This window comes from Gopherus evgoodei, chromosome 2 (assembly GCF_007399415.2).
Source record: "Gopherus evgoodei ecotype Sinaloan lineage chromosome 2, rGopEvg1_v1.p, whole genome shotgun sequence".
Classification (NCBI taxonomy): Eukaryota; Metazoa; Chordata; order Testudines; family Testudinidae; genus Gopherus; species Gopherus evgoodei.
This window is the reverse complement of record NC_044323.1, coordinates 241,174,286-241,246,374: the sequence shown is the minus strand read 5'-3', so window position 1 is coordinate 241,246,374 and position 72,089 is coordinate 241,174,286. Positions and strand designations below refer to the sequence as shown.

The window sequence follows — 72,089 nt, the reverse complement described above, 5'->3', positions numbered from 1 at the left end:
GGTATATATTTATATATACCCCAGAACTGGTTATATATGTGTGTGTATGTGTGTGTACACACACACATATACCTATTATATACCTAGAATGTAGACTATGTGTTAATGGCACCTGATAAATATTAGATGTGATGTGGAATCAGGGAAAGGAAAAGGAAAAAGAAAAACTTTTCCATTTTTTTTCTGGAAAATGATACATGTCATTACTACTATAAAGATTTCAATTTACCCTTTTCAATGATTTATAAACTGCCACTGTATGAACCTTTTTTTGTCCATATACAAACTATAGACACTATATACAAATGATAGACACTTTTATGACAGTCTCATGAAGTAAGTTATATTTTCCATTAGAACTCATGCCATTAAATTCTTATCCATTCTTGGTTCTTTTGTTGTTGTTTTTTTTGTCAGTATGAACTCTCTCTTTGCTTTGCCACTATTAATTAATATTTTCCTTAGTTTGTCCCTCATACACTTTTAAAGTAAATGCAGAGCTTGTGAATGTTGGCAGCTCCTGAGAACAAAGCACTTATCCACAAAACAGCTATAGTAAAAGTAGTGGCAGTGTGAAATTCTCATTAGTGTGGCCTGTTTTGAGAGGGACTATGCCTAAGGTCTGAGGGCATAGTTCAGTCTTCATTCAGTCCTTGTCCTCACTGAGAGGATGTCAGATCAATGCCAGTTTGAGATGGGTATATGATGGCTATTCACTAAGAACTGAACTGACAGCATTTCACATAAGAAAAAAAAAAGAAACAAAAAGACCTCTGACCACCACTAACCAGTTCTATATTTGAAATGGTGAATGATGACCTGGGGATGAAAGGCTCTATATGCTATTGCCAGTCACCCGAGTCACATAGCTAGAGTTTCTCACATTTGTGATATATCAATAAACATAGAGACAGTGACTGCATCAAAACTATCTTTCATATTTTCCCAATATTCTGTATTTCTAGCTGTCATTATGCATGGATACACCTTGTTATCAAAATATTCCATCTTGTAACCTACATCAATTAGAGCATCAAGACATAGCCTTACTATTTTACTTTATAGGCTGTATATTTAGTATTTGGTTTTCTTCCAATACATTTTAAGTTTGGATATGTATATACCTTGAACAAAACTGAGTATATATTAAGGAAACATCAAAGGGCTAAATTCTGAAGCAACAGGTAAGGAGTCATGGTGATAGTAGTGAAAATATTACCAGCATAGCAAGGCAGGATGGCTCAGAGTGGACAAATACAATGCATGGACGTTGTTAATGCTGTTTTTTGTCTGTTTGTTTATTCTGAGAAGAGAACAATTTATGCATGGATTCTTCTACAGTATAGTCACTGCAACTGATGGTAATGTGAGCTCCATTCTGACTTTGATCCAGCCCAATAAAGAAATCAATGGGATTATTCATGTTCTTAAATTTAAACATGTGCTTTAAGTGCTCTATCGGATCAGAGTCAGAGTGCTCAACACTTGGCAGGATATGAGACCCAAATGTGTTAGTCAGCATGAGAGTAGCTCCAACTTATACCCAATAGGCCTATTTCCTTTGGAATGTGTTGTTCACCCTACACATTACCTGGACATAACTCCTAATGCACTTCTGTGAACTATGCAGTGATCCATCCTTTACTGTACATGCAGGGATAAAAGGGCCCTTACCTCTTTCCTCCTCTCTTGCTTATGACATTGCAGAATTTAATATAACCCCACATGAGTTGTTATATCTTTCCATAGCAGTTTTTCTCCCCAAAATACTTCTCTCTCTCTCTCTCTCTCTCTCTCTCTCTCTCTCATGTAAATCAATATCTAATTTGTAAATGAGATGTATCTATGGGAAAGTTGCATAGTGGGTGCTGGGCTCCACAAACTGCTGAGTTCTTCAGCTAAGGAGAAAGTGAACCTATTTAGGTGATTGTGAGGGTGAATTAGCCACTCACTAGCAATAATAGAATGGCAGAGCAGACATTTCACTCCTACTATATATTCTCCTTCCTTACAGCCAGACTTCACTTAGTGCAATTGCCACATAGGACAGCAAGGGGACTCACTGAGCATTCTCATTTGAATCCCTGAACATCTTAAACTAAAGAATATTAAAGGAACTTGACATTCTATTTTAAAGGTCAACAAATAACTGTCAATGGGTTCTACCCATGCAGCAAACTATATTGGAGACAGGGCACAGCTTTGTCTCTTGCTCCTGTTGTAGTGTAACTCTATGTGCCATGAAATAATGGAGTTTAAAGTGGTGCATTGCTTTGTGTATACTGTGGATTAACCTGTAATACACATTGCACTAAAATAAACCTTTACACAACTTCAGACAAGAATGGTGATGGGTTGTAGTTATACTTGTTTGCCTTCTAAATGATACCATTACAACAGTGTTTCCATTCCATTTTACCTTGACATAATCCAATATTACCTTCATAAATTAAAAAAATAGGCCATGTGATAATAAAATTGCATGGTACTACTGGATTAAATCTCTACTTAATAATGTGATTTTATAGGGTCAGATGTTGATTTACATCAGCTGAGAATGTGACCCACAGACAATATTTTTGATCAATATTTTAGCAGATACATTTATAAATTCAATGAACCTACAAGAGATATAGGTTAATTAATTCATTTCTAGTTTTAAAACAAATAGTTCTCTAGAAAGACTGTGATAATTATCTGCTTGCAAAGATGAATTATACATATGGTAAAATCCCACTACCCCAGTCAAACCTGAGTCCACGGTCTTTGCACTAGGGAGGTGATGCAAGTCCTTGCAACACAAGGACCCATCTGGTAGCTGCTACCATGCTCCCAAACCTGCAGTAATCCCTGTAACCAGTGTTCAGCGGCAAGTATCAGCAATTACAGGTAAAGCTGTATAGTTGTATATCCACTGCCCTCCTCTCTTCCTTTACCCTGATGAACTTTCCAGCTATTGTAACCAATCTTGTCTTGCCCTAGCAGGCCCTAAGCTTCAGCCTGTGTGAGCAGTGGTGCAAGAATTGGTAGCTCATACTCAGGGGTCGCAAAATAAACAGACCCTTTTACTCTCAGTCTGGCAGAGATAAGGTAAGACATAGGTTAGAGAGAATACAGGGTAATTCCATTAAAGATGTTACACTAAACAACATTAAAAATAGCAAATGACATTTTTAGGACATAACAACAATAGTTATGAAAGCTGGAAACTTACCTATTTTAAAATATGAAAGTTGAGATTCTCACATAATCACATGACTCCAGAAAGTGGCGCTTTAAGAAAAACATCACAAGAGTCACAATAAAATCACAAGAGTTGGCATCAGGTCTGCAACAGTCCCTTGGGTGAAGCTTCGCTCCTTGGACTCCACAAACCTTGTTGAGCACCCACCTGGCCTCTGAACATTCCCCACATGGGCCTCCCATCCCAGGTCTGATGCGTTGGACGCCAGTTCCAGTGACGGGGCCATGCCCCTGAACAGGACCCCTTGGACCATGTTTCTCGGGGAGGACCACCACCGTAGGGAGGTGATCACTGGCTCAGGCACTGTGAGGACTTAGTCCATCCTCTCTCTGGCCTGGGAGAACTCTGAGGCCAACCAGAGCTAGATAGCTTTCATCCTGAGTCTGGTGTGATGCACTACATATGTGCACACCAAAATGTGACCCAAGAGCTGAAGCAACACTCTGGCTGTTGTCACCGGAAACCTTGTGACCATGTCAATGAACCCCTTCAGGGTCTCAAATCTGACCGGTAAGAGGGAGGCTCTGGCTGATGAGGTGTCCAGGACCATCCCGATAAACTCTATGCATTATACTGAGACTAATGTGGACTTCGTGTTGTTTACCAACAGGCCCAAAGTGGTGCATGTGGACAGAAGGAGCGCCACGTGATCCCACACCTGTGACCAGGAGCTGCTCTTGACCAACCAGTTGTTTGGATAGGGGAAGATCTGGACCCCCTGATGCCTGAGGTAGGCTGCCATCACCGACATACATTTCGTGAATACCCTGGGGGCAGTGGACAGGCCAAACGGGAGGACTGTAAATTGGTAGCGTTCCTGTCCCACCATGAAATGGAGAAAGCATCTGTGCCCCTTGAATATATGAAGGTGAAAGTACGTGTACTGCAGATCAAGGGTGTACCAGTCCCTGGGATTCAGGGAGGGGATGATGGAGGCCAGGGAGACTATGCAGAACTTGAGCTTCAACATGTACTCGTTCAGGCATCATAGGTCCAAGATGGACCTGAGCCCTCCATTGGCTTTCGGGATAAGGAAATAGCAGGAGTAGTACCCCTTGCCTTTGAACTCTCCGGTATGGCTTCCACTGCTCCTAGGCTCAGGAGCTGCCCCACCTCCTGCTCGAGCAGAGCCTCATGCAAGGAGTCCCCCAGGAGGGATGGGGGCAGGGGTGGTTGGGCAGGGAGGAAGTAAACTGGAGGGTGTAGCTCTGGGAGATGATGTTGAGGACCCATCAGTCTGAGGTCAGCCGCGACTACTCTGGAAGGAAGATTGGAGAAGGGAAGCTTTATTGAGGGTGGATCCCTGATGAGAACTGGCAGGATGCCCCCGGGCGTCCCATCAAAACTGCCTTTTCCCCACTTGCTGGCCCTTGGAGGACTCAGGCTAGGGGGCAGGCTGAGACTGCCTCTGTGGGCACCTGTTGTAGTCCCATGACTTCTTATAAGTGGTCACATATTTTGAATTGGTGGCCTGAGCAGGAGTCTGCTGTGGCTTGAACATAGACACCCAAAGTCTGGAGAGTCATGTGGGAGTCTTTCATGCCATGCAGCTTTGCATCCATTTGTTCTGCAAACAGAGCTTTGCTGTCAAATGGGAGGTCCTGCAGGGAGGTCTGCACCTCGCTGGACAGCCCAGAGAGCAGGAGCCATGGCGCCCTTCTCATGGACACTGCGGAGGCCATGGACCACACGGCCATGTCTGCTGTATCTGAAGCTGCCTGCAGGGTTGCCCTGGCAGCCTCTGTGCCCTCCTTCACCAGTGCTTTGAACTCCTTCCTGTCACACTCCTGAAGGGTTCTTAAACTTGGGCACGGAGTCTCACAGATTGAACTGATACCGGCCCAGGAGAGCCTGGTGGTTCACCACCAGTAACTGGAAGCTCGAGGACAAATACATTTTCTCCAAATGAGTCCAGCCTCCTTGAATCTTTATTTTTTGGGGTAGGGGCTGGTTGGCCCTGCCATTCCCTGTGGTTGACCAATTCGACCACCAGGGAGTTAGGAGCAGGGTGTGTGTATAAGTATTCATGCCTCTTGAGAGGTACAAAAATACTTCTGTTCTACTCTCCTAGAGATGGGGGCAAATGAGGCTGGGATTTTCCACAGAGCATTTGAAATTTTCGTCACCCCTTCATGGAGAGGCAAGGCCACCCTCCCGGTGCCGTGGAGGACAGTACATTCAACAGGGAGTCTGAGGGCTCCTCCATCCTCTCTGCTTGGAGGTGGAGGCTTGATGCCACCCTTGTAAAGAGTTCTTAGTGGGCCCTAAAGTCCTCCTGTGGGACAGAGGGAGGAGGGACCGTAATTGCCTCATCCTGGGAGGGTGAGCAGGCCAGTGTGGTACTTTGTGTGTCCACTGGCGCCAGAGTGTCCACCACCTGGTCGGTCTCTGGGCACGGTGCTGAGGATGTACATCCCACTGACTCCTTCCTTGGAGGTCTGGAGAAGGAGGCCAATGGTCCTTCTGAGGTTCCGGCCACTGAGTGAGCCTGGCACCAGCAGGGCCAGCTGTTCATCCAGGCTGGCCTGGCCCATCGATGATTGACTACAAAGGGAGGCTTGGCTGACATATAACGAGCGGCTGTTCCTGGACCAGGAGTGGTGGCACTGGGAGCGATGCCAACCATGGGACCTTGATCCTGACGTGGAGCACTGGTACCATCAGTAACAGCTGCTCTGTGGTCAGCTCCAGCAGGTAGACCTGCACTGGCGAGACGCTGGTGATTGATGCCCAAGGCTGCAGAGGCGGTCCATGGCAGGGTCCTGGAGTGGGAAAATGAATGGGAATGATGTCATAATTCGTGCCGTGACCAGCTGTGATAGCCACTCCAAGATGAGGACCTTTGGTGTCGTCTGCCTCAGTCCTGTTGGGGTTCGCTCCTCAAGGCTCAGCGGTGCAGAGTCTCAGTCAGACAGAATGCAATCAGATAGCCTGGTGGGCATCGAGGGTGATCCACGTGGACTTTGCCCTGGACAACGAATGGCATTGGGAAGATTTCCTCGACTGAGACTGGTATCAAGGCAGGGGTGACTGCAGAGATCCCACTGGTGGGTTGCCTCTGGAGTGCAGGGCCGACATCAGCAGTGCTCCTGGTACTGTCATGGACGTAATATCCTGGGGCGCCTGCAGGGCCTCTGGTGTGGAGGGCATCCAGGGAGGCCTGCTCCGAATGGGCCAGGCTACTTTGCTCAACTTGAGGCCTAGCGGCCGGTGGGGATCAAGGACTGCCCAACATGGGTCTAGCCTCTGTCCCGGGTTTACACTGGTGCCACGGCAAAGAAGGCCTTTTCCTAGCCTTCTTGGCAAGCCTCATGGACGGGGAGCAGTGCTGACTAGTCGATGGCGCCGAAGGGTCACTGCACACCGCCACTGCAGTGCCCGGTGCCAACTCGGAGTGGCACGCCGGAGCTGGGGTGAGCACCGACTCCATCAGAATAGCGCAGAGCCTAAAGTGCCTTTCTCTCTTGGTCTGAGGCTTAAAAGACTTGCAAATCTTGCAGCAATCACTGAGATGGGTTCCCCCAACAGCATAAACAGTCAACATGCAGATCACTCACTGGCATACATCACCTACAAGTGTCGCACGACTTAAAACCTGGGGCCCGGGCGCTCTAGCTAAACTAAAACTAACTAAACTACTAACCAACTACAGGTACCATACACTGAACGAACAAGCGGTTTCGGGGACAAGCTACAGCAAAGCTGGAGCAGAGCAGTTCCCAAGCACTTTCACTGGTGGCAAGAAGGAACTGAGGGTGGGGGAAGCGCACAGCACCCCTTATACTGTGCACCAATTCAGGGGTCGCTAGGGCGCTCCCCTATGGGTACTGCTAGGAGGCAGGGCCAGAGCTACCATTTAGGCAGCCTAGGCAATCGCCTAGGGCTCCAGAATAATTGGTGGGTGCCGTTCTGCCAGAGGGGGCGGCAAGCGGCTCCAGTGGAGCTGCTGCAGTAGTGCCTGCGGAGGGTCCGCTGGTCCCGCGGCTCCGGTGGAGCTGCCGCAGTCGTGCCTGCAGATGGTTGGCTGCTTGCGCGGCTCTGGTGGACCTCCCGCAGGCACCACTGCGGCAGCTCCACCGGAGCCGCAGGACCAGTGCGCGGGGCTGCGAAATTGCCGTCCGTCTAGGGCGCTCAAACCCCTAACGCCGGTCCTGCTAGGAGGAAAACTTCCGGCACTGGTGCACATGGCGAGCACACACACCTATTGTGGAATACACATGAGCAATCACCCGAAGAAGAAATGGAGTATCTGGCTCAATTTATTTAGTCATATCATGAAATTTAACCAAGATGCAAAAAAGGAGGTTTAACAGGGAACCCAGATTATGAAGTAGTTAAATTATAATTTTGCTACTGAGATAAAATATAGATCATTAATTTGCATATTGCAAGAGAAAAATCTGCTCGAAAGTACAGTATATAAATTAAGCATATAAGTATGGTTTATTTTATAGTACATTTGTCTGCATATTTTAGATTACTGTTCTTTATATTGCATTTCAGATCAAGACTAATTTCATTACAAAAATTTTAATAGGACAATGAAACATTCTATATGGCAATTCTTTATAGACTATTACTATTGCTATCCACTCCACTTTTTGGAAACCACAGCAATTTAGTCTCTAACCCTGGTAATCTTAAGTATATCTTAGAATAGATGAGGTTGGAAATATATTGAATAAACTCTGTTGGAAAAACTGCCATTGCCTCTTAATGCAAAATCTCTATGTTCAGATTATTTAAATTACAAAAAGGCAGGCATCAGAAAAATGGAATTCTTTGTTGGACAGTCATTTCCATGAAAATTCATTCAATTGTGAAAGGGGTCAACGAAATAGAAAGGAAGAAAAACTGCATGCTGTTAAAATATTAGCATAGGCTGCATCATTCTAGTCATGCAATAAGATGCATTGGCTAAATTAAAGAAATGCTTTGAAATGTTCTAAAAGCTGAAGGCTTTCTATATATTTAGAAAAATTTCTAGCTGGATTTCAGTTATAACCTTTTTCTTTTTAGTTATGTTATTCAAACAAGAAAAAAAAGTGGTCATTATAATGGAAGACAACAGTATTCTGCAACATTAAATAAAAAAATACTTAACTATTGCTAATATTGTTTTTTGGTTCGATAGGTCAGCATAATGGTGCCAGCCTTAGGGCTTGTCTTCGCTGCAAAGATAAATTGTGTTGCCCCTAAACTGAGTCCCATCCGCACACAAAAACTCTCAGCTGGAGCATGCTGCTGCTTTTAACTTGGGTTGGTTGTCCTGCCAGAGGTATAGGCTAAAGTTGGGGCAAACACAGCTCATTCGATGCTGACATGACCACTCTGCAGTGTGGACTGAGGCTAACTCCACTTGGGCGCCTCTAGTCCTCCAACATCTTTACACAATTGCCCGTGTGCCCAGAAAGGACAGTCAAGCGCTCCCGCCATCACTGGGAAAGAATTCAAAGAAAGGCTCAGCTTAATGCAGCACAAAGAAATATGAGATGTACTTCCCAAAAGTTACAATGCCACACAAGTGAATGGAGTGCCAGTGTGGACACAGCAGCTTGGGTGTGATTTTGCAGGGTGGCTCCTCTCACTTGAGCTAGGCTAACTCAAGAGGAGTAACTCAAGTGTACAAAACTCTACTTAACTCTGCAGTGAAGACATAACCTGAGAGAGAAAATTTCACCCACATGACCCTGCTTAAATGATGTAAGCCCAAAGGGATGTCAAAAATGAGGTGGTCTAGGCTTTCTTCTTTAACTGTCAGAACACAGCTGGAAACTGGCCCAAGCTTAAACCAGAAGAACCAGTACTGATAAAAGTGGACGAGGAAAAATATAGTAGAACACCAGTTGTTGTAAGTGGATGTAGTGCACCTCTACACGTAATTGTAGAATCATAGGCTGAAAGGGACCTCAGGAGGTCATTAAGTCCAGCCTCCTGCACTGAGGCAGCACCAAGAAAATCTAGACCATCCCTGACATGTGTTTGTTTAACCTGTTCTTAAAAACCTCCAAAGACAGGGATTCCACAACCTTCTTTGGAAGCCTATTCCAAAATTTTAGTATCACTATAGTTAGAAAGTATCAGAGGGGTAGCCGTGTTAGTCTGGATCTGTAAAAGCAGCAAAGAATCCTGTGGCACCTTATAGACTAACAGACGTTTTGGAGCATGAGCTTTTGTATATACACCATCATATGCCAGCAATGCCCCTCTGCTATGTACATCGGCCAAACTGGACAGTCGCTATGGAAAAGGATAAATGGACACAAATCAGATATTAGGAATGGCAATATACAAAAACCTGTAGGAGAGTATTTCAACCTCCCTGGCCACACTATAGCAGACCTTAAGGTGGCCATCCTCCAGCAGAAAAACTTCAGGACCAGACTTCAAAGAGAAACTGCTGAGCTTCAGTTCATCTGCAAATTTGACACCATCAGCTCAGGATTAAACAAAGACTGTGAATGGCTTGCCAATTACAAAACCAGTTTCTCCTCCCTTGGTTTTCACACCTCAACTGCTAGAACAGGGCCTCATCCTCCCTGATTGAACTAACCTCATTATCTCTAGCTTGCCTGCATATATATACCTGCCCCTGGGAATTTCCACTACATGCATCTGACGAAGTGGGTATTCACCCATGAAAGCTCATGCTCCAAAACGTCTGTTAGTCTATAAGGTGCCACAGGACTCTTTGCTGCTTTTATAGTTAGAAAGCTTTTCCTCATTTGCAGTAATTTGTGTTAGCTATTGAGCTCATTACTTCTTGTCCTACCTTCAGTGGATATGGAAAACAATGGACCACTACCCTCTTAATAACAGCTCATAACATATTTGAAGGCTGTTATCAGGTCCCCCCTCAGTCTTCTTTTCTGGAGACTAAATATGCCCAGGTTTTTTAACCTTTCCTCACAAGTCAGGTTTTCAAAACCTTTTATCATTTTTGTTCCTGTCCTTGGGACTATCTCCAATGTATACACATCTCTCCTAACTCTGGTGTCCAGAATTAGACACAGTACTCCAGCTGAGGCCTCACCAGTGCTGAGTGGAGCAGGACAATTACCTCCTGTGTCTTACATACAAAACTCTTGACAATACACCCCTGAATATTACCCTTTTTTTCACAACTGCATCATATAATTGACTCATATTCAATTTGTGATCCACCAAAAACCCCAAGTCCTTTTCAGCTGTATTACTACTTAACCAGTTATTGCCCATTTTGTAGTTGTGCATTTGATTTTTCCTTCGTAAGTGCTGTATTTTGCACTTGTCTTTATTGAATTTCATGATGTCTGGTAAACAAGAGAAGTGTGGGACTGGAAGTCAATGAACCAAGATTGTATGTTGAAAATTTGGCCTAATTCTTTGTCAAAATAAAGAGGATATGGGCTATTCCACCCATTGCTCCCTTTTGGGGTCCTCAAGAAGAACTCTAGAGCACAGGTTCTCAAACTGTGGTCTGCGAGCTCCATTCAGTTGGTCCGGGGATAGTTCCCTCTAAGGTGCATGCCTGGGCGGTTGCACATGAGAGAATGAAGGGTTACCCGCCTAATTAGTGGAGCTGGGCAGGGGGTAGGCGGGAGGGGCAGTAGGGTGAGAAGACAGGGGTGGGGGGATTTGGGATGGGCAGGGCTGCTGAAGCCAGAGAAAGAGGCGACTTTCCCCAGCTCCAGGGCTGTGACTATCAGGGAGAAACAACCTGCTTTCCCAGCCTCAGCTCTGTGGATGCTGTGGTGGGAGAGAGACCCTCCTCCTTCTCAGCCTCAGCTTGGGGCTGCTGCGGTGGGGGAGAGAGGGAGAGACCCCTCCTTCTTCCCAGCCCCAGCTCGGGGGCTGTCACATTAATCCATCGCATTAGAAAGATAAGACTATTGATATTAAAACATGAGTTGTGTGCTTTTATTTGTAGAACAAAAAACGTTTTATTATTATTACTTTTTTTTTAAATGTAGTACTTTTATCCAAAGCTCTTTACAATAGTTAGCTAATGGTACAGACAACATTTGGAAAGATTATTAAGTGGTCTGCTGAGACTCAGCAATTTTCAAGTGGTCTGCAAAAAAAAAAAAAAGTTTTGAGAATCATTGCTCTAGAGGGTGAAAATTATCAGACAGAGAGAAGCATAAAAGCAGGCTGACTGAAAGATGAAAGAAAGAGAAGAAGCAGGCTTCACCATCGTGGCTGCCATCCTCACCATCTTTTGGTAACCCAGGATCCAGCCTGACACCACTGTGCCTTCATAATCCTTATCCTGAGATATGTCTTGACCAAACTGGGTCAGAGAGAGGGACCCTGATGACACTGCCACCTCCATTGACTCCAGCTGAATCCTGAACACTCACCTGGGCTGTGAGACTTTGTCCATGGGTCCTTTTCCTTCTCTACCCTATTTCTTCTCTTTCCTATCCTCCTTTTTCCTTCTGTCTAATAAGAGTCTGGGTTAGCTTACCAAGACTGCATATTTTACAACTTTTCTTTGAGCCTGTGACCAGAAAGAGGCAGCAAAAAGCAATGCCCTGAACAGACCAATGTTTGCCAGGTCTTGGGGTGGCTGATGAGATCATGTGCTGTGCCTTGGATTTTCCAGCAGTGATGTTGCAAGTGAGAGTAAACGCCAGAGAGAAGCTGCATTTTCTATATTTGCTGTTCTTTTCTTTCTTTTTTTTTGTGTGTCTTTGTCTTGTTTCACTGTCTAGGATATGGGATCAGACTTTAACCAAGTGAAAACAACTGTTCCAGCCCATCTGTCAGGGTTCCCTCCCCACTCTGAACTTTGGGGTACAGATGTGGGGACCTGCATGAAAGACCCCCTACGCTTATTTCTACCAGCTTAGGTTAAAACTTCCCCAAGACACAAATCCTTTCCTTGTCCTTGGACGGTACTGCTGCCACCACCAAGTGATTTAGATAAAAAATTAGGAAAAAGAGCCACTTGGAGTGCCTATTTCCCCAAAATATTCCCCCAAATCCCATCACTCCTTTTCCTGGGGAGGCTTGAGAATAATATACCAACCAATTGGTTACAGTGTGAGCACAGACCAAACCTTTTGGTTTTTAGGACACTGAAAATCAATCAGGTTCTTAAAAGAAGAAATTTATTATAAAAAAATAGTAAAAGAATTTCCTCTGGAAAATCAGGATGGAAGGTAAATTTACAGGATGAAAAAAGATTTAAAACACAGAGGATTCCTCTCTAGGCTCAGCTTCAAAGTTACAAAAACAGGAATAAAACTCCCTCTTAGCATAGGAAAAATTCACAGGCTAAAACAAAAGATAATATAACACATATCCTTGCCCTTATTTACAATTTTTGTAATCTTAGATGCTCATTTCAGTTGTTCTCAGGAGATGTTCTTCCTGCTTGATTTCCCTCTCCATCCAGAGAGGGAACAAAACAAAGAGAGCACAAAGAAAACCTTCCTTCCCCCTCTCCCAGATTTGTAAGTATCTTCTTTCCCCTTTGGTTCTTCTGGTCAGGTGTCAACTAGGTTAATTGAACTGATTAACTCCTTCAGGGGCGGCTCTAGACATTTCGCCGCCCCAAGCACGGCAGCATGCCGCAAAGGGTGCTCTGCCGGTCGCTGGTTCCGGTGGACCTCCCGCAGGTGTGCCGCTGAAGGCTGCCTGCCTGCCTGCTGCCCTCCCAGCGACCAGCAGAGCGCCCCCTGTTGGGAGGGTGGCAGGCAGGCTGCCTTGGCGTGCTGGGGCCTGGAGCTGCCTCTGAACCCCTTACAGGTATGGCAATTCAGTACAGCTGCCCTATGTATACTTATGACACCATCTCAACTCACTTCTTTTGTTTCCCCCAAAAGACAGTTATTACGATCTAAGAGACTGTCAGACCAGGCAGTTTCTTTCCAGAAACTCTCTCCAGCTAAAGAGAAAAGGAACAAGAGATGAAAATGAAAGCCTATTTAACACTTTATATTTCAAATGTTTTTACTGTCTTTTCTTATTTTTCTGTATCTTTAATAAAAGGTTAAAAACAATGTTCATGGTGTGTTTGCCATGGTATTAACAGGCTGAGGTCACTGAATACCAAACCCTGAAGATCGTTTAAACTTATGTAGGAAAGTTTCAGGGTCATGGTAACACATCTGAGTCTTTTGGTCCATTTATTCGTTTGAATTAATACAACAGAACTGTACAAGAGCCTGACTGAAAGGCCATTAAAGTCAACGGGATGCTTTTTATTGATGTAATCCAGGCCTGTGTGGGCTGGCACTCTGTCCCCCTCTAGTGATGGTTATATGGCTAGTGATTGATGAGCCTGCCACCGCTTTGGCTAAGAGATTTGTGTCTTTTAGTTCATGCAGTAGTGGCTCATGCATTAAGCTCTAGTGGTCTCAGGTTTGATCCTGGCTGCCGGAATCTGTCAGCATTACAAGTGGGGGTTCATCTGGGATATCAGCTGTGAAGTCTCTAAATCTTGGGATGTGCTTCCTCAGCTAGAGGAAGTATGTAACCCATGCCTGCTTGGTATGGCACTCTGTTCCCAAATGGTGGCTACACCACTTAGAGATAAGTCTGCTACAGCCTTGGCTAAGAGAGAAGTGTGTCTTTTTGCTCATGCAGTAGCAGCTCATGCATTAAGCTCCAGAGATCCTAGGTTTGATCTCAGCTGTTGACGGCCGGGGTCTGCTGGCATTACATTAACTTCAGTGGAGTTTGGATCAGACCCTATAGCAGTGTTTCCAGCTATATACAAGGGGAGAAAAGTTCTCTTGTCCAAAAGTACTCCCCCTTTTCATCCAATTCTGCATTGCAAGTAAAGGGCACAGAGATTCCTAAACTGGAATAATCAGTTGCAGACACATGTTGCTCAAAAGGCCTAAAAATCTTCAACATCAGTCAACACCCACCCACCCACACAACCTATAAAGAGACATACAGTTGAATATTTGGTCCAACACAGAACAGATGCTGATAACATGATAAAATACATTGCAAGGAATCTTAAGGGAAAAAAAAGAAAGAAAAAATCTACCTCTAAACATTCAAGTATTACCAAGTTTCTACTAAATTCAACTGTTTAAATAATTTGAAATCTACAGATTACAAAGACCATGATTCAGGAAACTACCCCTATCCAAAAGAACAGTAGTTACTTACATGCTTAATATTAAACACAGACTTAAAGTTATGCATGGGTTTAAGTGCTTTCCTCAATAGGGATTGAGCTAAGCATGTGCTTGAATGATTTACTGGGTCAGGATCAGGAACTGAAAAGTATTGCTATATAGTACTAAAGCAATGCTACAGCAGTGGCAAGTAATGTGTTGCTATCATACATTTCCCATGTGACTTTAATATCGTGAAGATGCAGATTTGTAACTTTTTTGTACTTATTTATATGACAAACAATATAAAATGACATCAGTGTTTTCATGCAATTACGTAAATTGTCAAAAAGTTACCACAGGGCAGGTTTGACATACATATAGTTTATATATCTGTTTATTGAGCACTGATAATTATGATGATTGATGGTTATTTCCAGCAACCATTTTTATCCTGAATGCTCAATGTACAAACAAGACATCACAGTTCAGACGTATAGGAGATTTCATTTTAATATAATTTAAGGTTTAACAAAGCTAATCATTTTTGATTTTTGCATAATTAAGTTTACAAAAATAATGTTACATTTATAAAATAAATCAGCATATCCCAATAAATTACAGTAGTGTTTTCCTTATTTGAAAAAAAAATGCAATGTAATGTATAAAATAGATAACATCCTTTAGTAAGATAAAATACTACAGTATATGTTTTTAGCCAGTACATTCTGGCAGTCTGTGAAAACATTCTATTGTACATTCTCTGATTCTTACAGTGTATTTTAGTCAGATACAATGAGCTGTGCTCTGCGTCAGTTATAGAGGCATTCACAAAGCGAACTTGGGAAAATTACAGAATGAACCCAAACAGCGTGAGACCTTAATCATGAAATATTTGGCACATTCAGGTCAGTAGGCCCAAACCTGTTCCCACTGACCTCAATGGAACTTTGCCATGGACTTCAGTGGGAGTAGGAATAGGTACGGTCACTTAAATGGGAGTTGCATTTGCTCAGCACATATCAGCACCTAAAAGCTACATTATAGTTTCAAAAAAGGACTCAGTTCCATACAGAGGTGCCGACTTTGTGATTTCCCCAGGAGTGCTGGTCCCCCACTCCACCCCAGGTATGGCCCCCACTCTACCCCTTCCCTCAAGCCCCTCCTACTCCACCTCCACCTACCCCCACTCCTTCTCCTCCTGCATGCCACTGAACAGTTGATTACTGGCAGGTGGAAGGCACTGGGGGGAGAAGGGGAGAAGCTGATCCTCGGGCTCCTCCGGTGAGCAGGAGGCACTGACAGAAGGGGGAGGAGCTGATCTGTGGGGCTGTTGGTAGGTGCTGAGCACCTACTATTTTTTTTCCTCTGGGTGCTCCAGCCCTGGAGCACCCCCAGGGTCGGCGTCTATGGTCCCATTTGCGTACAAGGGACACAACCCTGCTTCCACTGAAATTAATTGCAAACCTCCCCTAGGCATCAAAGAGAGTACAATCAAGACCATCAAAAAGTGAATCATACATATCATAAAGGAGATGAGAAAGGAGACGTTATTGCTCCACAGAGCAATGCAATATATGCTTATTCATAAAAAATACGAAATAACCAATAAAGAAAACACTTTTTAAAAAGCAAAAGATGAACATTAAGAGCTATTGTATGCAGATTTAACTACAAATACAACTATTGCAGAATACCCTAAAGGAACACACATACTGCTTGGTGTTATGTGAATTCTCAATAAAGCATTCTGAGTTTACAAGTCAGCACTCCAACTTTTTCTAATTTACATGGTTTTGTGGCTTTATGTTTGCAAAAAAGAATGAAAAGTTCTTATAGCTGAGTGTATACCACTTTAAGAGTCAGGGAGCTAGCTGCTCCATGATGACTGTATGAACTTATGATGTTATAATAAACCAAGGTATTTGGGCCAGGTCACATCTCTTTGCTGAATCTCTGACTCCAATGTGTTATTTCATTAAAATAACCCAACAGACCACATTATTTGGCACTTTTTAACAGCTTTTGGGGAGAAAGTCTCCATTAAAGGAAACATCATTTCTCTTACGAACAACGAGACTGTGCGAAGTAGCAATTTTCTTGTGATGTCAATAATTCATGAATGAAAGCGTAGCATGAAAACCTCTCTCTGAGTCAGTAAATAGATCATCATAACAAATTCCAGCTGTGAGCAAACACAGTGTGTGTGCATGATCAAAGTCATTCCCTATACCCATGTTTCGTTTTTAGCACACAGCTGCACGTTGTGGGTTCTCTCATTTTACCACATTCACATAAACTGATAGGTAAACATGACAGTTATCATTCAACACATTTAACTCTTGTGGTATAGTCATACTTCAAGATCCTGGTATCCGCACATCAGGATTTATTTTAATGAAACAGACCCTCCTATCCATTATGTATTTTCACTGTAAATGTAATACGTCTGTTTTATTTAACAACCTGCTCTTTTATTATTTATGAACTCTTGGCTTGTGTTAATCCATGTCTTAAGTTCTACCATTCATAGCTAAATAAGCACAATTAGTTCCAAGTGACATTTCAATGAAGAAATTACTTACAGATCTAAAATAAACAATATTAAGATGACAACTACAAATGGGAAATAAAAATGAACCCGTTCAATTCAATGATCCAAAGGCATTACGAAAATATACACATGCTGTAAGACTACCAGTATCCCCAAGTGAACAACAAATTCATCATTCATAATAGTGTACCTTGCTTTCTGCGTTTTGAAACAGAAGAATTATAAGAATAGCCCCCTGTACTTGCTTGGGTCAAGGGGTGGCCTAATTTGCTATCCTGAGGTTTCCACCATCCAGGTGTCCTAACAATTTATATAGTGCATGTAAAAGAAAAAAAAAACAAAAAATAAAAATAAAAAAAATTATCACAATGGTTTTTGTTTTAAAATTGATTGCTGCGTTATGACTGTAGCCTGGTTTGTAGACATTTTGTATTCTTGTCCAGAGCCTTGTGGAGGGGAAGGTAATGGAGTTTCTGGAGTTGCTGAAAAAGAATTGAGAGGAAACTATGCATTATTATGTTCTTGACCAATCTAAATACATATTTATGACATACATACTACTGTACCCTAAAAAAAGTATCTGCATTAGTTACTAAAGGTAAATATTCATTTTTAAATATCAGAATCCCTGTGTATTGTTCACCTTTAAAAATCCACATTTGTAACCAATGGTAATATCAAAACAGTGTCGTGTGTTTTAAATTAAACTCAAACCAGAATGTATTGCTTAGGAGGTTGTCTGTGTACTTTTTTTAAAAAAAAATTTCTTACTATTTAAATCTCAGAAATTATGATGAAAGAAGTATACACTAGCTTTGACAGATCACCATTTTAATGAATTTGCCAGTTAACTAAACATAACAGTCAGATGTTATGATAGAAAGATAAAGTGAAATTGCTTACAGATCTGTTCTGTATGTACAGGAGCAGACATTGAACTTATGAGAATAGTTTGGCCAGTTAATGGATCCTGAGCTAAATGAGGATGTACTGGATGATGAAGATGACTGGCATCACTAGACGTACCTGCAAAAATTACAAAAGCACATATCAATTTGAATGAACGTGTTGCTGCTAGCGATTTACACAGCAATAATTACGTTCCCTTAGAGCAAATATTTTGATTGGCAATTTGAATAATTGCCTTTTGCATATTCATTAAACAATTTAACAAGACTTCATCCATAATAAGTATGACATTTGTTTTCACTGCTTGGGTTGCATTAACAATGGATTTCATCCTTACAATATTTATAAGGATTTCCTGGTCTGTCTCTTTGGGGAATTGTATGTCCAAGTACTCAGCTATGGCTGAGGAACATACAATACACATTGGAGATGGGGAGACAGGACAGTTAGCCGTGTTATCTTGACTTTAACGCTCCCCCCAAATTGGCACTGATCCAGTCCCCTGGAGTAAGTCTGAGCAGCCTGGTGAGGTGGGGAGGAAGATACTTTTTCTGAAGTGCCTATCAGGTTGATAAGGTGGAATATCACAGAAAAAGAATGACACACTTACCCCCTAGTAACATTTCCTGAAGCAAACTGTCAATTTTAACCATTCCAAACAGTTTGACCAACTGTATTTGTTCAATCATTTGCCAAGTGATGCTCTGAAGGGTAGGCAATAGAAGCAGAAGTTCTCCAAACCTCCCCCTGGAGTCATACTGACGATCATTAATGTAATCTTCTAAACTGATTTGGACCTGGAACCGCATGTTCTTAATCTTTAATGGGTCACTCAATCCCTTTGCATCTTGAAAAAATGAAAAAAATTCTTCAAGTTAAAGCATATTCTTTTAGTGAGTAATTCTTTGTGCAAGTATGTAGACTGTTAATGAATGTTACATCACCAAACATTAATTTTAGTGTATTCATACATTAAATCTGAAAGACTTTTTGGAAAATGTACCTGGATCAAAAAACACAATTGCTTTTAAGCAAGCATACTCATTGTCATCTATTTGAATTTCCTGGAATGGTTGGACTAGTTCATCTAGAATCCGGTTTGCCACTCGGCTGATCTCGACTTCAGAACTGTTGCGATGGATGATGTAATCGTTACCTTGGGGAGAAAAAATACCAGAATATGGATTGATGCTACACAAAGGTTTAAATTTACAGACCCAGGTGAACCAAACCATTTTTAATTCTGCAGATATTTTCATGTTGAAAAACTAAGTTTCTTTACAAGGAAAGCATATGTGCAAAACAAAGTCCTGATCCTGCAGGTACTTAGGCATATAAGTATTCCCATATGCGTAGTTATAATTAGTGTGTCTGCAGGTTCAAGGCCTATTTGTGTGCACAAACTGAGGAGTTATCCAATTAACCATCTAACTACATAGTTTGGGCCCAGAAGTCCATTTTGACACATTAGGTTTGGCACAGGAAATTAATCTTAGGAAAATTCAGTGTTCTATTTTAGAGGCTAGAAAGAGGCCACTTTGAAAACGTGGTCCTCATAATTATTTAAATTCAAATTCATTGTAAAAAATATAAGTCTCCACTTCTAATTTATTTGGTTTAGAATTCTAAACCTTTCTAAGAGAACGAGAGGAACAACTTGCAACTTCCTAACAGACTGCTACTATTTATCGTAGCATAATTGCATATACTTTATTATATATATGTACAACTGTAAACCCTGGGAAACCCAGTCATGGACCACAACCCCACTGTGCAAAGCACTATATAAACACAGAACAAAGACACAGTCTCTGCCCTGAAGAATTTACAATCTTCAACTGATTCAGTGACTAAAGATGCTACTGAGCATATTCTGGTAAGAAAAAGTTAATAGGTGAAATCTTTGCCCCACTGAAGTTAAAAGGAGTAAATGGTTGAATAGAAACAAAATAAGATGTAGCTTTTGAATGATGAAGTAATGTAGTAGCAGATGCTTGTGTTGTATTGATATGGGGTAGTATGTAGTGCACATTGATTTAAAGGAATAACAGATTCATTTTGTTAGCTAAGATATTTTAGATATTCATATAAATTTACACAAAATTAGTATTTCTTTCCATCATTTTACCCAAGCAGGGAATTCTTTGGAGGCTTGCCAGGCAGAATATTTGGAGTAAGTAAGGGGATTATGTTTATAAAGAAAATTGATAAGGTATTAAATGGGGTGAACTTGTTGCAAAACCTTCTCTCCCCAACAAGAGTCACATTCCGGGCTAGATTGTCAAAATCATCAGTAGAGGGATAGTAGATCTTCCTTCAGAGAAGGTTGATGGAGGCCATCCTTACTGGGAGGCAAGTGCTTCTGCTACATCTAGTAGGGGCAAAACCCAGAAACTTCCCATCCAAGAAACACCTTCTTCCACGGCTTCCACTTCGGATACTTCTTGCCTGACAAGTCCTCAACTCACCAACTGAGGAGAAGCAGAGAAAGCCTCACCTAAACAAGGGAGAGAAGGAGAAACTCTCCTGCTTTTAGCAGAGACAGAAAACCAGCCCACACCGGCAATCCATCTTACTTTAACTTCTGGCCAAAAGTTATATGTATACTAAAATGACCTGTGAGAATAACATACAAGGGCAAGAGTTTTGTCAAGAACAAAGCTGATAATAATTTCCTGCTAGGTCAATGAATCATCAGCTATACAGAATTCTTTCTCAGAGAACTAGAGTAGCTAGGGGTAGTAAATTGGTCTTAAATTGTTCCTTTCTGTGGCATAAAATTACCTTCATCATGCTAACCACCATTTTCATTTACACCAGTTCTGCTCATTACCTAAGTGTCCCAAGCATACAGCAAATATTTATATCTTTAGTAATTTAATGGGTACGATGAGTCAGTTTTACTTTTAACTAGGTAGTATATTTCAGTAAAACTGCACTCAGGAAAAAAATTGGATCATGAACAGGAAGGAGCCTCTAATGTGAGTAGCATCTGTACAGCAAGCACTTTTCATTCCCTGGATGCTAGGGTTGGTACAATAATACTCAAAATGAGTCATATTGGGCCACAGATAGCCAGACCCGAAGAATGGGCATAGCAGGCAGTGGAAAGTCCCCTACGCATAATAGCACAAAGTTTATAAAGAAAGGCTGAGGACTGCCCCTATACCTTACACACTTTATACCCCTGGCTTGCATTAGGTGCTTCTGTCCAAGGACACCTAGACAGTTCCTTGAAAGAAGACCAAAGTACTGGCACAGATGGAGCCCGCTGGTGGATTGTGACATGGGTCAATGTTGCCACACAGGGTACCAAAGTAAGTAGATTCATTTGGCAAGGACTTCCTATGTGGGTGTAGGTTTATGGTATCAGAAGGACTGCATCCATTTTAAGGGACTTTACATCTGCTTTTGCTGAAACTGGCATGTGACAATATAGTAGGCATACCATAAGTACAGTGTTTAGGTATGCCATCAGTGCAGTGTTTAAAGACAGTAGAGTGCATGGCACTCATTGTGCTGTGGCAACTGTCTCAGTTAAATGAGGACACTGTTCATCAGGATACTGATTATATGGTTGTTAGTGAACTATAACATGGTAATTATTAATTAAAACAAAATAAATGTTTACCTAAAAGTAAAATGTCCTTATACATCATGGACCGTTTTGCTGCTCCAAGTAAGAGGTGTTCCCCAGCATGCGCTCTTAGCAGGGCAACCTTAAAAAGAGGAACCCCCATAAAATAACAACATGAATTACAATATCTACGTAAATGTGACTATCTGTAGTGGGCAAGATGAATCAGCTGCAGCAGGCATCAGAATGCTGTTGCTTGCAATTACACTACTCAGACTACAACAAGTAATTTTTAAGGTACATGGTTCATTTTATAACACCTTACTATTTCAATGTAGCTGCGTTAAACTGTGTAACTTTGTCACTGTTATCACTTAGCAATGCGTACAAACTGAATTTTGAACACAATATGATTTTGCAAATAGTTTATCATTGTATACATTTATGTGCACTTCATAGTTTCCACTTCCTTTTACATAAAGCCTGTTCTTGGATTTTAAGTCAACATGGAAGGAACCAATGGCAGGAAGGCTATCATAACTGATTATCCTGAATTTTGCAATATCCAGTACAGTATTTTGTTCAGCCTGATCCAGTAAAACACAAAGATATTTGAGATGGCTCTTTCCCCCACAAAGCCAGCCTTCTGGACATTTTTTTTTTTTGGGCTTAGAATAATTTTCCTAGTGCCATATCAGGCCCACCTATCAGCTTTCAGAAGACAGTGCATTACTGGGTAATTCAACCAATTTTGCTAAAAATACTTCTCTTCTAATAACTGAAATAAAAGAAAAAATACCATGCTCAAAACTGAAAATAAAACAACAGAAAAGTACTCCATTTTTCTGTCAAACAGGCCAGTTTCACTACGAAATACAGACGATATTCTTGCAAAATGTATAGAAGATCTCTTTATGATAGTCAATAAAGAAGAAACCTGATGCATACCAGGAAAGCAGTTAAACAATTTACTCACTAGTTTATCATTTTACATTTTTATTTACATTTCATTGTTTATAATGCCCTCTTAGAAGCTTGGCAATTAAATCTATTTTCTTTGGGGGGTTGTTTGTTTCCATTGTGCAAACATGAATTTTTCTCTTGTGATTTTTATGCTGGGATTTTCAAAGTCAGCTAAGGGAACTGAGCAACCAAATTAGAAAGCTTTCAGAATCTCAGCCTTAACAGAGCTAACACATTTTTTTGTTTACCTTGTTGTTCATAAACCAGGTTGACTCTGAGGTCAGGAAGAAAGTGTACAAAACAAGGAAGCTTATTTGATAAGTAAATGCTAGTTGCCAATTAGCAAGAGGTTATCATACAAAAGTAATAACCATTAGTTTTAACTTCTCAGTAACAAAGTATCAGATTTTCCTTGGAGTTTGAGCAATATTTCTCACTTTATATTCTAAATACTATAGGTCAAATTTTCAGTATAAAATTATTGGCTAATGACCCTCTAAAGTGCACTTATACTCTGAAAAGTGTAAAGTTGGTATGTTCTTAGTCAGCAGGTCTGTTCTTTTTCCTGTTCCATCATATCAGCTTGAGTGATGAAAGCAAGTTTTATTGCTTCTTACATCTGGGGCCCCTAGAGTGCCCACACAACTAAAGACTGATTTGATTCCATTCTTCCTTCTATATCATCAACGGAATTGTTTGCTACATTTGTGCAAACCCAATGTAAGCACAAGTGTCACTGAAGCAATAATTTGAAAGGGTATGCAGCACCTTTACTACTGAAAAGATGCAGGAGGAGGAATGTCCCCAGCTTCACTCTCAGATACAAGGCTGGGTTTGCAGTGCTGAGAGAACCCCCTCATGTCTTTTTACTACAAACAGTATTTTTGACACTAAGGAGACAGTAAAGAGGAATTCCACAATGACATTTTTATAGAGTCTTTTAAACTACAGTTTAAAAGACCAAAATCAGGGCATTTTTGGCAATGAGTTAACCTCCCAACCAGCTGCTTGGTGACAGAAATATCCAGGGACATACACAAGGGGGGGCAAGCACTGATAATCAGCAGAGGGCACAGAACTCCTCTGGCCCCAGGGCTGGGACCTCTGGCTATGGGGCCGAGGCAGGAGCTGACAGCTCCTCCAGTCCCAGAGCCATGGTGGGGAGAAAGACCTCCTCCAGCCCTGGGGGTGCAGAAGAGAAAGCAAGCTTCTCCAGCCCTGGGGCCATGGCGGGAGCTGACAGTTCCTCCAGCCTCAGAGCTGTGGCAGAGAGAGAGCGCTCCTCTGGCCCTGGAGCTGGAGAAGCTCCCTCTCCCTGCCGCAGCCCCAGGGCTGGAGGATTTCTGTGACCCCATTGCAGCCAAGTACTTGTTGATACATTTATTCAGATGGCTCCAAGGCGCACGGATTTTTGTTGAAATGGTGAGTGTACTTCTGTTAAAATCTATGCATATGATATAAATGCATGTGTTGATATTAATCTGTATAATGTGTGTGTGTTTAACATGCCCCTCCAAAAGTCATCAAATTTAAATTCCTACATATGGCCCTGGTAATGTCTATTACAACATGACGACCTGGGGTTTAAATTCACTTTAGACATCTCACTCAAAGGTAACAGATATCTGGCATGGCACCAAGGTGATGATATTTTGTCCCTAAAGAGAACTCAAGCACTGTTTACATGTCAATTTAGAATAAAATTTACATAAGCACACTATAAATGTAATTTTGGCTATTTTATTATATTATATTCAACAGCAAATTATTTTCTATGGTTTGGCATCAATATAGGTTTGATTTCTTCTCGAGGCTGTAAAACTGACATTTCTTGCAAGGATAAGGAAACTGCTTCAAATTAAGTAACAAGCCACCTCAGTCTTCACAAACAGTTGCAGCTGAACATAAACCAACTGTTCCGAAAGGTTGGATGGTTTTTTTAACTGTTGTTATTAACTCTGGCATGCCTTTAAAGTTTCTGGTTCCAACAATTGCAAAATATTGTTTCTGAAATTTTCAGTTCATGGATCTGCATCCTTTTTTCCAACATATGAAGCACCCTTCAACCTCTACTATCTCTTTATGTGATGTCTCAAGATCTGCTTCAAAACTGAGATCTAGCATACAGGGCAAACAATGAATTGTTACACAATATTTCTGCATGACTGTAACAGGAGGAGAATCATCATTATTCTCCAGTTCATTTGCTTTGTACCTGATCGTCCAATGGAAGTTCACAGAAGGCTGGAATATATTTAGCCCACTCTACAAGGACCAAGAGCTGTTGCTTCATAGATTCACACACATCGCTAATACTGGCAATTTTCTTTACATTTATGTCAGTACTAGCACCAGGGCTCGAGACGGGGATCTAGCCATGTTAAGCAAAAAAACAAAACAAAACAAAACAATACACCACGTTAGTATTCCATATTTGTTACTATGTTTCCACTGGCTAGAAGTATATTTACACAAAACACATGGAAGCCAGCATGCACATTATTGCCAAACTCCCTGACAATATGCATGTAAATGATAATTTTTGTCCCTCATTGTTACTAGTATGGTGTGGGATTCTTATTGTTATATTTTCACAAGACATTCTCTTTCCAAGAGATGACTATTATTTATAGCATTTTTAATTTAATTTAATTTTTTTTGGCCTTTAAAATGGATGACATTTACCTCACTTTAGAAAGAAAGGGTTGGGAAGGGAATGTAATACAGTTCTAGGCACACAAAGATAAAAGGGAAATATGTATTTTCAGTGAAAAGATAAGTATCATTAACTCTAGAAGATGAAACAGGCTTTTTAAATGCCTAAAGCAGAAAGATTTGTAATGATGAGAACCAGTATGGATAGAAGCTGGGGATGTTTCAGAAAATGTACTAATAGCAGTGTATATAAGGCCACCTGCAGTGCACAGTGTTCTGTGAAACACAGAGAGAGGAATCTTTCTGGGCTTGGTGCTTGAAAGCTTTTGCATGATTGCTGAGCCAAATCGTGAAATCCTTAATGACTTTCTAAGGAAAGGAACAATACTAAACTTGCTATTAAGCAATACAGACAAGATGGCTGAAGACAAAAGTAGGGCTGAAACTAGGAAAAATCTCTCACTTAGACCTATGGCATCCATCACGCTAGAAAAACCTGTACAAGAACCAGGCAACTGAGTTTCAAAACGCAGAGTCTCCTGCTACTCTCCCTCTTTGGAGGTTGGGGGCAGTGTGGTTTCACTACCAAGGAGGGAGAAAAGGACTGGGGTCTCTAATACTGCAACTACCAAAACCCCATGGTGAAATCCCACTATGTTGCAGAGCTCACAAGAGGTTGGGTTTATGAGCTAAGGCCCGATGCTTCCACATAACTTGATATCCTGAAATACAATGAAACTGAATAGGACTACAGTGTAGCAATAGATAACTAAGCTTATAAGGATTGTAACACTATTTGTGTTTTAAAAGTTATAAAGCTTTAACTTTTTGAATTTCAGTGTCTACTGACATTCAGTAATTATTAGTGGAACCATCCCCCCACCAGTCCCCACCCTCCATTATCTGACTCCTCCAAAATTTCCTGCAACTGTAAATCAATAAAAAAGGAAAGAATGCTGAAAAATAAACATCGATCTTCTATTGCATTTTTTTAAATGAATTCTGTCAAAACTATAGATAACCAACTTAATATCAGCTCCCAGTCCAATGCTGTAGCTGAGAGGGTGAATACAATTCTTGCATGTATCATCTGGGGAATATCAATTAGCATTAGGAAGGTAACCTCTGCATATGGCCTTAGTGAGACCATTGCTGGAATACTGAGTCTAGTTCTGGTATCCTAACTTCAAAAAGAATGTTGAAAAATTGGAAAGGGTTCAGAAAAGAACCACAAGAAGGTTGCGAAGTCTGGAAAACATGCTTTATAGTGAGAGATTTAAGAAGATCAATCTATTTAGTTTGTCCAAGAGAAGGTTAAGAAGTGTTCAAGTGTTCTACAAACAGGTAAACGGGAAAGAGACTTCCAGCAAAAGATCTAGCAGAAAATGGCATTAGCAAGATGGTTGGATGCTGAAGCTAGATTAGAAATAAACTGCAAATTTTAAAATGAGGATAATTAACAATCAAAATGATTTATTTAGGGACATAGTACATTCTCCAACACTCTACGTCTTTAAATCAAGACTGGAAGTCTGTCTAAATGATATGCTATAGCACACAGAAAAGTTATGGGCTTGCTGCAAAAATTACTGGGTCAAGTTCTAAGACCTGTGTTATGCTGGAGGTCAGATCAGATGATCACAATAGTTCCTTATGGCCTTAAAGTATATGAATCTTCACACTCCCAGAGGTGTCACAGCTCCTGGCTATGCTACCATGACCTTCCCTCTCTCCATTGTCCACTGTCCCAATCTCCTCCTTTTTTAGCATATAGCATGGAGGGGTAAGTAGGGCAAATAATGCTGACAGGGTGAGCATTATCTTGTGGTACTGTATCCCTGATGGTTTGAAGGAAGGCAGATGCTACTCAGTCTCACTCCTACCTGGACCTTCCACAATGGTAGAGCTTTAACCTTGCAGATTTGGGGCACAGGAGCTCTTATGGATTGGACAAAGTAGACATGCTCTTCTCTGCTCCTCGTGGAACCATTTACTGTATAAGTAATGAAATCATTAAAGTTAAAAGGAGAAGATTAAACTTCTTTGTGCTTCCTCATTGCTTCTTACATGTGAAAACTCTCCCTCAACTAACCTGTTACCCTATCCTCTTCTCCTTCAAATCTCTCTCTGAAGCCCATATTAAATTTGCCACGTTTGACTGAGGGCTTGTCTACATCAGAAAGTTGCAGCGCTGGTGAGGGAGTTACAGCGCTGCAACTTTGAAGGTGTACACATCTGCAGGGCATCACCAGCGCTGCAACTCCCTGTTTGCAGCGCTGGCCGTACTCCCGTTTTGTCTGGGGTGCAGAGGATCCAGCGCTGGTGATCCAGCGCTGGTAATCCAATGTAGACACTTACCAGCGCTTTTCTTGACCTCCGTGGAACGAGGAAGCCTCTGGTAATCAAGCTGGTCTCCTTTCCCGGTTTGCTCTCTCGTTCCCGGAACCCCGAGCAAGCAGGTCTCCTTCCCTGCGGTTTGCAGGGTGGCTCCGGGAACGCGAGAGCAAAACCGCGGCGAAGCTGGTCTCCTTTCCCGGTTTGCTCTCTCGTTCCCCGAACCGCCGAGCAAGCGGTTCTCCTTCCCTGCGGTTTGCAGGGTGGCTCCGGGAACGCGAGAGCAAACCGCGGCGAAGCTGGTCTCCTTTCCCGGTTTGCTCTCTCGTTCCCGGAACCCCGAGCAAGCAGGTCTCCTTCCCTGCGGTTTGCAGGGTGGCTCCGGGAACGCGAGAGCAAACTGCGGCGAAGCTGGTCTCCTTCCCCGATTTGCTCTCGCGTTCCCGGAACCCCCCTTGAAGCCGCCCAACAGCGCTGCAGTGTGGCCACATCTAACACCACTTGCAGCGCTGGTTGCTGTAAGTGTGGCCACTCTGCAGCGCTGGCCCTATACAGCTGTACTAATACAGCTGTAACAACCAGCGCTGCAAAATTTTAGATGTAGACATGGCCTGAGAGTCACATGAGGCTATCTGGCACTTTATTCTCACATTTTATGTGTGTCACTTTTTAGCTCTTTGGGGCAGGATTGTGTCTTCAGATGTGCTTAGCACATTGTGGAGCTGATCCTCTTAGAGACCTCTAGATGTTATGGAAATATAGATATCAAATGATCAAAATACAATATTTAATCTTTAGAGAGGAAAATTCTAGATGGGGAATATATGCTGAAGACAATCAGACAATTATCTCCCAGTTTTGTGGGAGAAGAGCATACAGAATGAATATTTAGTAGGAACCCATTTAAGAAAAACACTTTTATTCATGAACTGTATGTACCACTTGTCAATGATTAAAAGACTATAAGAACACATAAGTGTACCTACTATAAACAAAGTTCAAAGAATTACTAAGGAAAACAGCTTATTCTTAGATTTTAAGATCAGAAGAGACCATTATGATCACCTACTCTGATCTCTTGCCCAACACAGGCCACAAGATTTCACTCTAACTCCTGCATCAAGCTCTTAACATACTGATAGTTCAGACGCCTAGGATGACAGCTAAAAGTTAGAGCCCAAACAGAAAGTTAACCATTAATTAGGTTGACATAATTGGAAGTCTGTCACAAACAGAGATGGGCATGAGGCTGCAAAATTTAGACCCAAACTTTCCAAAGTGAAGGATATTTGGATTTAGGGCTTTTGTTCAGAACATTATGGAGAAAGGAGAAGCTATGAGGTATGGGTTAGATGAAGTGAGAACTTTTCCCTGAGTTTGAGGTTGTTAACATAGTTGCTCCAGGCCTGTCTGTAATTATTCAGCTCAGCATCTACCAAAGAAGGAGAAAGCATTATCCTTAAATATTTAACTTTGTTTACTTGTTTGTCTGCCTACGTATTTTTAAGGTGCCCATCATCGTGGCTTCTGAACACGAGCCTGAGGAGAAATATTAGTTTATTTGTTTGTAAACATGAGTTTGAAATATGAATTAATTTGTACAATAAGAATACAACATATCACCAGGCCTGGCTAAAAGTTACTTAAAGCCTAACATTCTAAAATAAGGGAAATGCAAGTACCTTTGAAGAGGCTTTTTCATTGACTACTAGAGTCAGGTGTAGTACCAAAGTACCAGTAGCCCATTCATACCAGCCTAGTAGTATTAGGTGGCTAATTTAATTCTTTCATTTAATAAGGAACAAAGAAGGATCCAAGAAATATTACAGCTTATGAGTACTTCTTAGAGACAGCTCCATCATACGCAAGCTGCTCCTGACAAAGGACAAGATTACAAAACTTTTGGGGATGTATCACTCAGTATAGAACAGTCAGCATGAAATCACGAAGTAAAGATGGCAGCAGTTGCCCTCTGAGTAAGTTACTAAGAGGTAAGGGAGTGTGAAATCAATTATTTGGATTTATTTGAGTTACAGAAAACCAGTGGATACTGTTCTACTCAACAATTGATTGGATAAAAAAGAAACCAGAGGAAAATGTAATTCAAACCAGACAAAGAGAGTTCAAAAGCACAATGTGAATAGGTTCAGCATTTGGACCCCTTTTGTTAACCTTATTAGGGTTTATGAAATCCAAACATTAAAGCTGTGATTTTCAAAGGAGCCTAACTAAGGGAGTTAGGGACCTATTGGCATCTATTGGATGTCAGACATTTACCTCTGTTAAGCTCCATTGAAAATCCAGCCTCAAGGATCAGAAAGATGTCACTAACTGCTTCAGACAGTACTTAATTTGAAAGTAAGAGGATCATAAAGTAATATTAAGGAAGAAAACTGGGACATATTGTACCTAACACAAGATGAATTTTCTTAAGTGACCTTCTTTACTGGCTTCACCATCAGAAATAGATGTATGTTCTTTATTATTGATTCTTATATTAGGAAGAAGCAGCTGGATTGCATTTTCGGAAGCAGATAGAACGTTGGTCTCAATAATTATTCTTTATACAATGAAAAATAGGAGCTATTTAACTATGAAAAAAATCTGAAAGGGTGTTAAATAACTTCATGGTGGATCACTATACCTGCCGAGAAAGAGCCTCAGCTTGCGACAATGTGTTAATAGAGGGAATGTTGCTGCCATCAAATGTGCTCCTTCTTGTGCTTATCCTGTCCCGTTCATTTTGCACAGCTAGAAAAGAATAATCATGTCATTTATTTGCTGGTAGGCAGTGTGGTTGAACATAATTTCAAAGGACTGTTATATAACTATATGAATCACAAGGTATGACATCCAAAGAGGACCTTGAAGTTTCAGCTCTGAGAGAGTCATGAGAAAGAAAGAGTGACAAAAAATCTTGTAGATTTCTTATTCATATAATATTGTTTGTCACTAAAATTATTCAATTCTAATTGTTGTTAGACACAGCATTTTTATGATTGGCTTTATTACAGTAGATTTGCATACTTTCTACTTTGAACGCAACAATACTCTGTAATCTGATTGGCTGGCCTCTCCTCTCTCCTTAATTAATGAAGCCTAATGATATAGAAATCCCAGTCCTGTTGAGTTAGGTTAAAGGGTTTACAGAACAATCACTGACAGAATGTCTAAGTCACAGAAATTCTGATACCTCTGCTCATGCTTTCCTGTGAGAAACACTGAAACAAGAGTGAATAATGAACTCAATCCATTAGTAAAGTAATTTAGAGTCTGTAATATTGGGCTCCTCCTTAGGGACATTCAATTCCTGCCATTTTATAGAACATTAACTAAGCAAAAATATTCCAAGCAGGTGGGTTGTGTCTCATGAGGCCTAGGAAAGGTGTATAAAGGGCTTTGGATAAGGAACCTTAATGAGCACAGACAGGGTTTATTAAGTAACAAGGCTTACTTTTTAATTCAGGAAAGAAGAGGATAAATAAAACTATCAATCAGATTTCTCAAAATCTCAATTGTATCCAAGGTTAGGCCAAGGAGAGAACAGGCATTATGCTGATCAACATCTTTCTTTATTGCACTAGGAATCTCATCATCTTTTAAGAGTAGCAGTTTTATTTCCAATCATGTGTTTGTTATTTTGAGGGGGGGAAATCTGCATTACATTGGTTCAGTTGCAGCATGAAAGGCTTCAGTAAAATATTCTCTTTCTCCACTGCACAATATCCTGTAGTTTCTATGATGAATGAACACACTTTATTCCAGAGGTACACTAGCTTTTTTGCCAAGGACGTTTACTGATGGGCCTCATATTAAGCCATAATAAGAAATGTCTTGCAATGATAAACACTAAGTGTTAAATGTTCATGTAGAGATGAAACAAGAAATAGGATTTTTTTTAAATTAGAGGAACACAATGCCCATTCACCTAGTATTTCAAAAAGTAGAGTACTAAACACAAAATTAATTAAAATAATGTCAACATCACATGGGACCAGAAGAAGCAAGACACTGATGGTCAAATACTAAAATTAGATGTTAGTATGCCACCTGCTGGCTGAGCATAGCACTGCCAGTACTCCCTGCCTCAGTTTCCATCCCCAAGATGGGTCTCCTCAGCATCCCCACACAAGTCTGTGTTGGAGGTGTGGCTTACCTCTCCACCCAAGTCACAAATAAATATAACCCCTTCAATGGTAACAAAAGTTCAAACTAGAAAGTCCTAAACAAACCAAAACGGTTTCTCTGCCTTCCAGGGCTTCATTTCAGCCTATCCTTTGGGCTCTGTTTTCCGCCCCTTTCTAAGCTACATTTGAATCTTTCCCCACTCTACTACAGAACACTCACCAGCCCCCGAGGCTGGTTCCCCTGCAGTACCCAGCCTCCTGCAGACACTGGCTCAGGGCCTTCCACAAGAGCCTTCCCACTTCCTGTGGTTCTAACACCCTAACAGATCTCTCTTAGTCCTTTTCTAAGGCCCAGATGTCCATTAAGGTATCACCTGGCTGTCCAGTCCTGCCCCCTCAGGCTGGAAAGCAGCAAATTAATTATAGCACAAGTATGACTGGCCCCATCTCCTCTTACAAGGGCCAGTCACTGGGTGACAGGGCCACTTGCAGAATCAAAGGGAAATACCTTTGTATTGCCTATGTACAGGATTCAATGGGCTGAATTCACCAGTCCAATAGTCTTTGCTTACTTAGGCTAAAGCATCCTTAAGCAGGCTGGAGATTCCGAGCAGAAAATTCCCTCTGTAGGGGAAATCTTTAATGGTGTAGGACTGGCATAGCCTCCATCAGCTGATTTCCCCCACCTCTAGCATAATGAGGGGAAGGGGACATGTTGAGGGCAGGCTGGGGATGTGACTAAACTGATCTCTGCTCAATCCTCCTATGATGGGCGAGACCATATACCACCAGCACAAGTAGTGTCATTTAGAATAGGATCCCTCCAGTTCTGATTTATGCTGCGGTTGGGCAGCTCTGAATCAGCATAGCTCAGATGCAGTGGAGAACAAGGGTCAATATGTTTTATAGGAAAAATGGTGTAAAATCGGTGAAAAAAGTTATGCACATTTTTTAATCTATTCATTTTATAAGGTTTGAGTGTCCTTGAAATTCTGCCTTTTGCAAAATGTTGAGGACCAAAACAGATAATTCAACATTCTTCTTACAAGGATCCCACAGTATATTCAAAGCACTACTGATTTTAATGGTCTGAATGCTAGAGGTCAAGTTCTGCACCATTATACCTCTGTAAATGAAGAGCAACTCCACAGACTTAATGGAGTTATTTTAGATTTATGACTGTAAATAAGAGTAGAACTTCACCATGTGACTGCAAAAAGAAAATACATTTAATCCTCTCCTATCTCTCGCCTACAAAAATTTTTGCCATTAGCAAAGCCAAAAACATATAAGACCACACAATAAACCACTCTTACCCTTATAAGGTACTTGCAGAAGCACACTCTAAAACCACTTCACTACAGTAAAGTTACAGAGTCGTGCTGTAAACTAGCCTTATGATGGATAAAAAAAATGCCAAAAAAGGTTGTAAAACAGTTTCACCACAATAAACGTAAGTCTAGTAATGTGGGAACCACAAAAGGCTCCATTTTTAACTGCTTATTTGAACATACACAGGATCCCAACCAAGCCATGTACTCTTTTGTCCTTACACAATGATCCCTTCCCAATCAGGACCTGAGATAGACTCTCCCATGGCACTCCAAACTAGTATGTTTTTTCTTGCTAGCATTATCTTCTTGCAGTTGTCGGCTACCCTCACTTTGAGACAAGGACCATTCACCTCTCCAGCTTGGAAACTGTCACATAGGGTCACTGTACCCCATCAGTTCCTGCATAGTCTGTAAGGGACAATCCCACACTCCCATTACAGAGGAGAATAGCACTGATTTACTTGCTGCTGCTGTCGCCAGAACTTTATTATCTGACTGAGTCAGTAAAAGCACAGAAACTGCAGCTACCCCATCTGAGAACATGAGTCACAAAGAGCTTCTGTCAATCCCCTTGACCACATGGGGTAGACTCAGAGCCCATAATCAGTTCTATCTGGCTTGTATGAGCAATAACAAGCAACCAACTTTTAAATGTGAAAATCTGGGCAGCAACATTTTTTTGCAGTCAGTAAACTGCTTGAATTTCACTAACATTTCACAAACTTAAAGAGGTCTATTTTGAAAAAAATGTTATCATAGTTTAGCCATCTGTTGTTACAGCATATTTGGTATCTTAGGTGAACAAATATCATGAACTTTTAATTTATATCATTTTATCTCATTGAATAAGCAGAGTGTATCTTCAATAATTGCAAAAATTTCTTGCCACCTTAAAGACCTCAAAACCAGAGAACTTCTCTCTCTCTCACACACACACCTTTTTCTGATTTATGCACCTCCAAGATTTAAACTAAATTAAGGAGTTAGCAGATTGATACTGAAAAATATCACTAGAGGCAGTCACCAATCAAAACCTGGACACAAATTTCATATCTTTATAACGAGTAGAACCAAAATTCCAAATCTGAACATTCCTGAACTTATGGATTCCAAACTCAGGTCTGATTTCAGATTTTCACAATGTGTGAAGTGTTGGGACTTTACACTAGGATTCACATACTATAAAAATAAATTTAGTCTGCAAACTAGTTCTGAATCTGTTAATTTGTTATAGGCACAAAATACTATAACTTCCATATTTACTAACTTAAAAAAGTAAATGAAGCATATAATAGTAAAATCACTCTTCCTTTATGAAGGCACTGGAGTTATCTATTCATTGAGTTATTCTAACGTGATATTCTTTTAGTTTTATACTAAGTTTTAACACTCATTTAGATTAAGTGTTTATTTTTCTTTGTGCATCAAGTAATAAATCAATCTATTACCTTCTTTTTTCATTCCTGCTCGAAAACACTTTTTTAAACGACAGTATCTGCATTGATTCCTCTTGTCCTTGTCAACAACACACTGTCGATTGAATCTATCAGATACAAGAAAGAGTAAATACATTAGAGCATTAATAAAGCACAGTCCTTATTAGCAAGAGGGACAACAATTAATGTGGGCTGTCAAAAACCATGTCTCAAACTATCAGCCTTTACTGATCTTTTCCTTGAAAAATGTTTTCCACCTGTACATCTGGCAAGAATAATTTCTTATAATGGGCAAGATATCATTAGCTTTTTCATAATCACAGCAAATATTTTGCTTGAATAATAGTATTTAATAGTCAATATTTGGTTTAAATTTAAAAAACAAACAAACATAATTTATGCCAGAAGTCTTAAGACACAAGATGTTGATAAAAAGGGCTTTAAACAAATGATAGCATGAGTAGTAGAGATCTCTGTATTCTGGAAAGGGGTTTGAGGCAGCCTTTTTGAGGATAGAGAAAGAAAGAAAAGAATGCCAGAGGGCAGTAAATAGTAAAGATCTGGCAGCCCTTTAAAAAGAACAGTGGGGAACTATGATTAATAGAGGGAGCATAAAGACAATGAGAGGCCTGGAAGCAAATGTTTCTTTGAGTCTGAGGGTCCTCAAGACAGGACAAAATAATTTTGGAAAGCAATATCTGTAGAACAAGAACCAAGCTGCTGTCATTGCAAATGAAAACAGAAAATTTTGGCCCCAGAATTTCAAAAGTTCAAGACTGCTGGAAGGTGTAGTTCAACTAAGTACTGGGCAGACAACCACCCAAGTGGAGGTCAGAGGATGTCTCCCTATTAGTCTACATACATTTTGGCACACCACAAAGGAAAAGTACGGTGTGATTAAAAGAACAGTAGAACACCATTTCTAGCAGCACAAAGCTCCTTACAGATAAGTTATCTCTTGTATGTTCTTCGGATCAGGATTTATGAGTCTTAAGCACTCTTTAGAAACTGTCTTTCATCGGAGAAAAACAAATGTTTAGTGAGAAATCTCTAAAAGGTTGCCTATCACAAACCCCGCAAAAAAAAATTTTTTTTTTTTTTAGGAAATTCTCTGTATGTTCACATACAAAAAATAGTGAGACAGTTCCTTAGCTGGTATAAAACTAGTCTAGCACTATCCCAATGTAATCCATCCGAGCATCTGTCCTGCTGTATTTCACTTGGTGCTGGCAACTGGACCAGTCAATACCAAAAAGTAATCGTGATAAAACTTGCCTCTAGTGGAGAATCAAGGTAGGTCATTCTAAAAGATACTATCTTAAAGGTGATTTCTAGATGCTTATTAAATACCTTGTAATATTTATTTTTATTGTTTTGCCTACACATCATTTAAATGTAACAAATAGTTTCATAGCAATGAGTATGACTTTCCTCATGAGAGACAGGTAAACAGAGGTGTGCATGTTGGCTGTAGACAATTCTTCTCAGCGATTTGCAGGAAAGTGATTTTTTTCCATTACATTAACAAACCAACAATCACACGTTTTGTCCACTGTATCGTTTATTCAGTTTGAAAAAGAAAGAAAATATCCACTGCATAAATTACAGATGAATTAAGTTCCCCAAGCTGAATATTTCAAATACCTGCAGGTATAGACATGACTCTTCCTTATGCTGCGTCTAAAGAAGCCCTTGCACCCATCACAACTGGAGGCACCATAATGTTTGCCAGTTGCTCTATCTCCACATATTGCACAAAGCCCACTGACTCCACTGTCCGCAGTGTTCATGTTGAGTGTTTCTGCTGAAGAACTGTCTGATGAGGGACAAGAACAACATATGCAGCTATGGTTAAAACCTGAAACGAATACAACATCATGACTAATTTACACTCACATGGAGATTTAACTGGCCTTTTTGCTTTTAATTAGCATTTACCATTTAGAGATCATACAAAGACAGCATGTCTAATTACATCTGGTTGTTATTCTAATGAATCCTTTCAAACCCATCACATCTGATTATCAGAATTTATGATGCTTATAACAAGAAATACTTTTTGTCCAAACTATTACAGATTCAAAGAAGTGGTTTGAAAGTTAAAGTGTATGTGAAATACCTAACTTTCTATTTGTGTGTAACTACTTAAATATCCTTGCTAACAGAAATCATTAAGAGGGACATTGGTACAAAACAACATTTTTCAGTCAGCTGGTAAAACATCCATAAATTAATTCACATGACATAGCAATAGTTGGCTATCATCATTGCTTTCCTGAAAAGAATCTCAGTTATTATTGGCACATGAATTTTTAAAAAAGTTCTGAATTAAACTTCATGAAAAAATTATTGGAGAGGGTTGACATAGTGTTATTTCCATACAGGAAGTGTTTCATGCAACGTTGATGTAGACAAGTGGGTCTCAAACTTTTTACTGACAACCCCCTTCACATCGCAAGCCTCTGAGTGTGATCCCCCTAATAATTAAACACCCTCTTTAATATATTTAACACCATTATAAATGCTGGAGGCAAGTGGGGCTTGGGGTGGAGGTTGACAGCTTGTGAGCCGCCATGTAATGACATCATGACCCTGAGGGGTCCTGACCCCGAGTTTGAGAACTCCTGATGTAGAAATTCTGTGTGCACACAGACATGCCACCTGAATTGGGAGGAATAGCTCAGTGGTTTGAGCATTAGCCTTCTAAACTTAGGACTGTGAGTTCAGCCCCTGAGAGGGCCACTTAGGAATCGGGCAAAATCAGTACTTGGTCCTGCTAGTGAAGGCAGGGGGCTGGACTCAATGACCTTTCAGGGTCCCTTCCAGTTCTATGAAATAGGTACATCTCCATATATTATAATTTGAGAGAGCTGAATACCACAGAATGGACATATGGTTTTACCAAATTCATTCTCTTTTTATTCACTATTTGGGAGAAGGTTTTTGTTCAGATGAATATTTGCAAAATTGCTATTCTTTGTATATGTGTGTAGTTATACAAAAAGAAGATTCTCCTGTCTACATTTTCAATCATCCAGTCAAGAAGAAGAAACATTGTTATGTGATTTCAACATTCAGTCATATATCACAAATAGTTACAGAATAGTTTATGAACAACCCATAGGATAATTTTTTTAGCAAACTATTATTAATATTAATTATTTATATGATGGTAGCATCTAGAGGCTCCAACTCAGACTGAAGCCCCATTGTGCTAGATACTGCACATACATCTAGTAAAACATAGACCTTATCTCAAAGAGCTTACATTCTAAATAGACAAATAGCCAAGAACACAAGAAAGGAAGCATTATTTCTGTTGTATAGACAGGAACTGAGACAGAGAAATTAAGAGTGGAACTGAGCGGAGGTTGGAAGTTCCAGTTTGCAAAGGATTTCAGAATCTGGCTTTGTTCTGATTTGGAATGAAAAACAAATATGTCAAAATTCTCTGCAAGCCGAAATTAAACAAAATCATTTTGGGTCAATCAAAACATTTAGTTTAGGCAAAATCAAAGTGTTTCATATCAATTTTGACTTTTTATTTTGTATTATAATGAGTAATGCAAATTTTTGGAAATGCTTTATTCCAAAAATGTTGAAATAATTAGTTTCAACTTTTAAAAACTTTCTCCCCCCTCTTCTCCCCCCCCCCGCCCCCGGAGCTTTCATCTGAAATAAAATTCTGGTGAAATCAACTCAATTTTGTGAAGCATTTCAGTGTTGACAGAAGGGCACGTGCCAACAGAAGGTGGCTCTGGTGAAGCATCTCTGACCAGCTCTGATTAAGATACTTGCTCAAGTTCACAGAGGAAATACACAGCAGAGCTGAGAATTGAAACCAGATCTCCTGAGTCCCCATAAGTGCATTATCAACAAGACCATTCTTTTAAACTGATTCTTACAGTAACTTAAAATAAGCTCATAAATGAATTGCAATCAGAAGAAGACTACATTTAATAAATATGAATTAAAATTTGCCAACTAATAATTTTCACTGAATAATTCAAACACCTGTATTACTAATATAAACTTCCCTGGCCTAACTTCCCTTCCCTCATGTGTGTGTGTGTGTGTGTGTGTGTGTGTGTGTGTGTGTGTGTGTGTGTGTGTGTGTGTGTGTGTGTGTGTGTGTGTGTGTGTACCTTTAACAGATCCGTAAGAGTTATTTTAAGCAAAAATAATTAATTACCAAGAAAATCCCCCTTCTTAAACCAAGTAAGCGGAGAAACCATCTAAAGCTCAATTAACCATTTTTAAAGCCTCATAATCACTTAAGAGGAAATTTTTCTTTCATGTTATTTTTTCTTCTTCTAGGCAGAATCAGTAATTAAATCTACATTTCTGTTCACTAATCTGGCTGCAAAGAAATTGTAATGGAAACATCCAAAATCTAAACAAAAGTTTCAAGACACACCTATACAGGCCAACTTAAGCTCTATATTGTATTTGTGAGATATGCAGAATCAACATTTTTCACATCAAAGACATTATATGGAACAAAATACAAATACAAATGAACTTTTCCACAAATGCTAAAATATTTGCACTGCCTTTTAAAAAACAAACTACAAACAGCAGCAATGGGTATATAGTTTCAGAGTAGATAAAAATAATTGTTGTGCTAGTGTTAAATATGCTTTCTCTACCCTTAATGAATTTCAGTTCTAAATTTTAAAGTAATTACTTTAAATTAAAACATTCACTTTCAAAGACTAAATTTTTTTTTATGTCTGTGGTAGAATCTTCAGTTATGGTAAAGTTAAATACAGCATGCTACATGTTTGAGGCAATATTTTTATGAATTGAATGTCACAAAAACCCATAGCATAACAGCCCATATCATAAACAATTCTAGCCTAAGTTAAAATGTTACACTCATCAAATACCAAGCGCCTCTCCCAGCTAAACATTAGCCTGTACAGAGTCAAAGTGATTAAAAACTCTCTCTGGTTCACATATATATATAAAATCTGGAAAGACTGGATTACATTATACAAATAAAATATGAGCCCACCAATTGGAAACTAGACAGCAAGAGCAATGAGATCATTTTCTCTATAATCGGTAAAATTTCCCAAACTTCTGGATAATTTTGTTCTATCTGTCATTTTAAATGTTATGTACAAAATCTACCTTCATGCCCAAACTGTCAATACTACTTATTCATTTGTTTTACACTAAAAAAAAAAAACTGCTGAAAGCATCCTTTTTTTCCTTTGATTAATTGACTGATGACAGTGGAGTTCACTTACTTTCTTACACATAACTGGTATTTTATTTTCTTTAACATAAAAAAGTTATCATGTTATTAACTTAGATTTAGTGATGAAGTGTAAAAGAGCAGATCTGTTGCCATAACCCTCCCGCCTAAATGCTCTATTAATAAAATATTTAACTAGCACCTTACAGCATTACTTAGTTTTACTTTTTTTCCGTTAACCCATAGCTTGATTTTGCATCACTGAGCAGATGAGAACTCACCATTGCCATTATACAGAATCTGCATAGTTTCAAACTCCAAAGTAGTGTAAGTTGGATCTAAGACTTCACTGTAGTCTGCCATATCCATGTCCAGTACTGGTTCCGACAGCCTCATCATTGAATGGGAAAACAGTAAACGAAAGCTACTCAAGAGTACAAATGCAGAATGATGAGATCTACTCTGTTTTGCTAGCAATCAGTGATTGATAATCCAAAGTTAACTGTAAACGGTGTCACTTATGTGCAGCGATGGGAGGAGCTGTAAAACTGCTTCTGCATGCCATAGTCTGCCTATATCTTTTTTTTCTTTTATGGTACACCAAAGCAATTCTTGTGATAATCTTGGAATGTTCCATAGACTAGTCTTATCAGGAGTCATATTGACTTGAATTTTCGAGGAAATTGAAAAGGGTGTCCAGCAGCTGGTTCTGCTCATTTTAATAAAAAAGTGCCAAATGCTGCCCATTCCCGGATCCCTGCTACACAGCCTCTGTGAGCATGGAAGGCCCTAAACACATGCAGAACGACAGGGGGTCTTCAGGTAGGAAGACCCCTACCTACATTCCCAATTGCTATCACAACCAATGTTCTGCACAATTGCTAGTGTACTGACTGCATAGATATGTTATACCAAGCCACTATGTTAAAGGGAAGATTCCTTCTTCTCAACCTCGACATAAAGCCACTTTATGCATGTTTTGCAGAGGGGAAGGAGGGCAGCAGAATTTGGTCCATACACAAGCTGCTGTTAAATGCTGTTTTACAAGATTCCATACATTTATGATGATCCCAGGAGTTAATTATGGGAACCCACTCTTTGTACAATAGTTACATTAAAGATTGCCAGCAGAGAACTGTAAAACTAACTAGCACGTGTTTAATTAGCTACATTCAATGACTGGTTACATACTATTATCTCAAGTTGGCTCTGTAAGGCAAGTCAGCCTCAGCACAGCCTACGATCAGAGAACTATCCACCGCTGAGTGTGATGGAAACTTAATTATAATGATGACCCAGCTATCGGAAATCAGGGAGAGGACTTCTTAAACAAAATGGGAAACTTAGTCTAAGGGAGGCTACCCACAAAAGAGGAGCAAGGGGAGTTCCCTTCTGGGAAGGGACTGGGAAAGTTAGGCTTGATGAAACCCACAGAGAGCAGGTTAGGCTCCTGTGGCAAAGGGCTCTAAAAAAGGACCTGTAAGGAAAAAGGAGGGTCCCTGAGGAAAGCTGCCAGAGTCCCTAACATGGGGAAGTATAACAGAACCTCAGGGACATGAACATCAGAGTTATGAACTAACTGGTCAGTCACACACCTCATGCTGAACTGGAAGTATGAAATCAGGCAGCAGAGATAAAAAATAAGAAAAAGAAAAAAAAATGCTGTACCGTACAGTGCTGTGTTAAATTTAAACTACTAAAAAAAGGTTAAGTTAAAAAAAATATTTGACAAGGTAAGGAAACTGTTTCTGTGCTTGTTTCATTTAAATTAAGATGGTAAAAAGCAACATTTTTCTGCATACAAAAGTTTCAAAGCTGTATTAAGTCAATGTCCAGTTGTAAACTTTTGAAAGAACAACCATAATGCTTTGTTCAGAGTTACACATATTTCAGGGTTACGAACCCAATTCTGAAGGGTTTGTAACTCTAAGGTTCTACTGTAGAGGGAAAACCCTGCTGGGAGGAACCAACATAGAGGAACACTCTACAGGGACCAGGAGAAGGGATCAAGAAGCAGATAACTTCAGCGTGGCCCAAGATGGGCGGAAGAATCAATTGTTTAGATGTTTATTTGGAATTTCAGATGGACTTTTTGTTATCCTGGCAGAACCTTTAGGTGACCTGGCCAAAGAGTGGAAAACTCAGACATATACAGGCTAACGGGGCCATGGAAATGGCTACTCAGGGTACAAGAGGTGAAGTTTCCTGCAACAGCACAACCTGATGCCAGAGACACTACAGCAGTAAGATCTACCATTCACAATATAAAGATGTTTATTTGAATGAAAAGCTATTTGGAGGTGTCTGTTCTTGCAAAAATAGCCAACAAACAATTCCTTTAAAAGCCCCTTTAATTACAACATCATATAAAAACAATAGGGGAGAAGAAATGCCACCATCTCAAGTGGAAAAAAACAACAAGCAAGGGAGGAGAACGCCAGGAGGAATCTTTCAAAACATTCTCAAAATTCATCCATCCAACCCCCAAATCCTATGGATATACCAGAGGCACTGGTCCATTCACCCAGAGCCCTGTGTCTCCTCAGTACCTCTGGGACTCCTATCCCAGGCAAAGGTATAACACAAGGCAATGCATGCAAGTTGAAACGAGTGAAATTCAGACTGGAAATAAGGCACACATTTCAACAGTCAGGGCCATTAACCACTGGAACAATTTACCCAGGGTCATGGCAGATTCTCCATCAGTAGCATTTTTTAAATCAAGATTGGATATTTTTCTAAGATATGCTATAGGAATTACTTTGGAGAAATTCTATGGCTTGTTCCCTACAGGAGCTCAGATTAGAGGATCACAATGGTCCCTTCCGGCTAAGGAATCCATGAATCCTCCTGTCTGGATCCCAGCAAGCATGGCTCCATTGGAGCCACACTGCAGGGTATCCCACAGAGCAGGGTGCCTCTTGAACCCATTTTCATAGGGGTTCCCCTAGAGATGTTTTCCTGCTTATACAAATTCTCTGCATTATTTGGCAGAGGTGCACCATGCATGTCCCCTATCGTCCCACCACTTCCTCTTCTTCATCTTGTTACATGGATCCTGGAGCTTGCTGAGAGATCTGTATTTTCTTAGCAGGGAAAGTGAAACAGCATAGCAGAAGCAACTGATCCCACTACCATATCAGAAATGTTTGCATAGGAACATTCTATATCAAACATCTAAATATTAGCCTGACTCAAAAGACAGCCAGTGCAGACAGATCTTTAGAAAAAGGCACAAGAACCCACAGTGGAAAAGTATGGAATAATTTGCCCAAAGTGGAACAATTTCCCCCCAACCAGCAGTTAGTGGCTGCATTATGCCCTGAAGCAACTTCTCTGTTAGGTGGACCATATCTGGCTCTCTTCAGACCAGTGACCTGCCATAGATGGGACAATACTATTTTCTAGAAATGCTGCTGCTCAACCCAAAACCATGCTGCAATGTGTGAGTGCCCTGCACTACATAGTGTTGCCAGGCCAATCTAGTTGCATTATGTAGTCTGTAGGGGCCTGATACAAAGCCTATCGAAGTCAGAGGGAGCCTATTAACTTTAGTAGTCCTTGAATCAGGCCTTTTGAGCACAAGCAAAACAAAGCTTCATCGCATCTATCCAGAAAGCAGAATATAGGACAAACTATATAATGTGGTGCCTTTTATTTGACTTCTCCCACTTTCACTCAAGAATCAGTATGACTTTCTGAACTTCACGAACCAGAAGAGAAGACTATTATGATATCTGGGAATTCTACCAAATTCCTGGGATTGGGATCCCAGGCATTAAAATGTTGTGTGTCTAGAAACAGGAAAGACCTTCTGTCGTAAACAGATAGCTAAGGGTTAACGTCTCTTTCACCTGGAAAGAAGTAATCTGAAACACCTGACCAGACGACCAATCAGGAAACAGGACTTTTTCAAATCTGGGTGGAGGGAAGTTTGTGTCTGAGTCCTTTGTTCTGGTCTTCTGTCTGACTCTCTCTCGGCTATGAGAGGATTTCTGTTTCCTGTTTTCTAATCTTCTGTTTCCAAGTTGTGAGTACAAAGATGGTTTGTTGTTTTGTATTTACATGTCTATAGTTGCTGGAGTGCTTTGAATTGTATTCTTTTTGAATAAGGCTGTTTATTCAATATTCTTTTAAGCCAATGACCCTGTATTTGTCACCTTAATACAGAGAGACCATTTTTATGTATTTTTCTTTCTTTTTTATATAAAGCTTTCTTTTGGAGTTGGAGTTTTTCTTTAGTGGGGAACTCCAGGGAACTGAGTCTGCAGCTCACCAGGGAACTGGTGGGAGGAAAAAGTCAGGGGGAAATCTGTGTGTGTTAGATTTACTAGCCTGACTTTTCACCCAGAGGGAATGCAGAGGGAAGTGCTTGTGTTTCCAGGACTGGAAATAGAGAGGGTGGACTCCCTCTGTTTAGATTCACGGAGTTTGCTTCTGTGTATCTCTCCAGGAACACCTGGAGGGGGGAAGGGAAAAGGTTTAATTCCCTTTGTTGTGAGACTCAAGGGATTTGGGTCTTGGGGTCCCCAGGGAAGGTTTGGGGGGACCAGAGTGCCCCAAAACACTCTAATTTTTTGGGTGGTGGCAGCTTTACCAGGTCCAAGCTGGTAACTAAGCTTGGAGGTTTTCATGCTAACCCCCATATTTTGGACGCTAAGGTCCAAATCTGGGACTAGGTTATGATATGGTGGCAGCGTTGTGGGAAAGATAGAATCCAGAAGCCAGTAGGAATATTATATTTTTCTTTTCTCTGCTAGGGGCTTTTAAGCAGAGAGGAACGGTTTGGTTTTAAAAGGAACCAGAGAGAATTTTTTTTTCTGCTCTCTCTGACAGTTTTTGGCTTGCATATTAAGCAAGGAACCATTAAGAGATTATTAAGGGTCTTTTGCCACACAATAGTACTCCCATTAGGAGGCAAATACCAGCACTATATGCATGCAAATAAAGTGGTTTTTCTGGTTTACTTTACATTGAAAAGATTAGCTAGAGGAAGAAAGGGAAAAAAGCACTGTTGCTAGGCAAACCCCAGGAGGCAACAGAGCCTGCAATTCAGACAATAAACACCAGAGGGCACCCCAAACACAAAAAAACCCCAGAACCATGCCTTCCAATACAAAAATGGAGGCCGAAGTACAAATCAAAGAAGCTGAACACAGGTGACAACTGGAAAAAAGACAAAAAGAGGTGGAGCTGAAAGAAAAAGAAGAAAGCATCAAACTGGCAGCCTACAAAAGAGAACAAGCAGCCAAAGAGGCAGCCCACAAAAGAAAACTAGAAGAAGAAGACATGGCCCACCGCCGAGAAATGGAAAAACAACAAAAAGAAAGTGAAGAGAAGGAAAAACAGAGAAAACATGAACTGGACTTAGCGCAAGCTGGGCTGCATGCGCCAGCCAATCCTAACAACCCTTCGCCAATTATGGTTCCACAGCACAGGAAATTTCCCACCTACAAGGCAGGTGATGACACCGAGGCCTTTTTGGAAAATTTTGAAAGAGCCTGTCTTGGGTACCGCATCTCTGAAGACCAGTACATGGTAGAATTGAGGCCACAGCTCAGTGGACCTTTAGCAGAGGTGGCAGCTGAAATGCCTAAGGAGAACATGAACCACTATAAACTTTTTCAAACCAAGGCCAGATACAGAATGGGGATAACCCCGGATCATGCCCGTCGGCGTTTCAGAACCCAAAAGTGGAAACCAGATGTGTCATTTCCCAAACACGCCTACTACGTTGGGAAAAATTATGAGGCCTGGATATCAGGACACAATGTTAAATCCTTGGAAGAACTGCACCTCCTCATACAAATGGAGCAGTTCTTGGATGATGTTCCTGAGGACATAACACGGTACATACAAGATGGAAAACCCAAAAATCTCGCTGAGGCGGGGGAGATTGGAGCCAGATGGATGGAAGTGGCAGAAAGCAAGAAAGCTAAGGTCAAGGGGAACGAATACCCCAGAGGGCACACCGACCATAAACCCTACAACCGAGGACAGCCAAAGATCCCCACATACAACCCAAGTAAAGCCACAGACGCCCTATTCTTCCACCTCACCAGTCTCCAGTAACTCACCTCGGCCCAGTGACCCATCAGATGGAAGATGCTTTAAGTGTGATGAACTGGGACATATCAAGGCCAACTGCCCAAAGAATGCCATCCGAGTGCAGTTCATTACACCACCATCACACCAAAGATCCCCAGGCCCAGATGCCTCTCAAATACCCTTGGAGCGAAGGGAAAATTTGAGAGTGGGCGGAAAGAAGGTTACTGCGTGGAGAGACACGGGGGCACAAGTGTCAGCTATCCACCAATCCTTCGTAGACCCCAAATTCATCAACCCAAAGGCCCAAGTGACAATTTACCCCTTCATGTCACAAGCTGTAGACTTGCCTACAGCTGAACTGCTTGTCCAGTACAAAGGCTGGTCAGGAATGTGGACTTTTGCAGTCTATGACAATTATCCTATCCCCATGCTACTGGGGGAAGACTTGGCCAACCAGGTGAAGCGGGCCAAGAGAGTGGGAATGGTTACACGTAGCCAAACCAGGCAAGCTTCCAGACCCATTCCTGTTCCTGAGCCGTCCACAGGTGCCCCGTCTGTGTTACCAGAGACCCAGACAGAGGTAGTGGACCCGGATTCCATGCCAACCACTGAAACAACCACAGCGCCTCCAGTCCCAGGCCCGGAACTGGAACAGCAACCAGCACCAGCAATTGCAACCACATCTTCAAACTCAACGCCAGTGGGTGCCAGCGAGCCAGAACTGGCAGAAGCAACAGACAGCCATACCCAAAAGGCTCAGCCAGAGCCTGAAATACCCTCAGGTGCACCAGCGGAGAGCGGTTCACCAGCAACGGAAACAACCCCATCACCTACATCACTTCCAGAGGGACCAACCCAAGTCCACAGTCTGAGGAAGAACTGGTGACCCCAGCCTCAAGGGAACAGTTCCAGACTGAGCAGGAAGCAGATGACAGCCTTCAGAGAGCTTCGGCGGTGGCACGGAGCACCCCACTGCCTCTCAGCTCTTCTAATCGATCCCGGTTTGTTATAGACCAAGGACTTTTATACAAGGAGATTCTTTCTGGTGGACACCGGGAAGAATGGCAGCCGCAAAAACAGTTGGTGGTTCCAACTAAGTACTGGGGGAAGCTCTTAAGCTTAGCCCATGATCATCCCAGTGGCCATGCTGGGGTGAACAGAACCAAGGACCGGTTGGGGAAGTCCTTCCACTGGGAGGGGATGGGCAAGGACGTTGCCAAGTATGTCCGGACTTGTGAGGTATGCCAAAGAGTGGGAAAACCCCAAGACCAGGTCAAGGCCCCTCTCCAGCCACTCCCCATAATTGAGGTCCCATTTCAGCGAGTAGCTGTGGATATTCTGGGTCCTTTCCCAAAAAAGACACCCAGAGGAAAGCAGTACGTACTGACTTTAGTGGACTTTGCTACCCGATGGCCGGAAGCAGTAGCTCTAGGCAACACCAGGGCTAACACTGTGTGCCTGGCCCTAAAAGACATTTTTGCCAGGGTAGGTTGGCCCTCCGACATCCTTACTGATTCGGGATCTAATTTCCTGGCAGGGATGATGCAAAAACTGTGGGAAACTCATGGGGTGAACCACTTGGTTGCCACCCCGTACCACCATCAAACCAATGGCCTGGTAGAAAGGTTTAATGGAACTTTGGGGGCCATGATATGTAAATTCATCAACGAACACTCCAATAATTGGGACCTAGTGTTGCAGCAGTTGCTGTTGCCTACAGGGCTGTACCACATCCCAGTATAGGGTTTTCACCATTTGAACTTGTGTATGGTCACGAGGTTAAGGGGCCATTACAGTTGGTGAAGCAGCAATGGGACGGGTTTACGCCTTCTCCAGGGACTAACATTCTGGACTTGTAAGCAACCTACAAAGCACCCTCCGACACTCCTTAGCCCTTGCTAAAGAGAACCTAAAGGATGCTCAGGAAGAGCAAAAGGCCTGGTATGACAGACATGCCAGAGAATGTTCCTTCAAGGTAGGAGACCAGGTTATGGTCTTGAAGGCACAACAGGCCCATAAGATGGAAGCATCATGGGAAGGGCCATTCACGGTCCAAGAGCTCCTGGGAACTGTGAACTACCTCACAGCATTTCCCAATTCCTCACTAAAGCCCAGAGTGTACCATGTTAATTCTCTCAAGCCTTTCTGTTCCAGAGACTTACAGGTTTGTCAGTTTACAGTCCAGGGAGATGATGATGAGTGGCCTGACGGTGTCTACTACGATGGGAAAAAAGACGGTAGTGTGAAAAAAGGTGAACCTCTCAACCACCCTGGAACGTCTGCAGCGGCGACAAATCAAGGAGCTGTGCACTAGCTTCGCCCCATTGTTCTCAGCCACCCCAGGACAGACTGAACGGGCATAAAACTCCATTGACACGGGTAATGCTCATCCCATTAGAACCCCACCCTACCGAGTGTCTCCTCATGCCCAAGCTGCTATAGAACGGGAGATCCAGAACATGCTACAGATGGGAATAATCCGCTCATCTACCAGTGCATGGGCATCTCCAGTGGTTCTGGTACCCAAACCAGATGGGGAAATACACTTTTGTGTGGACTACCGTAAGCTAAATGCGGTAACTCGTCCGGACAACTATCCAATGCCATGCACCGATGAGCTATTGGAGAAGTTGGGATGTGCCCAGTTCATCTCTACAATAGACTTAACCAAGGGGTACTGGCAAGTACCGCTAGATGAACCTGCCAAGGAAAGGTCAGCATTCGTCACCCATGCGGGGGTGTATGAATTCAATGTCCTTCCTTTCGGCCTTCGAAATGCACCCGCCACCTTCCAGAGGCTGGTAGATGGTCTACTAGCAGGACTGGGAGAATATGCAGTTGCCTACCTCGATGATGTGGCTATTTTTTCAGACTCCTGGCCCGAACACCTACTACACCTGGAAAAGGTATTTGAGTGCATCAGGCAGGCTGGACTAACTGTTAAGGCCAAAAAGTGTCAAATAGGCCAAAACAGAGTAACTTACCTGGGGCACCAGGTGGGTCGAGGAACCATAAACCCCCTACAGGCCAAGGTGGATGCTATCCAAAAGTGGCCTGTCCCAAGGTCAAAGAAACCGGTCCAATCCTTCTTAGGCTTGGCCGGGTACTACAGGCGATTTGTACCACACTACAGCCAAATCGCTGCCCCACTTACCGACCTGACCAAAAAGACCCAGCCAAATACAGTTAAGTGAACTGATGAGTGTCAAAAGGCCTTTACCCAACTTAAGGCAATGCTCATGTCTGACCCTGTACTCAGGGCCCCGGACTTTGACAAGGCATTCCTAGTAACCACGGATGCATCTGAGCGTGGTATAGGAGCAGTTCTCATGCAGGAAGCAACGGATCACAACTTCCATCCTGTCGTGTTTCTCAGCAAGAAACTGTCTGAGAGGGAAAGTCACTGGTCAGTCAGTAAAAAGGAATGCTATGCCATTGTGTACGCCCTGGAAAAGCTACGCCCATATGTTTGGGGACGGCGGTTCCAACTACAAACTGACCCTGCTGCACTAAAGTGGCTTCATACTGCCAAGGGGAACAATAAGAAACTTCTTCGTTGGAGTTTAGCGCTCCAAGATTTTGATTTTCCAATTCAGCACATCTCAGGAGCTTCTAACAAAGTAGCTGATGCACTCTCCCGTGAGAGTTTCCCAGAATCCAGTAGTTAAAAAGTGTTCTTAAAATGTAGAAGTCTGTTAGTTATATACTTAGTGGTATATGTAAAGGTGCATGTGTTGTATTAATCTGTTTATTTTAAAGTTCTAGGAGGAAATCGCCGCCAGTGAGCTTCCCCACTGTCTGCAATTTGGGGGGCGTGTCATAAACAGATAGCTAAGGGTTAACGTCTCTTTCACCTGGAAAGAAGTAATCTGAAACACCTGACCAGAGGACCAATCAGGAAACAGGACTTTTTCAAATCTGAGGGGAGGGAAGTTTGTGTCTGAGTCCTTTGTTCTGGTCTTCTATCTGACTCTCTCTCGGCTATGAGAGGATTTCTGTTTCCTGTTTTCTAATCTTCTGTTTCCAAGTTGTGAGTACAAAGATGGTTTGTTGTTTTGTATTTACATGTCTATAGTTGCTGGAGTGCTTTGAATTGTATTCTTTTTGAATAAGGCTGTTTATTCAATATTCTTTTAAGCCAATGACCCTGTATTTGTCACCTTAATACAGAGAGACCATTTTTATGTATTTTTCTTTCTTTTTTATATAAAGCTTTCTTTTGGAGTTGGAGTTTTTCTTTAGTGGGGAACTCCAGGGAACTGAGTCTGCAGCTCACCAGGGAACTGGTGAGAGGAAAAAGTCAGGGGGAAATCTGTGTGTGTTAGATTTACTAGCCTGACTTTGCATTCCCTCTGGGTGAAGAGGGAAGTGCTTGTGTTTCCAGGACTGGAAATAGAGAGGGTGGACTCCCTCTGTTTAGATTCACGGAGTTTGCTTCTGTGTATCTCTCCAGGAACACCTGGAGGGGGGAAGGGAAAAGGTTTATTTCCCTTTGTTGTGAGACTCAAGGGATTTGGGTCTTGGGGTCCCCAGGGAAGGTTTGGGGGGACCAGAGTGCCCCAAAACACTCTAATTTTTTGGGTGGTGGCAGCTTTACCAGGTCCAAGCTAGTAACTAAGCTTGGAGGTTTTCATGCTAACCCCCATATTTTGGATGCTAAGGTCCAAATCTGGGACTAGGTTATGATGCCTTTAAAAATCTGACCTTTATGAGAGAAGGTATTTAGGTGCATATAGATACAGGTAAGTGCTTTTGAAAATCCCAGCAGGCACCTAGGTGCCTAACTTCCATTGAAATTTCCTATCTGCAGGTGCTTAAATACCATAAAAAATTAGGCCCTACAAAAACTGTTCTACATTTCTGATATGGTACATAGATTTCTGCCTTTAACCATACTTACTTTTCCAACAAAGCCCAACTTTTTAAAAAGCAGATATAGAATTATCTTCTAAGATTTGGAGGGAAAAAAATCTGTAGCTGAAATACCACATTTGTTTAGCAAAATTATTTGAACTGTTTTCATCATGCCCTAAAATCATCTGATGTTTTCTAAGCTTTTCAATTTGAAAGTGATTTTCAATAGCTGTAATTTTGCAGTGGGATAATTACTAATAAACTAATTATTCACCAAACTGGTAGAATAAACATGCTACTTTAAATAGTATATTATGGTTTGAATGTTAACTAAAATGATTTTTCAGTTCTGACACCTAAACTTTTGAAAAGATCATAAATGAAGATGTGATATTTCTATAAATGGCCACTAGCTTTTTCAAACAAAATTTTAAATTGCTCAAGAATCAAAAAAGGATACAACACTAAGCAAGTTTTTGGCCATAAAATAATTGTATACAGCTAGATTACGTGCTCAGAGCCCCAGGCTTACAAGACATGGATACATGCTTAACTTTAAAGTGGGGAGGGAAAAGAATCCTACTCCTCCACTTCTATCAGAATGGCAGGAGTCATAAGAACAGAACAGCCATACTGGGTCAGACCAAAGTATCTAGTATCCAGTCTTCTGACAGTAGCCAATGCCAGGTGCCCCAGAGGGAATGAACAGAACAGGTAATCATCAAGTGAACCATCCTCTGTCATCCTTTCCCAGCTACTGGAGAACAGAGGCTAGGAACATCATCCCTGCCCATCCTGGTTAATAACCATTGATGGACTTATATTCCATTAACTTATCTAGTTCTTTTTTGGTCTCTGTTATAATCTTGGTCTTCATAATGTCCTCTGACAAAGAGTTCCATGGGTTTACTGTGCATTGGATGAAGAAATACTTCCTTTTATTTGTTTTAAACCTGTTGCCAATTAATTTCACTTGGTGACCCCGAGTTCTTGTGTTATGAGCAGGAGTAAATAACACTTCCTTATTTACTTTCTCCACACCCCAGTCACGATTTTATAGACCTCTTTCATATTCCCCCTTAGTCGTTTCTTTTCCAAGCTGAAAAGTCCCAGTCTTATTAATCTTCATTTGTACCTCATATGGAAGCTATTCCATACCCCTAATCATTTTTGTTGCCCTTTTCTGTACCTTTTCCAATTCCAATATATATATTTTTGAGATGGGGCAACCACATTTGCACACAGTATTCAAGATGTGGGCATATCATGGATTTATATAGAGGCAATCTATCCCTTTTCTAATAATTCCCAACATTCTGTTCACTTTTTTGACTGCTGCTGCCATTAACTGGATATTTTCAGAGAACTATCCACAGTGACTCCAAGATCTCTTTTTTAAGTGGTAACAGCTAATTTAGACACCATCATTTTACACACCTCTACCCCAATATAATGTGACCCAATATAACATTAATTTAAATATAATGCGGTAAAGCAGTGCTCTGGGGCAGCAGGGCTGTGCACTCTGGTGGATCAAAGCAAGTTCAATATAATGTGGTTTTACCTATACCGCAATAAAAATTTTTGGCTCCCGAGGACAGCATTATATCGGGGTAGAGGTGTATGTATAATTGGGATTATGTTTTCCAATGGGCATTACTTTGCATTGCAAACATGACATTGTCCAACATGATATCTGTTATTGAAACCTCAGAACTGCACATCCAGCTTGTGCATTTGTTCTCTTCAAGGAGAATTGTCAGTATCTCTCCTTGCCTGAAGATCCAGCTCCTTTTATGCTCACTCTCTCTCCCCCACAACCCCCCTTCACAGGCTGGGGCACAGGGAACTCTTCCTGAACAGAGCTCTACAAGATGAAAGGTGTATAAAATGACCAAACCCTGCCTTCCTCAGTTGAATCTCATCCATTTTGGTTCATCAGAGTCTTCACGGACTACAAAGGAGCAGGAAGCACTTGATCCTTTGTAGTGACAACATTTAAAACCCCATTAAATAGATTTATTTTATATAAAAAAAAAGTACAGCCCAAAGTAGGGCAGTTATTTTTATAGTGTCCTTTTTTATGTTTTTGTTGACATAAATTACAATAAATTAAGTTATATATTTGTGAAATTTTACATAAATGTGGATTTAGGCATTTACAAGAGATATGACTTTTACAGTCAAGATACAATTTGGGCTAAATTATTCTCCCATCCAAGGTTCATATATTCGTACATGGGATCAATGCAAGCTAGCATTAATTCTACTCTGTTTCTTGTAATTTGACTAGTTTCATCAGATAATCTGGATGTGATCCTGGGAGCTTTGCCTGATTAAGGAGAGGAATTTATAATGGATCCTCCTTTGTCATTTGCTAGAACTCAGCTGTCCACCCTGGGTTAAGTGATAAAGTGTTTTAAAAAAATAGCATAGTATATATCTGGTTGAAATTATGGGGTGAGATTCCATAGTCACATTGAGAACAGCACTTTAGGCCTCAAAGTTACACTACTTAAAAAAGTCTAAAATTAAGTATGAGCATAAATCTTTACAGGATGAAGACCTCACTATGTAAGTAGCCCTACTGATTTGGAGGGAAAAGAAAGATTAACTCCATTGGGGCTACTTGCAGGGAAAGGCACTACTCATTGTCAGAAACAGTGACAAAAATCTAGCCGTGGTGTAATCCCAAACACTATCAAAACAACCAAAATTGACTCAAATTATTCACTCAGAAAGAACTTTGAGGGTTTTTTTAGTGTAGTTGCAATAGTACAGTTGTCAATTTTTCAGACACAGAAAATGACTAGATTTTGTCAGACAATTAATACAATCTAAAATTGTGAATACAAAATTGTGAAAAGGTAATCACTCTGTTTTGGGCTAGCTTCAAATATGGACCTGAAACCAGAGGTGCTGAGGATCAATGCATAGCTCCAGATAGATTTCAACCTTCAATCCACGGTCAGTCCAAGCTTTATAAAGTTTACTAGCATTCAGATCCAGGCACAGTGATATTCTTTTCATATTATTAGACACCTGTATTGTTTTTCAAATTCTTTATGACCTTGCAACTTGTAGCCTGAGATGCTCTTTCACATTCTGAGCTAAGTCATGTACCTCTGACAGCAGGGAAATACTAGCCTCAGATAAGCAGAAGTTTAAAAATGGCATGACTAGCCCAGCTAAAAAAATGTTCCTTTGAGATGTTTACTCTGCTTCTGTAAACCAGAGTAAGAAATGTGATTTAAAAAAAAATTTGCATAATTCTGAAGGAAGAAAAAGAAGGTACATTTAAAAAAAATTCTAAACTCATTATCAACTGATACAGGCACTAGCAGAAAGCAATCCTATCTTATCTGTAAGACTATTAAGCCTCTTAATTGTCCTTCTGCCTGTATTAGATTTAATCATTCTTTCCAATCATGGTGTAAAATAGAACACAAGCTAATAAAATCAAGGTTATTTCAAATCAAACACAATTGATAGTGAAAGCATGTCTTTAGTAGCTGATGTTGGAAAAGCGTATATACAATTATATCCTCTTGTATGCTTACTCCAGATTGACAAAGTTAGGTCCCTAAAATAGTGTCAGTTCTGGGGCTCGCTTATGATTTATCCATTTGCTGTAAGTCAGAGGCAGAGAGTCACAGTCTCCTTCCCACTGGGCCCTGCTGCTATGGAGAAAGAATAAACTGCACTGGGTCTACACCCAATGCATCATGTCTGCCAATGCTGTGGCACAACTCTGTTGCCCAGTGTGTTGGTGGGGATGGATGCTTCACCCTGCCCCTTTCCATTCACATGTGTGAGGGGCAGGACACAGTGATTCTGCATAGCCTGCTTTCCCCCAGTGTTGTGAGCAGCTTTATGCATGTCTTGTGCAGCCATGTAAGTGGGACCACAAACTTGTTCTAAAATAATATATTAATTCAGTGAAAGATGCCAGAGCACAGTGAGTCTATTTATCTGCCTAACTGTTACTGTACAGAAAGCAGCAGCGCAAATTTCCTCGCCCCACCAATGTGTCTTAACCCTGTCTTGGAGGGATAGCCCAATCAGAGATAGGAGAGAGTAGTCCAGTGTTTTGCCCATGAAACTATTTGCCTCTCAGCTGAAAGACAACAGGGTGCTAGTTAATGGTGGTTGGTAATGTGGACACTTGCCCACTAAGAACGGGATTCAAATCACCAGCTCATTTTACCTAGGGAAACAGCCAAGGAGATAAAGTCTTTTGGTCACAACTAACCTGGGCTATATTAAGAGAGGTGACATAGCGGTGAAAGACTCTACATCTCATGACCCATCTTCCCATGGATCACTCAGCTTCCTTATTGCTGTGTGTTTTGCAATAAATGGATACAGCACAGGACCTTCATCATGGGTGTCACAGTGCCACTGTGCCAGCATTTCAGTTCCAATTACAATGTTTAAGGAGAGTGTTTCCATCAAGGTTAAGCATCTTGCATGTGCCAATACACACAATCAACAGGCATAAAAACTAACAACGTGTGAAATTCCACACCCGTAGGGCCACCTACTGTAAAGAAAAATAGGAATTTGTGCCTCATTTTAAGCCCACTTTAGAATGGAATTGTAAATATGGGGCTGTTACCACCCATTTGTTAACTTCAAATCTGGCCTCAGGACTTGTACCTCAAACACAGTCATCACAGCATGATACTGTTTTATAATAAAATAGTGAGAAAATCAATTAGCCACTTCAGAACCCAGTAGGAGCAATGGGTTCACGTTTATGACAATGAGAGTGATACCTCTAGATACCAACATCCACCAGCACTGAAGGCACAGGAAAGCTGCAACTCCCAATTCCTGGGCACGTTTTGTAATGGGGCCCTATATTTAGCATGTGTTGAACCAAGAGCATAGATGCTATTTCTGAACTTTGGTGACTGAAATCCAGATTTGTGGCTCAGATCCACCCCTAATAATTACATAATTAATCAAACGGAAAAAGATGAGGTGGAAAATTATTAATTTGTATTACATATTAGGGTTGAGTGTGTAGCACCCTAATTTGATGCAGTTACAACCTGTTTTGTAATTAATAATTCAAATATCAAAAGTTGACTCAGTCTTAACGAGCTGTACATTCAAGACATTACAGTATTAAATGTATTATATTTGTGCAAAATAAATTTATTTCTTGTGCATGAAACTACTGTAAGGACTTCTGTTTTATGGCAGGAAAATGTCCACAGGTTTCTCTCAGTTCTGAAACATTACTGAAAATCTGTAACACTACAATGCAAAAATAAATGTTCCAGAGCCAAACAAGGACAAGGCTTCTGAACTGGTTAATGTTAAAAGAATTTGCAAACCAATTTGTGACTCATGGGATTAAATACAGAACAACTGCTCCTACTAAACTGATCTAAGGTAGTAGAAACAATGCAAGCTTCTCTATATAGTACCACCACTAGCTTAGTTTAGAGAGCATACAAGAACAGGTGTATCCCATTTCATGCTGTATCTTCATTATGAGTTTGTCCTAAAAGTTGTGGGGGGGGGGAGTTAAACAAAAAAACCACCAAAAATCAGAGCTAGTCACTGAATTTAATGAAATATTTTCACAGTTCACCTATTAGGCTAGGCTGTAAGATTAGCTGTAACAACCATGCCAGTTGAAACATAAGTACAAATCTTTGTGGGAAATAAATCTACGCTGAGCCTGTTTCCATTACATACATTTTTAGACACTTAGACCACCCTCATGCATTCTGCAAATGCTAGACTCTTGCAGGTGTTGAACTTACTCCTATTTTCATCAGACCCGGTGATTCATTACCTAAAGCTCTATTGTATCACATGACAAAAATAAATAACTTTTAATGCAGCATGATGAGCCTTTTAGTTTTTAAGGTAACTGGGAACAGACTAACGGTGCATGTTTCTTAACTAGACACCAAAATTGTCTTCACATTTCTACCTTTGGCTTAATAAAGAATCCATTTCTGAGATCTTTCAACTGTAACCTCCACAGTCATTAATAAAAATATCTGGAAACCAACGAATCTGTATGACTTCTGTTAAGTCACACTTTGTTAACCCTTTGGAGACTGCAGACATGCCCTACTGAGCACTAATTTGGCTGACAGTCTGGAAAATGTTGCTAGCTAAGTTCAGGGGATGGTAATATATGCGGGTTCCATGAGATTTTTCAAAATTGACTATGAGATTTGGCCACACAATGCCCTTTAATTTCATTTTAGAATTTTCAACTGATGCCAGCTGAGGGGCTAGTCCTATGTGTAGCTGAGAGACCATATAAAAGAATGTGATCCAGGTTTTTATGCTCCAAAGAATTTTCTGGCCAGATCTGGATAGATACAACATATTCTAAAAGTGTAAAAGTTTTATAAATTTTATATCGAACTGTTGATTATCTTGTTACTGTTTGTGACTGACCTAGAGTTTTTGGCAACAGCAGTATATAATAGTAACATTATATAGATATATATGGAAAACGTTACACCCTCTAGGTAAGGTCAAGATAAACAAAGCTGTCTGTTTTACCTGACTTTATTGATCATTTACACACACAAAGCAGTACACAGAATGTTTGTTAAGCAACAACTTGAAAAGCATAAGTCATGTTTTGGACTGCATGACCTTTTCGGCTGCTATCTTGCTGGGGTTTTCTAAATGTTTGAATCATTCATGATTACGGACTGTTTTGGTTTTCACCTAAAGTTCTATAGAAGCCAAAACTGTGAAAATAAACCCTTTTGCTGCTGCTCATTCACTCTCCTACCTTCGTCAATCCTTCATTGAAATCAGTTGACTGTTAAGAGTGAACCAGTTACATTCTATAGTCTAGCAGTTGCCTGAACCTCTCTAGAACACTTGGCATTGTAACACTGCCTGCTGTTGGACAATACACTTGTTTGGCTTTTTTTAATTCCTCAGAAATTTCTTTTCCACAGTACCAAGATGTGCAGTAATATAACTATCTGTATTTAAGATGAAAAGGTAGGAGTGATGTCTCTATTATCTCCATGGTAAGGACTGGTCAGAGGCATCCCCTGACTACCTACCATAGTTTTGGAAGATTTTCTTGGGGGTGGGGGGTGGAGGTATTATTTTTTATCACCCTCATGTTTCAGTGACTCTCTTCAGTCAAAAAAATACAGTCAACTCCCGACAGAGCCTATTACTGCACACCTTGCTTTAGCAAGAGGGGAACAGTCAGGGCTGCAAGGTGCTTTCTTTCCCAGGGCTAACAGAACCTGCTAGTGAGGGACCAAGCTCAATATTCAAACCCTTTATATTACCACTTGACCACAGGGTAAGCTCCAGTGTCAGACTCTCTTCAAATTTTAACCCAATTCATCACTAAGCACATTACCATTTCTTCAGAGTGCACAGAACACCAGACATTTCCTTTGGAAATTTATCTAAAGTATTTACTACAACATTGTTTGCAGCATTAGCACATCCTTTTGTGTTTCACTTAGCAGCTAGATTATATATTATGAATCAAATTATCCCTTAAATGTTTATATCATCATAAAGATAGGAATAGGTTCTCTTGAATATAATGGAAGGTGGATCCTTATTGCATTGACTACACCATGATCTGATGAGCTCAGCAACCAGCATCAATGAGATATTAACATTTTAAGTCAGTGACAAGAAGGGAATGTGAGGGATTGGGAGAGAGATAATTCCAGTCAACTGTTAAGACTGAGAAACTTTTACCTGAAAATACTCATCTCCATTGCAGTAGAGGGGGAGGGACAGGATTTGGCAAGACAAGCTTGACAATGCCCACCCCTGGGGTCTCTCTGTGAAGGAAGAGCATAGCCATCTGATGACAGCATCCTGTCCATCCCACTCACATGGTCCATATGGGGAGTGGGAAGAAGCAAGGGGAGGCAGGATAGAGGTCTTCTCCTCCTACAGCTGCTCACAGGTCAGTCTGGTGGAGGTGACTGATAATTGGTTCCCTCTTCCCCTTCCCCCTATTTGTAAGGCCATCTCAGGTATGTGGCTGCCATTGCAGGCATTTGCGGCTCCCACCATACACACACACCTTATCCTACCCAATAAGTTCTAATAGTTTTTAGGACTGGGTTTCCAGATTGCTGTAGGACTGGCCAGATCACTTTTTATGGGGGTCAGGAAGAAATTTTCCCCTCTGGATGAGATTGGCTGTGTGTGTGTCCCTGTCTCACAAGTTCACCGAGGCCAGGTTTGTTGGGACAAAAAGGATACCAACATTTGGGAACTGAATGGTACTAAAAACAAGCCAAAAACAAACACCTGGATGGAAGAGGTAAGCATCAGGATAAACGAAGATACTGCTGTTGTCACAATTTGTAGCCTGTCTCCACAGCAGGCAAGAGTGGTTTTAGGGGGTCAGCTCCTTGGGTAATACTAAAAGGCAGCTGGCATAGCTGCCTCTCCCATAGACTGACCACATACCCCTCAATTATATCTACATTTCTCTTTATGCATGCAGTGAAAGGCTATTGGATTCAGCAGTGGGGCTTAACCCTGTGTATGGGTATGGGAGGATTAAACTGAATGAGCTGACCTGTCTTGTCCTAGAGGCCATCTTACCTTAAGCAGATTACCTTTTCCCTAGACCCAATTGATTTCCCCATCCCCCACCCCATTAGTGGTTAATATTAGTAAAGTTGCACCCTGCCACTTCATTCTATCTTGTGTCTTCATTCTCATGTGTATCCTGATCAATCATAAATTTGCTAACCCTATCTATTGAGCCAGGCACTGGTAGATAACTATAGATTGGAGGGGAAGGATGCTTAGAGGAACTTGATTATATTTCCCTTTACATATGATAATGGACAACAGTTTATGTATGTCTTGGTATATAATATTAAAATACCTGTCCTTTAACATCTTTGTTTTTATGTAATCCATGAAGTATTTTCTGTCTGGAAGCAGCCAAGGAGTTTGTGTGTAATATAATTTTGCAGTGAGCCTGGGACAGACTGCTGAGTTATAGTTAAATGACATGTGATTGGTGAGTTTGTTAATTATTTGCTTAGATCAAGTAACTAATTTTTTCAATGTGTATCAGAAAAGAATAAATCAGAGACTCATTCTAGAGAGTAGAGTGAAAAGAGGGGAGAGTTCAAAAGCAAGATTAAAAACATCTACATCATGGTATTTATAAGCAAGATAAAAAATCCTAGTTTAAGAATATCTAGGTAATTAGTAGTTTGATAATAATCCTTCTCATCAGCCTTTTACTCATATCAGCTCATAAACAAAGTTTTATATACATGGCTAGATAACATTTGCATGCATCTTATCCACATTTACCTTGAGAAAAACAATGTAAGAATGTAATATCATAATGGGACACATTTTCCTTTTTCCTCCAAAGAAAAGTAAAAGAACTTGCTTTTGCCTGACAAAACAAAACAGATCTAAAAAGGTGAAAGCAGGGAAAGGTGGTTTTATTAGCCTTTCTAGATGCTTTCTTTCCTGTGTAATAAATCAATCATATCAAGTTGTATGATTTCTGTAATCATCCTTTGCAAAATGTGTTAAAATCTGTTTAAAGTAATGTTCCAAAACAAATTCAACAGAATTCTATTTAATGTTAGTAACTATATAACTCTGGGTCTTATAGGACAGTCAGCTTAAGTCACTGAATAGTCAAAAGTATCCATTAGTTCCAGTTACTCTGCTTAAAATTTTTAAATTTTAACTAGTGCCTAAACTGACGCATCACATTCTTGCTTAAAGAATTTAATCTCACCACTGACCACTTAACTCTTACAAAGACCAACTGAAGTGCAGTTGTCAATCATTTCAGAGCTTGTCCTTAGCTGGATAACTTCTCTTAGTTTTTTTATTGTCAAAAAGATTAATAAAGAGAAGCTTACAGTATTACTGAGACTATAAGTGAAAGTACTGTAAAGGAATAGAAAATTCAGAAGTTTCTCACTCAAACAAACGAACAACATGATAGCAGGATGGAATCCAAGCATAAATTTCAAAAATGTTTAGGACCAGATTTTCAAAACCATCCAGTAGTTTCCATGCAAGCACCCTAAATAAGTGCCCATATTTTCATAAGAGCTCATTTTCCAAGTTCGGCAAGTAAATACAGTGGCCCAATTTTCAAAAGAGTGCAGAATCAAGCAGCTTCCAGTGCAATGAGAGCTCAGCATTTGTGAAAATCTGGCTCTTAAAACACTGCAGTGCTCCCTAAGTAGTAAATGCACTATTGCCCACACCAAATGTTCAAAAATCATAAATCAGGCTCCAAAGTACCAGGAGATCAAAACCAATTAATAGTCATAGAAAATGTACATTAATTTACCCATAGCTAATAAATATGTAACAAAGTAATTATCGTTTTCATCAGACATGTAACCTCATCAAATCTATATCCTCTTGAATGTTCAGAGAGATCCTGTTACCTTTATTAATGGATGTTATGCATGCACTTAGAAAAAACAGAACCTATAATGCTCAACTTTACAATGTTCATCTTTAAAAATCTCAATATGCATTTAAATTTTGCTGGTCTCAATAAACAACATTAAAGTTCATTTTAGTTAATTCAAAATCAGCAAAAGTTTCTCTTTAAATGTTGGTTGGGATGTGTTAGAAATTAAGATGACCTACATGACAGATTAATAAACCACAGGCTGAGAAATCTCACACTGAGCTGCAAGCCTGGGAACTTCACTGATGTGGAAACTGTGGTGAGAACAGTGGAGCAGAGAAATTAACCAAAATCTACTCAGGGGAAATATGTCAAAGCTTCACTGTGACAATAAAAGAGTCAAACATAGTGTTAATCACTGAGTTACTATCTATGTTCATGCTTAAATAGCCGGTGAAGGCATACAGGTCAATTCTCCCCTAGATGAAACATGTCATCCTTTTGTCTGGTATGATGTTTTGGACAATAGAAAGGGACACATCCAGATGTTGGTATCAATAGCCTCTTGGTCATATTCCATCTAAGATACTTATGTGGCCCCCATTACCAGAGTGAGGGAGGGATAGCTCAGTGGTTTGAGCATTGACCTTCTAAATCCAGGATTATGAGCTCAATCCTTGAGGGGGCCATCTGGGGCAACAAAAAACTGTCAAGGACAGAACTTGGTCCTGCCAGTGAATGCAGGGGACTGGACTCAATGACCTTTCAAGGTCCCTTCCAGTTCTATGAGATAGGTATATCTCCACATTTATTTGAGGACCTCACAATCTTTATTCTAATACCAATGTGCAGTAGGGAAGAACAATGATCCTTATATTAGGGATTGAGAACTAAGGCACAGAGAGATAAAGTGTCTTGCCCAAAGTCACATAAGAAGTCTATGGCAGAGCATGGACTTGAAGCCTTGTCTCCTGAGTCCCAGGCTAGTGAACATCCTGCCTCAGTTTTCCTTGAATACTTCCTAACTGCTGACAATATACATTCTGCCTAAAGACACTTGCTCCAAAAATCTTGAGCTTTGGGAAAAGAGTTTGCATAACAAACATGGTTCTTCAGTTCAACCAATAGTGGACACTGTGTCAAGCGATTTGTAATAAAAATCAGAGAGTGACGTCTCTCAGAATAAGTTTAATAAAAACCCAAGAGAAGCAAGGTGATGCACATCAGTAGTTACAATAGGAGATGTGATACACAGATTGAAATGTGGACATAGTGACGTATGTGTTTAACAGGACCAGTTTTCATCTAGAAAATAAAGCTATCCTGTTAAATGTACCTTCTACCTGTAGGAAAGGGGGGGGGGGGAATCACATCTAGCTAGTTTAAGGTGCCTCTGGCTGGAGACCCCAAAACTGTAGCACCCTACCTTTTGGCAACTTTTGAAACTGTGGCTGTACAGATATATGAGTAATCTATGCTGTACAGAAGCCACGCAGTTAAAGAGAAGGGGCTAGTGTAAGCTGTATTCTCAATTCACTAGCTGCCTTCTTAACTACTTCTAACTAAAAATTATGATTTCCTCTGAATAACAAACCTCAGCTTTAACCTGACATTTGAGCAAGTATCCATTGTAACATAACACATCAGGGCACTTACTTCTCTAAACGCACAGGCATTTAAATACTCCAGATCTGTTTTGAGGGGATTGTAAAATATCCTACTTTGAAAAAAAAAACTGTATGTTTTAACTCCCAAAAATAAGAAAAGGAGCACTGGCAATAATGGTCTAATCAGCAAGAACAGCAAAACTAATTTGTTTGCTTAGCAATCAGGAAGAGCTGAGTGAGTAGGGCCTGAATGCAAGAAAACTGAGATCATTGAGCCTAGTTAGGTGAAAGGAGGGTCACTAATAGGTGGGTTAGTTCATACTGATGTTTTATTACAAAACCAACATACTAATCATCCAAATAGTCTTAGAAGCTGGAGATAGACAGAGGGACAGAGAAAGCAGGCACAGGAGGATTTTCTTCCTTTTTATAGGTTTTTTTTTTTTTTTTGGACCTAGTACAGACAATTTGGAGGGGGCACCATGACACGTGTTTTATAAACTAAGAAATACTGAAGGTAGCGCCAGTCTAGATTTGGCTTATCTAATTGGTTTTGTAATACATAGTTCAAAGACAGGTTTTGCTCTCAGCAAACTGTGACACGACTGCTGGTTTTGGTGACCCTTCCACCATCACAGAAATGTAGCCTGCAGAAAAAAATTAAATAAAAATACGCCACTTTGGTGGTTATTCAGAGGTTGACTGCAAGAAAAAGAAGTTAAAACTAATCTAAGGGCAATTTCTAAATTATTCTTATGAAATATTTACATTATGTTCAGCCTCAATTCAGATCAAAGCAGATCTTGGAACAGAAGTTATAAGAACACATGAAGACACAGTCCCTACCATGTAGAGCTTAAAGTCTAATGAAGTGTATAAAGTCTGAGAAATATTTTGTTTGTTACTAAAGAAAGCAGTAAAGAGATAGTCCTGCGGCGCTGAGGGATGCCCAGGCTCCTCCTACTTGTTGGCTTGATGCTGAATGGAAGGAGAAAATGACAGCCTTTAAAGTAACTGTAAAAGTCAGGTTGGCATGCTGTGTTATGTTATAGGAGTATAAAATAAGTTATTCATCTGACATGACATGTGGAGTGTATGTTTTCCTCAGGATCCCAAAGTCAAACCCAATCAAAAAGATGAGATCTGAAACTGCATTTTAGTTTTTAGAGACTGAAGATAGTATTCAAGCAGTCTCTTTTGGAGTTCCAAGCACCTATCATGACTCCTACATCTTGAATGGACCCAAAAGTTGATGCTCACCAACCTAGAATCCACAAATCTTCTGTGTCCAGCTAAATCAAGTGTTCATGGCAAAAAAAATAGATGTATAATAAGATGTTGGATTTGTATTAAACAGTGATAACAGATGTAGAATTTTTCTGCTTCGGTATGGCACTGTGGTTGTGGATGACACATTACATACATCTTGCTTAACTCTTTGCTAGGATCCTATTTTGTCTCTAAAAATCATGCCATTCTAACCCGCTCCGGATTATGGCTCCACTGGCTATTTGTGAAAACTTTCCAAGCATATGGACGTAAGCTATGTAAATTATCAGGATGATCCTGATTTGCACAGACTGTCCTGGGTTTCAGATCATTTTAATTTTTCACTAATTCTTCTGTGTGTGTTTCACACAGCCACTACGACTTGCCCACCAACTCTCGCCTGTCAGCTGTTTCTCACCTGACCAGCTGGAAGTGGAAGTTATGTCTACTTCCAGCTCAGCAGAGAGTTGCAAAGACTGCAGCTGTAGCAGGAACTCAAGAGTAGCAATGGCTCCCAGCTCAGTGAGAAGATGTTCTTCAGACCTATGTGTAGGCCTTGATCGGAGGAATTAGAATGAGAGGAGACATGGATCAATCTAAGGATGGGGAGAGGAGGCCTATAAGAGAATAAGGGTGGGGATGGAACAAAAACACAATACGAGATGGGAAAAAGGAGTGGGGGGGTTGGGGGGGGGCTGGAAGGAAATAAGCCTTGAGGGACCTCCCAGTGATAGTTTCCATTTTGTATAATATAGGTTGAAAGCTGATTTTTTTTAAATAGTGAATAAAATCTTTTGTGAATATTCACAATTGCCAATGAATCTGTAATGACTCACAAATTGGCAGCATCATGACCTCAGTTTGATTTGCAATTAACCAAAATGATGCTGTTATTGTAGCTGATATATAATGAACCAGCGTAGCAAGATATGCTATCTAATGAGCCTAGATTGAGGTTGAATTATTCTTATGCATATTTAGGAGATTCTGCAGTTAAGCAACGTGCACTTCACTGGAGTACACTCTCCTTGTACATTCAACTTCAGAAAAACACTTATTAGAACTGCAAATAAAATATATACCAGAAACACTTCCTACTTTAATCATTTCCTCCTCTTCAGAGCCACCTTCAAAAGAAAAATCAAACTGCAACAAGTCCAAAGAATGTTGTACAAACAGAGTTAAAGGATAATAGACAGCAGTTATACAAAGTTACATGCTTATTTAGACAGAAGCTGGCATATTTCAAACTAAATACTTAAGAGACACATATACTGCCAGCATAACTGAGTGCAGCTCTGCCGATGTCAATAAATAGATATTTAAAGCCCTGAACCTGCAAGATTCTGGTCACTCAACTTCCATTAATATGGGGCACTCAGCACCTCTCAGGATTGGTCCTTGAAGAAAGCAAGAGCGAGTTCAATGCAACTCATGGTTGCAAAGTCCTCAGCAACTGAAAAGCAGTAAGTTAAATAAAGCTAGATAAATAGTGAAGACTGAATTTTGGAGAAGCTAATCACTTCTGGATTCTGGGTTGAACTTCCTCTGAGGAGTGGTGGAGGATTTTGGCAGCAGGAGGAGGAAAGGACTAATTCTAAGCGAGCAGGTGGCTTAGTAGGAACCCAGGTGTGGCAAAGGATTGTTGGGAAACAGTAACTGAGTTCATATTCCTTCAGCCAATCTGTTACCAATCTCACCAGCTGAGATCACCAGCAGCTCCTTCAAATGGCTTGTCCGAGGGTTTTCAAAAAATTTGGGAGAAAACACCATTAGTATCAAACTGAGAAAACAGAACAGGACTTTGAATGGAGATATTCATGGTTTTCAGGAACGCATGGTGAACCTAACTGCATCCTGACTTCAGCCTTCACACTAAATGCTCATTATATTTAGGGGGAGAGCCACACGTGGGTCCATGGAAGGAATCACAGTAAGTTGTCTAGCTTCTAGTAAGCAAGTAAGTTATTGAAGCTATACAGTAAATAATCAGGGTTCATCTAGTCAAGAAAAAAACAAGACAGAGGGCACTAGATTCAGTTCAGTATGCACTGATTATGGAGGGCTGGTATAGTTTTCTAAGGCCCACCTTGAAAGCTAATACCGGCGGCCAATTATAGTAACAAATGCTAAACTACAATTTTTCCATGCTAGACAGACCAACTATGCTGCTAATGTAAAATCCTGCTATTTCATTTGGATTACAGAAGCTAAGAATGCAGCATTTCCACTCTGGTATCAAGTTATAAAGGCACGGCAGAAGATTAATAGAGAAATGTAAAGAAAATGGTTAAGTCATCACACAGTGTTGTCAGATTTTCTTCCACTTGGGGAAAAAATGGTACAGAATTTCTGCCATGCCTTGAAATACTATCTGGAAGGATTATATGTAGTGAAGAAGAGGCAAAATATTTTTTAAACCGCAGAACTGTTGACACAGAGAAGAATATGAAAAAAGAACCCCTGCTCTTTTGAAGACTGTAATGCTTAGATGCTAGGTAATCTACATTCTGAAACAGGATTTGCAGTAGTAAACACTCAACAAAAAACAGGTTTAATTTATATTATGTATAGGAAGTTCTGAAATTTATAAAGTTATCAAGTTAAATCATAAAACCATATCCCTTCTTTTCAAAGACAAATGGTCATTTTGTGATACCTCTGAGTAGTACTGTACAGCTTGTGTAGTCCCACTGGCTTCAATGGGACTGCTTCTGGCGTAAATGAATATTCAGCATGAGCAAAGACATCACAACTTGGCCCTATGTGGAGAAAACATTTTGAAGCAGCAGTACTGTGTATTTATCTGCATTTTTAACAGAGACAAAGGACACACAGATTACTTCTAAATTTCTGAATAATCAATTCTCTTTTATGTATTGAAATAACCATCATACTTTCTACTAATAACCAAATCAGAATAAGTCTGTTTGGGGCTTCCCTGGTAATAACAATCCTCTAGGTACAGCTAATACAACATCCTTGCTTAAGTATTTAAAACTTTTTATTTCACTAGATATCTTATACACCATTCATCATTCTCTCCCCCTGGGAAGTCAATGACACCAGAGAAAATCACATCTGGATGTTAGGGACAAATATAACTCCCATTACTTAGGTAGAACAGGACTTCAGTCAGGAACGGATATTTTTACAGTCTAAATTGTAGGGCCGCTGAAACACTATATTCTTTATTGATCCGCTAAATTATACTGCATGCAAAACAGAAAGCAGTAAAATTATTAGCCCATCAGTGCTCTCTGTCCTCAGAAGTGAAGCTACTACACCAACATTGATTGATTTGAGCAATATCAGAGATGAGAGGGGTTTTATTTAAGAGTTAAAGTATAAAGTTAATTCTTTGCTGCGTATGTTCATACACAGACCATGTACCATTTGGGTAATTGTGGGGAAAAAAGTAGTAGTTGTAATAACACAGTCTCTCCCACTGGAGCCACTATAAAGTCAAATAAAAATCATCAGCTGTACCAAAATGAAGATAAAACCCAGAAATGGATTTGCTCTTAAAGTCCCTCTGGACCTCCTTCCCGCATCCCCTCTTATCAATGCAAGGTAAATTAGTCTCTCCATCAGCCATGGTTAGGAGAAGTTAGAATCTCTGTGGGAAGCATGCACTTTTTACATGCCTATTTGGTTTGTACATTTTGAGAACTCTCTTACATACCTAATCCTATAGCCATTAGTAGGGCAATAAAAAGCATAAAATGAATGAACAGCAATAAAGTGATCATATCCCAGCATGTTTATTTAGTTGTGATTCTTAATGACGGAGACCTTCGTACCTGGTGATACCTGGAGCTCAGCATCACTGCTAATAATTTTCCCCTGCCTTGGATTCTAGTATTTTTGCTAGGACTTCCAAAGTCATTAGAGGCCCAATACTTCAAACCCTTACTCATGCAAATCAGGCAAATAGGATGACTCACATATACATATCATATATCTAATGGTAGATTTTGGAATAATATCACAATGAACACAACAAATGGTTCCAACTATTTTTGTTTAAAACTTCGAAGTCAATTGTCCTTAAAATATCTTGAGAAGGGAAAAACTAATTGTTTATCTGATTCAGAACTACACCTAATGATCTGAAGTACTTCACTTACCAGTAAGCGACTGGGTGGGGGTGGGGGCGAAGAAAGACACTTAGATATCTCTATACTGAAAATCCATATTGCCTGAACTTGTATGAGGAAGGGCTTGCAAGTTCAGGCAATACAGATTTTCTGCAGAGTTAGATCTCTCTCTCTCTCTTTTTTTTCCTTCTGGTCTTTTACTGGTAAGTGGAGTACTTCAAACCACAAGGTGTAGTTCTGAATCAGGTGAACAATTTATTTTTCCCTTCTCAAAATATTTTAAGGACAGTATAATTCAGGAGTAGGCAACCTATGGCACGTGAGCTGATTTTCAGTGGCACTCACACTGCCCGGGTCCTGGCCACGAGTCCAGGGGGCTCTGCATTTTAATTTAATTTTCAATGAAGCTTCTTAAACTTTTTAAAAACCTTATTTACTTTACATACAACAATAGTTAATTATATGTTATAGACTTATAGAAAGAGACCTTCTAAAAATGTTAAAATATATTACCAGCACGCGAAACCTTAAATTAGAGTGACTAAATGAAGACTCGGCACACCACTTTGGAAAGGTTGCTGACCCTGGTCTAATTCAAGTTTTAAACAAAAATAGTTGGTTCTGTTATGTTCACTGTGATGTTGTTCCAAAATCTATCATTAACATAATATCCATTGCTCACTGATTTAAAGGGCCATATTCAGCTATTAACTATTTAAGTTCAATTTCACCACCTTCATTTCACTGTTCAGAATATTCGCCAAGACACTTTAATTTAAAGTTCTTTTCTTCCCAATTCTTTCTTAACAATTTGTCAGACATTGATATCCTAGATTAATACACTTTAAGATCAGAAGGGACCACTATGATAAACTAGTCTGACCTCCTGCATAAGATAGGCCATACAATTTTACCTAGTAATTCCTGTGTTGAGTCCATTAACTTGTGGTGGTACTACTGGATATCTTTTAGAAAGATCTCCAGTCTTGATTTAAAGGCAAGTGACAGAAAATCTACCAAAAAATCTATATCCTTTGGTGAGCTGCTCCACTTTTTTTAATTACTCTCACAACTAAAAACTTGCCCCGTATTCCAATTTGAATATTTCTAGCTTCAGTTTTTGGCCTTAGTCTCTTTTCCCATATCAGTTAAAATTAACATAGTTCATCTTTTTCTGGAATCCCTCTTTCTTCACCAATATTACTTGCGATATAACATTCCTGCAAAATCATTTCACTTAAACCTCATTCTACCTTCCCTTAATGATCCCTTCTTTCCTTCCCTACTTCTTTCTTCCTGTCCTATCCCCTTGCCTTCTTTTTGTCTTTCTGTTTATTTTTAATGGGGTTTTGTAAAGTGTAGTCATGGAGCTAGCATGAAATTCAAACCATCACACATTCACTCTACTTGTATGTTATATCCCTCTTTGGGGAGCTCTTTGGAGCAGAGACCATGTTAAAATATGTTTGTACAGCACCTAGCCCAGTTGGGGCCTCTAGGTACCACTGTAATTCAAAGAAGCAGCAACAACAAATATAACAATATTTGGGAATCAGGTTGAATTCTGGCCTTCTCTTGCATGTGTTTCTGACCAGGCACGGAACTTTTGTACCCCTTTTCCCACACCTCCTCACACAGTGGAATTCACCCTCCATAGGTTCTCTGTGGCCAAACCTTCCAAGTATATTTTCCAAAGTAGGGCCTGTGATCAAGGGGTATGGTCCACATTTTTTAGCACACACACATGCTAACTTCTTTATGCAATCTCCCCTGCTGAGAATATCCAGGCTTCTAGCATGACTATACTTCCCTGAGATCTGTGCCTAGGTTGTATGTGCACTCCCAGGATGGCCTGAAGCTGCTCTTTCTAACACGCTTCATCAGCTTTAATTATCAGTATTTATACAAAATCTGTTATCATACACACAAACTCTTCCAAAGTCCCATAGATAGGCCAGATGATCTGGATAAAGCCTGCAGAAGATGCTGGTGGATATGCAGATGTTTCAAGAGTCTGCTTCTACTGCCCTAACTCATGTTGAGTAGCATGTTACTCTGTCAATATATACACTACTCAGTATACTTGAACAGATCTTGACCAGTTCTAGAGCTGGGCAAATACTAAACTAAAAAGAAATGTTGAATATGTTATGCAACATATAAGGTTTCAGAGTAGCAGCTGTGTTAGTCTGTATCTGCAAAAAGAACAGGAGTCCTTGTGGCACCTTAGAGACTAACAAATTTATTTGAGCATAAGCTTTCATGGGCTACAGCCCACTTCTTCAGATTCTTCTTCAACATATAAGAGTTTCAAAGAAATCAAATAATATATTCACTATACACAATTCACCCACACCTACTGTGGATTGTTTTAAAGTTAGATGGTTTCTTGACTGGAACCAACTTTCAGGCTTACAAATTTCATACTATCCCTGTGCTAGAAGAGAATCATGTGGTTCCGTAATACAGCCAACGTGTTGCAGAGCTGGTCAAAAACTATTTTGCAAAAAATCAAGTCCATTTTTCATCCAAATATTCAACTTTTCAAAGTTCTCCAACTAGCCGTACCCTGGAGTATATTACTTGCTTATAACATGGCTTGTTGAAATAATAATTAATACTAAATAAACAATCATAATAAACCTACCCCCACTTCTCCCTGTGAGCTGAATATGTCATTTATGCAGAGGCCAAAATAAAGTGTTGTGCACAATTTGGCGCACCACCCAAGGAGAGAATGCTTCAAAGGAGGAGAGAATGAAAGATGGAATATGAGAATTGAAGGGGCACTGTGCGATTGGTTTTATTTTACTGAAACTCAGGTTTCAAAGGTTTGAGAAGCACTGGGCTGGTCAAAATCAATGTTCTTTTTGTCAATATTCCTTGTGTAGACACAGTTGACTTACTCTCTAACTTGCACTCTTTTGTAATAAAAATAACAATCAAGTATGTGTTCGATCCAAAATATGGATCTAGTTTTCTTTAGTAGTCTCCACTCCCAGTTACAACATGCAGCATGACAATAGGCCAGATTCTGTGCTATGTCTTTCAAGAGGTGCAGACACATAGGCTGAAGTGGGATCATGTGAGTAATTCTTTCATCTTTGTCCCTCTCTAATTCTGGACTGCTCAAGAGAATCAGGATAAAGTGGCTAAGAAGCAATCAAGAGAACCAGAACAAAGTGTATGGATAATGGCATTGAAATACTTGATCAAAACCTAATTAAAAGCAGTCTTAAATTTAAATATATTATTCATAATGTTAATAATGTGAATGAAGTTTGACTGGCAACAAAAAAAATGAAATAGATTTTGTTTTGCAGCTCACCGCCAAAAAAGATTTTTAAAAAAAAAAAGACAATGTGCATACATACAGTAGCTTTACGTTTGCCTACATATTTGCCCTATTAAAAAACATTCACAGTTAAAATGAAATGCTGGCAACATATACCGCAGCTAATCTTAACAGCAAATATTGGCACTGGATTCTTGGGTAGGCAGATGTATTCACATAAATACTATGTGATTTTGTGACTAACAACTTGGAGTTATGTATTTACATGTGCTGCAGTTTCCTTGGGTATTAAAACAACAGTACTGAAGTATATATAAGAATAAGTGCTTAAAAGTTTATAGTAGGACTATTTATTTTTAATAATCTATGTGGTTGTACAATTTAGGTTTGTGAATATTTTATGAGGGAATCATGCTTTAAACGTTGTGCACAATTCTTTTTAAAAGGAACACAGTTTTTATCAGCATAAATGGGAAAGTGTGATATCCAGAATTATATAAAGTTAATATATGTACTTCTGGGCTATCTATTCATACAAGTGTGCAGGTAAGCAGGGAAGTTCTCTAGTATTCATTGAATTTTTAAGACACTAATTTCATTGGTCAGCAAAGTATTATTGCCATGGATTTAGGGAACTATGCCTAGATTGAAGAAAGAAACACTGGCAATAAATTTATATGAGGAGGGACTTCATTAACATTTTATTAATATTTATTGGTCAAAATAGAAATAGACCATAAACTGTTTGATGCCACCATGCAAAGCATTGACTAGTCTTTAGAAAATGAATATGAAACGGAAAGAGTATTCTTTATGTCTGAAATGCAGGCCCGGTAAGGAGCATCTTATACAGGACATTATTTCATTACAACTATAGATACTGATATATGAAATATAATATAACATTAAAATAGTGAAATTTGGCCTAAATTTGACTCAAGTTCTACCCAAAATTTGACAAGAAATGTCTATGGACTGGAAGTCACTAACACATTTGTAAAAACTGGTCTGGACATTCCTTACGGCTAGGATAAAGAAAAAATATCTGCATTCTGGAACAAACATTAGGGAAGCCTCCACTCTAGTCTTTACAACATCACTCAATTAAGTGGATGTAAAAATAT

The 72,089-nt window shown here is 40.3% G+C and overlaps 1 protein-coding gene across 1 annotated transcript; it reads right to left on the bottom strand.

Annotated features, from left to right (window-relative positions):
• Positions 1-17,221: 17,221 nt before the first annotated feature.
• Positions 17,222-39,795, bottom strand: HNF4G (hepatocyte nuclear factor 4 gamma). Its single transcript, XM_030553298.1, has 10 exons — positions 39,678-39,795; positions 35,838-36,009; positions 34,206-34,300; positions 29,941-30,047; positions 24,523-24,678; positions 21,399-21,486; positions 18,771-18,923; positions 18,378-18,614; positions 17,762-17,884; positions 17,222-17,340 (listed from the first exon to the last, which is right to left on the bottom strand). Exons 1-10 carry the CDS (start codon positions 39,793-39,795, stop codon positions 17,222-17,224), a joined length of 1,368 nt encoding a protein of 455 aa, XP_030409158.1.
• Between the last annotated feature and the right edge of the window lie 32,294 nt (positions 39,796-72,089).

Bases quoted from the DNA above. Each gene is read 5' to 3' on its own strand.
- HNF4G (XM_030553298.1), bottom strand. From the start codon at position 39,795: ATGATGAGGCTGTCGGAACCAGTACTGGACATGGATATGGCAGACTAC. The intron at 36,010-39,677 runs GTGAGTTCTCAT...GTCCCTCATCAG, and splicing joins GATTCTGTATAATGGCAATG to ACAGTTCTTCAGCAGAAACA. The intron at 18,615-18,770 runs GTACATTTTCCA...CATTTTTTCAAG, and splicing joins AATTGTGTTTTTTGATCCAG to ATGCAAAGGGATTGAGTGAC.